At 41.9% G+C, this 71,791-nt stretch overlaps 1 protein-coding gene across 1 annotated transcript; it reads right to left on the reverse strand.

The window, feature by feature from the left end:
• Nucleotides 1-10,563: 10,563 nt before the first annotated feature.
• On the reverse strand, nt 10,564-46,833 carry ACBD3 (acyl-CoA binding domain containing 3). The gene is made up of 8 exons (XM_081221038.1): nt 46,477-46,833; nt 29,945-30,086; nt 29,160-29,300; nt 26,161-26,319; nt 24,244-24,418; nt 18,400-18,586; nt 16,220-16,504; nt 10,564-12,452 (listed from the first exon to the last, which is right to left on the reverse strand). The coding sequence occupies exons 1-8, from the start codon at nt 46,760-46,762 to the stop codon at nt 12,241-12,243; spliced, it is 1,587 nt and encodes a 528-aa protein (XP_081077164.1). The 5' UTR covers nt 46,763-46,833; the 3' UTR covers nt 10,564-12,240.
• Nucleotides 46,834-71,791: the final 24,958 nt, after the last annotated feature.

Consider the following 71,791-nt stretch of genomic DNA (forward strand, 5'->3'; position numbering starts at 1 on the left):
AAGAAAAACCGATAGCTATCATCATCCTTAATGGTTAAGACTAAATGTCTTCTCTTTAAGATGGACTAAAGCAAGGATGTCTACTCTTATTACTCTTTTTTTTTTTTTTTTTTTTTTTTGCGGTACGCGGGCCTCTCACTGTTGTGGCCTCTCCCGTTGCGGAGCACAGGCTCCGGACGCGCAGGCTCAGCGGCCATGGCTCACGGGCCTAGCCGCTCTGCGGAATGCAGGATCTTCCCAGACCGGGGCGCGAACCCGTGTCCCCTGCATTGGCAGGCAGACTCTCAACCACTGCGCCACCAGGGAAGCCCATTACTCCTTTTAAAAGGAGTGTTTTGCAGGGAGCTGAGCTGTTATAGAGGCAGTGTGCACCCCGAGCAGTGACAGTGGCACTGCCAAGCTCCTTCCTTGGGAACTACACTCAGCATCAAGCCACCAGAGCTGTGAACTGTGTCTGTGAACATCTGCACTTTACCTCGATTTGTTTTGTACATGTGAGCAAGGTATGTCCTAACATAACTGCTTTTTCACTTTATGCCACTTTGGCTTATGAAAGGTTTCACAGGAATGCTCTACTTTCAGTGGGGGAAACCTGTGTATGGTCAACTAATTTTTGACAAAGGTGCCAAGGCAATTCAAAAGAGGAAAGAGTCTTTTTAATAAATGGTGGTAGAATAAGTGGACATTTATGTACAAAGACAAAAAAACTGTTACCTCACGTTATAGACAAAAATCAACTTGAAATGGACCATAAAACTAAAATGTAAAACTAAGCTATAAAACTTCTGGAAGAAAATATAGCAGAAAACCTTGAGTTAGGCCAAGATTTCTTAGGACACAGAAACCACAAATCATACAAGAAAAAAGCTGATAACTAAACTTCATTACATTAAAATGTCTGCTCATCTAAAGGTACTGTTAAGAAAATGAAAAGACAAGCCAAAATATGAGAGAAAATATTTGCAAAACACATTCCTGTAAAGGGTTTGTATCCTGAAATATAGGGAACTCTTACAAGTAAATAGTAAGAAAATAGCCCAGTCAAAAAAGAGCAAAAGATCTGAACTGATAATTCATCAAATGATAGATATGGATGGCAAATAAGCTCATGAACAGATGCTCAACGTCTAGTCCTTAGTGAACTACAAATGAAAATCACAATGAGATACTACCTATTAAATGGCTAAAATTTTTTAAATGACATACAAAGTGCTGGTGAGGATATGAAGCAACTAGACAGAACTGTGTTGGTGGGAATGCAAAATGGCAGAGCTACTTTGAAAAGCAGTTTGGCAGTTTGTTTAAAAAAAAAATTAAACATATACTTATTAAACAACTTAGCAAACCCACACCTAGATATTAACCCATGAATAATGAGAACATATATCCACACAGATACCTATACATGAATGTTTACAGCAGCTTTATTCCTAATTACCAAAAATTAGAAAAACCCAAATATCACTAACAGATGAATGGATAAACAATAGAATACTTCTATGGTATACAAGAGAATACTTCTCAGCAATGAAATAGACTACTTGTATATCTACAAGGATGAGTCTCAAATGCATTATGTTTAATAAAAACATCCAGACACAAAAAGCTCCACTTGTTTACACTTATATGACATTCTGGCAAAGGAAAATCTACAGGGTCAGAAATCAGACCAGTGGTTGCCAGGAGGCAGCGAAAGGGGACTGACTCCAATGGGACAAGGTAAAAAAATTTGGCATCATAACACCTAACAGTACAACTCAAAAGGGTGCATTTTAGTGCCTTTAATTTATACCTCAATAAGCCTCAATATAAACTTGATATTTAAAAAATGACAAAGATAAAAAAAGATAATCTACAATAGCACCAAAAAAGTATCCGAGATTTAAAGATTTACTAAAGAAACAAATGAAATTACCCTGAGATACATATGCAAAATGATATAGGTACATGATCATTTACTGCAAAATTCTAATGGCAGAGATTGGAAACCTAAATATCCTTTATTACTGAAGTTGTACAATCCGCTTATTGAGAGGCCAAAAATAAACTGAAACATCTATGGTTTCAACAAGGATTTTCAACAAGGATTCCAACTGAGTTTCAAGAAGGATTCCAAGACTATTCAATGAAGAACAGTCTCTTCAACAAACGGTGCTGGGACAACTGGATAACCACGTGCCAAAGAATGAAGCTGGAACCCCACCTCACTTCGTATACAAAAATTAACTCAAAATGGATCAATAACCCAAATGTAAGAACTAAAACTATGAAACTATTAGAAGCAAACATAGAGGTAAATCTTCATGACCTCGGATTTGGTAGTAGATTCTTAGATTTGACACCAAAAGCACAAGCAACAAAAGAAAAAATAAGATAAAACTGGACTTCATAAAAATGAAAGACTTTTGTGTATCCAAGGGACATTATCAACAATGTGAAAAGACAATTTAGAGAGTGGGAAAAAATACTTACAAATCTAATAAGGGTTTAATATTCATAATAATAACAAACTCTTACAACTCAACAACAAAAAGACAAATGACCCAATTTAAAAATGGGCGATGGACTTGAATAGACATCTCTCCAAAGAAGATATAGAAATGGCCAACAAGCACGTGAAGAGATAACCAACATCATGGGTTGTTAAGGGAATGCAAATCTAAACCACAGTGAGATACCACTTCACATCCACTATGAGGCCATAAAAAAAATCCCCAAACAGAAAACAAGTGTTGGAGAGGGTGTGGAGAAATAGGAACACTCATTTGTGGTCAATGGGAATGTAAAATGGTGCAGCCGCTGCAGAGAACAATTTGGCAGTTCCTCGAGAAGTTAAACATAGAATTATCATATGACACAGCCATTCTACTCCTAGATATACACCCAAAAGAACCAAAAACAAGCAAACAAATACTTGTTCACAAATGTTCATAACAACACTATTCACAAACAGCCAAAATGTAGAAACAACCCAAATGTCCATCAGCAACAAATGAACAGATAAACTGTGGTCTAGCCAAAGAATGGATTAGCATTCAGCCATAAAAAGCAATGAAGTACTGATACATGCAACAACTTGGATGAACCTTGAAAACACTATGCTAAGCGAAAGAAGAAAAACACAAACCGTCACGTATTATATGATTCCTTATATATGAAATATCCAGAATAGGCAAATCCATAGAGACAGAAGACAGATTAGCGGTTACCAAGGGATGGGAGGAGCAGGAAATGGTGTGATTTTAACAGGTATGGGTGTTCTGCTGGGCAGATGGAAAAATTTTAGAGGCAGTGGTTGCACACTGTGAATGCACTAAATGTCACTGAATTGTACACTTTATAATGATTAGTTGTATGTTATGTGATTTTCATCTAATAAAAAGAGAAAAAGATGCACTGGTCTATCTAATGACATATATATTTATAAAAAAGAATGGGGGCTGGGGCTTCCCTGGTGGCGCAGTGGGTGATAGTCTGCCTGCCGATGCAGGGGACGCGGGTTCGTGCCCCGGTCTGGGAGGATCCCACATGCCGCGGAGCGGCTGGGCCCGTGAGCCATGGTCGCTGAGCCTGCACGTCCGGAGCCTGTGCTCCGCAACAGGAGAGGCTGCAACAGTGAGAGGCCCACGTACCGCAAAAAGCGAGCGGCCCGTGTACCAAAAAAAAAAAAAAAAAAAAAAAAAAAAAAAAAAAAGAATGGGGGCTTCCCTGGTGGCATAGTGGTTAAGAATCCACCTGCCAATGCAGGGGACAAGGGTTCGATTCCTGGTCCGGGAAGATCCCACATACTGCGGAGCAACTAAGCCCACGCACAACTGCTGTGCCTGCGCTGTAGAGCCCATGAGCCACAACTGCTGAGCGCGCATGCCACAACTACTGAAGCCCACACACCTAGAGCCTGTGCTCTGCAACAAGAGAAGCCACTGCAATGAGAAGCCCGTGCACCGCAACAAAGAGTAGCCCCTGCCTGCTGCAACTAGAGAAAGTCTGTGCACAGCAACGAAGACCCAATGCAGCCAAAAATAAACAAATAAAAAATAATAATAGGCAAAAGATAAATATTCTGAGTCTTAAAAAAAAAAGAATGAAGCTAGTATGTATTGATATAAGATTACAAAAGTGAGTTTTTAAGTTGGAAAAAGTTGTAGAGTATATACAGTAGGGGAGAATTTATAAATATGTACTTATTTACTTGGATATGCATAATACACATGAAACTGGTAATACTGGTTGCCTTCAGGGAGCAAAGTGTGAATCCTTGGGTGGCTGGGGACAGGGTGAGAAGCTAATTTTTATATAAGCTGTTGTACATATATAGTATGAATATATATATATTTTCTGTATATATCAGACTCATATAAATAATAAATATAAAAATACACACAGGTAACTAGTTTATGAATGATAGTGGAATAATTTTAGTTATCCCTATAGAAAAATAAATTAATAACTCCTGGGGCTTCCCTGGTGGCGTAGTGGTTGAGAGTCCGCCTGCCAATGCAGGGGACACGGGTTCGTGCCCCGGTCTGGGAAGATCCCACATGCCGCGGAGCGGCTGGGCCCGTGAGCCATGGCCGCTGGGCCTGCGCGTCCGGGGCCTGTGCTCCACAACGGGAGAGGCCACAACAGTGAGAGGCCTGCGTACCGCAAAAAAACCCAAAACTCCTACTTCACATCAAAAATAAATTTAACGTGTACTTGAGACCTAAATGCAAAACACATTTTAAAGTACATTTTAAAGTACAGAGGAGAATCTTTATATCCTCAGGGCTGAGGAAAACTTCTTAAAGTAGATATGGAAAACACAAACCATGAAAGTTTAATAAATTTAAAGTAAAGACTTCTAAACAGTAAAAGACATTATAAATAAAGTAAAAAGACAACCTGAAGTGTGACACGTTATTTGTGATGCACGTGACCAAAAATAAATTGTAGGATCCAGAATATTTAAAGTACTCTCACAAATCAAGAAAAAACACAAGAGAATGGATAAAGGATATAAATATGCACTTCACAAAAGGCCAGTAACATGAAGAAATGCTTATCCTCACTGGTTATTAAGGACGTGCAATTAAACCACACATGAGATTTTGTTTTATATCCATCCAATTGGTAAATACAAAATCTGACAACTGTCAGTAAAGATGTGGAACACAGGCACACCTGTATATTGCTTATGGGAGTTTAAATTGGCACAATCATTTGAAGCGTAATTCTGCATTATCCAGAATAGTTGAAGATCCATGTAGCTTATGACTTAATTCTATTTCTTGATATATACACTAGAGAAACTCTTGCACATGAGCATAAGTAGACATCTACAAGAATATTTATAATAGTGGAAACCTGAAAAAACCCTAAACATCCAACAGCAGGAGAATGACTACATGGCGTTATATAGTATCCACATGATGGATTACTCTAAGCGTAGAGCTATATGAAGGTAATCACTAAAAACAATGCAGATCAGAAAAAACATCAAATGATATCATTTTATATAAAATTCAAAAAGGATTCTGTAAAACCGTACTATTCTGGCAATCAAAGCTGGCAACACACATTATTATAAAAGGCATACAGGGGATTTCCCTCGTGGCACAGTGGCCTGCCAATGCAGGGGACACAGGTTCAAGCCCTGGTCTGGGAAGATCTCACATGCCGCGGAGCAACTAAGCCTGTGAGCCACAACTACTGAGCCTGTGCTCTAGAGCCCGCAAGCCACAACTACTGAAGCCCGCATGCCTAGAGACCATGCTTCACAACAAGAGAAGCCACCACAATGAGAAGCCTATGCGCCACAATGAAGAGCAGCCCCTGCTCGCCGCAACTAGAGAAAGCCCGCGTGCAGCAACGAAGGCCCAATGCAGCCAAAAATAAATAAATTTATTTATTTATTTTAAAAAAAGGCATATGGAATGATAAACATAAAAATCAGAATAATGATTATCTTTGGGAGGAAGAAAGAGGATTGGTAATCAGGGAAAGGTACACAAGGCTCAAACTTTTTCATTAATGTTTTATTTAATTAGACAAGATCTGAAGCAAATAAGGCAAAATGGCAAATATGACCAAAGGGGGTGCTGGGTACATGAGTAGTCATGTTATGCTCTATACTTTAATGTACACTAGAATTATATCGTAATTGAAAATTAGAAAAAAAGATCAGAAGGAAAATTCCCAAATGATAACTATTATCTCCTAGTGGTAGGTTTATAATTTTATTCTTTTCACCTATGTATACTGTCTAAATCTTCTATAGTAAATGGGTATGGCTTTTATAATGGAAAAAAAATCAATGAAAGTTATATATTTTAAAACTCACTTGGGGACTTCCCTGGTGGCGCACTGGTTAAGAATCCACCTGCCAACGCAGGGGACACGGGTTTGATCCCTGCTCCAGGAAGATCCCACATGCCGCAGAGCAACTAAGCCCGTGCGCCACATCTACTGAGCCCGCACAACACAACTACTGAAGCCCTTGCGCCTAGAGCCCGTGCTCCGCAACGAGAGAAGCCACTGCAGTGAGAAGCCCGCGCACCGCAATGAAGAGTAGCCCCTGCTCGCCGCAACTAGAGAAAGCCCTCATGCAGCAACAAAGACCCAATGTAGCCAAAATAAAATAATTTAAAAAAATAAAATAAAATACTGTTTAAAAAAAAACTCACTTGATAAACCCAAGTCTGCTCACTGTCCACTAGAATCCATTTCCTTTTCATAATAAACACACTCACCCCTCTCCAAGTTCCAAGTTTTGGCTGTGCACAAGACCGCCCAGCTAGAGACAGCCGTGTAACTTAAGTACTTGCTAATGGAAAATGAAAAGAAATAGGGGTTTTCTCTTTAAAACTAGTCATGAACCCCTCCCCCCACCCTAGCTGAATCGGGAATGTAATCCCAGCAAGCCTGAGTCTAACCATGCACACAGAAACAATATTCCCCAGGATGGTGGAGCAGTAACATTTTAGGAATTTGGGGCTCTCAATCACTTCATCAAATACTGCAGCCCACCTGCCCTGCAACACTTGCCTCCTTTGGCCTGTATGAGACAGCAACTATGTTATCTGAACTACTTTATTTTTGAGTGTTGTCCCAGATTAGCCAGTATTCTAATTAATTATGGCAGGAAAGACCACTTAAGGGTTGTATTTTCCATTTCTTCTACTGAAATTACCATTTAAGAACAAAGAACTGGGGCTTCCCTGGTGGCGCAGTGGTTGAGAGTCCGCCTGCCGATGCAGGGGACATGGGTTCGTGCCCTGGTCTGGGAAGATCCCACATGCCGCGGAGTGGCTGGGCCCGTGAGCCATGGCCCCTGGGCCTGTGTGTCCGGAGCCTGTGCTCTGCAATGGGAGAGGCCACAACAGTGAGAGGCCCGCATACCGCAAAAAATAAATTAAAAAATAAGTAAAAAAAGAACAAAGAACTATCCACCTTTCTTTAGAAAGGCAATCTCAACTACACTAAAAATCAGTGGCTGAATCTCTGCCAATTAATCTAGAAATTCAACACAGTATTGTAATGTAAATCCCAACAAGATTTTTCATGAAATATCGATATGACACCCTAATGATTAAATTCATATGGAAGAAAGGTACAAAAATAGCCAAGAAAAAGTATCAAAAGAACAGAGGAGATTCACCTTGTATCAAAATATATTTTAAACCTACAGGTATTCAAAGTGTAGTATTAGCACATACATGGTCAAACAGATAAATGGAACAAAGTTCACAGACAAACTCATATATATATGGAAATAAGCAAAAGCCATAAAGGAAAAAACTGAATAAAACTGACAACACAGTTTATAACTTCTATGACCAAACAGACATACACACACCAAAAACACCATAAACAAAATTAACAGGCTAGCAATAAACTGGGAGAAAATACTTACATATAATGTATGATAAGTATACGAACTATTTTTTTAAATGCTAATAAATCAATATAAAATTACCCAGCTGAAAATTGGTAAAGGACATAAACAGGCAATTTATAGGAGAAGAAATACATATAACAATAAAAACGGATGCTTAATCTTACTGGTTATCAGGGAAACACACAAAATGAAATTCCATTTTTCACCCATCAGATTAACCAAAACTTAAGTCTGATAATATCAAGTGTTAAAAGAGAAAAAACAGTATTCTCAGATGCTACCCACCATAGTGTATTAGAGGGAAAATTAGTTCAGCCACTTTGGAGGACAATTAAAATAAAAAATGCACAGAACTGGACTTCCCTGGCAGTCCAGTGGTTAAGACTCTGTGCTTCCAATACAGGGGGTGCAGGTTCAATTGGGGAACTGAGATCCCATATGCCACGCGATGCGGCCAAAAAAAAAAAAAAAAAAAAAAAAAGCACAGAACTTATCCAGCAATTCCACTATTCCACTACTTGGTATTACTCTTGAAAAAGTCATGCACATATGCAGAGACATATAAAAGAGTGTTCACTGGAACACCATTTATAAGAAAAAAATCAGAAGTAACCAAAAATGTTCACTAACAAAAAACAGTCAAAGAGCCACTCCACAGAAGAACATAGAGCAGATTGAAAGAACACAGTAGACCCACACCTACTAACAGGAAATGTTCTCCAAAACGCAACCTGAAATTTTAAGTTCCAAAATGTAGACCTTTTGAAAAACATGTTTATATTTCTGCATTTTGCCATGCCCCCCCCAAAGTTATGTTATCTTCATACTGGATATATTTAAATTAATGATCTTAGAAAAGGGTAAAAATTGTTATAATTGTACAGATATGCCATAAAGAAAGGTTAAAAAAAATTGGCATTTGTAATCAAATTTGTACTTGCTCTTTTCAGAAACAGACTTGCAAATCACCAGTTCAACCGTAGGGTTGAACTAAGCAACCACACACAAGCTTTCAACACAGATGAGTTAACTGCTCAGTTTACAGGTTTACCCCATGTTTGGACTGCCTGAGTCCAAATGCCAATGTCAGTTCTGAAAAAGTCAGCCACTTAGTTTTCTGTACTAAATTAAGTACCCTAATCAATTTGCAACTTACAAGTGACATGTCAACTAATAAAAACAGAGCTAGTGCCTACATCTCTAATTACAAAACAAATCAAGCAATATAATAAGCAACTGAAAAAATGTAATAAACTCAAAATAAGGGTGTTGAAAGGACAATAATCAACTTGGTCTTAAAAAACTTTCAATAAGAAAGTTGAGGAACCCTAGGCAAATGTATGGAGATTAAAGTCCAATATTTATTCATACACATTTTGAAAAGTTAGTGAATGGAAATGAACTTAGGATTTGTGCTACCCCAGGAATACCTGCATACATTTTTAGGTTGCTGACAGAAGTGCTGAACTGAGAAGGAGCTGGGGACACAAACAAAGATGGCTTTGGCTATAGACTACTGCACTCTAAGTCCCAAGGAATTATTAGCAATCATTTGCTATTTTGAACTAATTGTTTCTTCTCTTCCATAAAGCAGATGGTCAAGACTCGGTAGCATGGTTTCTAAGATGTGCTCACACATCAACAACTCTCCTTAACTGTTCCATGATCTGCCTTCATCGTAGCAACAAACTACACAGAGAGGAAAGAAAAAAAAAAAAAAGATGGTAACCTCATCTAGCCTCTCCAAATTTCCAAAGGGGAAAAAAAAATTAATGTCCAAGTGACCGTGCATTTCAGTGGGGTCATTTTTAGAATAGTTTGTGGCACTCCACATCACACTGACTGGGGCATGCCTCTCATTGCTGCTTCCCAGGCGCCACACCTCAGGAGATATATATATATATTTTTTTGCAGTACGCGGGCCTCTCACTGTTGTGGCCTCTCCCGTTGCGGAGCACAGGCTCTGGACGCGCAGGCTCGGCGGCCATGGCTCACGGGCCCAGCCGCTCCGCGGCATGTGGGATCTTCCTGGACCGGGGCACGAACCTGTGTCCCCTGCATCGGCAGGCGGACTCTCAACCACTGCGCCACCAGGGAAGCCCCTCAGGAGATATTTTAAAGGAGCATATTCCATCTTCAAGGAACATGGTACACAAATAGTTTGGAAGGGGAAATACTTTTATAATGTTACTGTCAATAAGAAAAGTCGGCGTTTTCCCTTCAATCAAGAAGTCTGAAAAACTGTTAACCTATTTTAACAAACTAGGGTAATTCACAGCAGAAACGAAATAATTAGCCAGAAATAGTTTTTTGCTGTTTAACTTTCTAAAACAGAAAAGATCATTTAAAACATTTCTTGTCCTACCCAAATGATGAAATACAGAACTAATGCTTCAAAGAGTAACTATATTAATGAAACATCAACAAGATACAGATAAACATTTTAATTGATTAAATATATTATTTTCAAGATCTTTTTGAAATCGCACTTGTAATATACTAATCAACAGCCAAAGGCAATAAAAAAGTTTAAAACCAAAAATATTCTGACATGAACATGTGACAGGAATTGCCGCTATGTCAAGTAACATACACTGCGCTCCCAAGAACAATATTTTTGGAGGATAATTCATCTTAACATGTGCAAGGAAAAATCTGTAATCAAAGGCTGGAAGAAATATATATTAGTGCCTGCTTTTTAAAACTTTATTTTACATTTTAAATACAGTGTTTTCTCATTAAAAAAAAAAAGCCAGGAAGTGCCTAACCCCAAGGTTTCTAAACCATGTACACGAGAGCTGATGGACAGCTTGACAAACCTTCTGGTGTAACAGTACGGACATCCATAAGCTAGGACTACTGAAATCAAAATTAAAAAACACACATTAAACATCGCTTAGGAGAAAATAATCCAGTTTCTGAACAACCAAAAGAGTACAGAGTTAGATATGTACAAAACCAGGTATTGATAAACAGAAAGAAATGCAGCACACAAAAAACAAACAGCCCCATATGTAGTGAATTGTATACACTGCAGCTAATCAATGGAAACCCTCCTACAAGAAGTGATTTGTGATTTGAAATTTTAAAAATCTAAGTATTTCAGTAACAACATATAATAACAGCATTATGTGTATATTGCCATCTTTGTGATTTTTCTATCTATACCACCCTCCCTTCTGAAAACAAGAATCTCCAGATGACGAGTCAATCACTTATACAAATTTGAGGCAATTAATCCATATTTGTTTTCAGTAAGGAAAACAAAGATGTACTTCTTCCCATCAATGAAAACATAGTACAGATTAAAGCTATAAAAAAATTTAAGTACAGGCATACGCATTTCCAACTCTTTCTCGTAATTCCCAACTGGAATCATGTAGGGTGTATGCCTAAGTAGTATCAAATGAAAAGAAAATGGACTGTCTCTGGCAGTGATTTCCATATTAGTGCAATGTTATTCCCCATACACTGAGTTATATTTAAATGACTTTATATATTTTAATTCAGTAGGTGTCATTTTAAGTTTACAAAATCCCTAACTATATGCTTGTGTAGAAAACAGTTTCAATTTGAGATGCTCTATAAAGCCAAATCAAGGCAAAAATGAATTAATTTTGCATTGCTACTGGTAGTTATGAATACCAGATGAAGAGAAAATGGCCAAGAGTTTGTGGAGACTTGCTAAGATGTATGTTTGAAGTGTTCTATGTATCTTGATACTTCAATTATCAATCAGGTTTGAACATTCTATATTAAGATTATTCAGAAAATAATTATCTGTAACATAACTCCGAACTGAACAGCTGCACCCAAAGCAAAAACAATCTGGGTCATTCAGAACAAGATCAAGTTGAGGCAATTTCTTTTTCTATTATAATCCGTGAGGTCTTAAGTTTTTAAGTTTTAAAAATGGTGACCTTCGAGCAAAGTCAGATGTACCTCATGTAGACTACTAACAAAGGATTTCAACTCAGAGGGCACTGTAAAGGAACTAAGTGCTCTCATAAAACACAGAGCAGGCAGCAATGCACTAACCATCAGCCAGGTGGGGTCAATGTTGAGCTGTTTTATTTCGGAGACTTTAAAAATTTAACATGTAGCTCATGTAACGTCAGCATCCACTTGTGACTCTGCTGGTCAGCACCAAAGGGCTGGATGAGTCTGAGGAGTCCCTTTAACCCCAAAGTACTAATGCTCAAGAGTTTCAAGGAAATCCTGATTCCCAAGAAGAGTCACAAACCATCAGACCGAAATCAATAGGGTAAACACAGACTGCAATGCTCCACAAAAGTCAAAAGATATTTCCAAATTAAATGCCATCTTCTGCCCAACCCTAGACTCCAGACTCTGTAACATCTTTATCTAGTATAATAGACTCTGTAGTAGACCGATTTTGACCTCCACAAAGAGTAGGAGTTGTCAAACTTTAGGAGGTAGACTCCTCTCCCTGGATATTGGTGGCTGCCAGCATACACCTCTTCATGACAGTCCCGTCGGTACACAGGCACAATCTCGTCCAGTAGAGGCTTGTTGGCATTCTTTTTGGCTTTCTCTTCAGAACTGATGTTTTCTATGAGAAAGAATGGAGACATGTCAGTGTGAACAGATCCAGGAAAACGACATTTGCCTCAGGCATCTTAAACTCCATCCTTTCTTTGAGAACTTGCTCATTAGGAATTCTCTCAACCCATTCTACAACTTTCTGCAGGCAGACATGCTGATTTCTTCTATACCTGGGCAGCGGCTATGTACCAAGCATTGTCTGGGCCCTGGAAGCCCAGTGGCAAACATCTGCTGGTGGCAGCAGTCAGCATCCTCTCTCCCTCTCTGTACCCTGACCACTGCTCCCATTTCTGAGCCCCACTTTTCCCCTTCCACATCCACTCAATTCCTAATTCCTCCCAACAGGTGGAATCTCACTGATCTGAGTGAGACCAGGGAAAATGTTACTCGGATCCTCCTCTTCTCAACAATATGAAAGTCCTCTCTTGTTTTAGGAAGGTGGGAAGGGAGCTTATGAGGACTATTATTTTCTGTTTATCTGAAATATAAAGAGTAAAATGAAAAAGCCACACTAGAGAGGTAGACATTCACAGACACTCTGAAAATTCAATTATTTTCACTAGGCCTGTGAAACCCAGGGATGATCTCAGTGGCAAAAAACAAGCTCTGATTCTAGGTTTGCCCCAGTTAATAGTTTTCTGAACTGTAATGATATGAGGTTAGGAAAAAAAACAAAAAACCTGTAGAAACCTATAGGAATGAGAACTATGAACCAGTTTAAAAGTCTCAGTTACACATATTAAATATAAACAGCCTCAAGGAAAACAGATCAAGGGAATACTCAGCATAGATTTTAAAAGACTTTCAGGTTTATAACATGGCAGAATGAATTACAGAGACATGAGTCAATTATGTGACGACTGTCAATGGGCCACTATTAGGAATTTAAACCAGGAAGGTCTAAGAAACTCTCACAGTCTAGAGGAGCTTAAGGAGACGTGGTGAATGTAATGTGGCATCCTGGATGGGATCCTGGAACATTAGGAAAAATTAAGGAAATCTGAATAAATATGGACTTTAGTTAATCATGTATCAATATTGGTCCATGAGCTATGATGAACATACCACAGTACAATGCAAGATGTTAATAATAGGGGAAACTGGGTTGTCAGGTATATAGGAACTCTTTGTATTATCTTTACAATATTTCTGTAAATCTGAACCTATTCTAAAATGAAAAGTTGATTTAAAAAAAGTAGATGAGGGCTTCCCTGGTGGCGCAGTGGTTGAGAGTCCGCTTGCCGATGCAGGGGACACGGGTTCGTGCCCCGGTCCGGGAAGATCCCACATGCCGCGGAGAGGCTGGGCCCGTGAGCCATGGGCGCTGAGCCTGCGCATCCGGAGCCTGTGCTCCACAACGGGAGAGGCCACAACAGTGAGAGGCCCGCGTACCGCAAAAAAAAAAAGTAGATGACACTTATAAACGGGCCCAAATTAGATTTGCTTTATCACAGCAATACTACTTGAAAATTAAATGTCCTCGATTTGCAAATGAGAAATACAAGCCATTCAAATTATACACTACTGCCCATAAGAATATCCATGAAACAGATTATCAGGCCCCACTAATTCAAGATCCAAATTTTGTTCAAAATCTATAAAACTAAAGGTTACTGGGATAGACGAACAATGCATCTTTCATCAATCTAAGCAAAGACTTGAGACCTGGAAACAATCAAGTGGAGAATTACAGCAGGAGGATGGATTACCATTATGTTTTCTTCAGAGAAAACAAACTCCTCCATCTTTCAATCAAGACCTAATGGAGAAAAACTAAAGCAACAAACATAAAAACTGGACTCCTCTTCCATCTTAAACCAAGCTAAAAGGACCCCCCATAAAATAAAATACACAATGTGGATAAGACATGGTGGCACAGTAGCCTCCATAAGGAGGCATATGGCTAAAAGCCATTTGTGAGATAAATCTTCAAAAAGGAGACAGGCTCACTCTTAGGGAACAATTCTGGGGAGCAATAAATCCTCAGTGTTGTGCTTTTTTTTTTGTTTTTTGTTTTTGGCCACACCACACAGCTTGCAGGATCTCAGTTCTCTGACCAGGGACTGAACCCGGGCCATGGTAGTAAGAGCCCGGAATCCTAACCACTAGGCCACCAGGGAACTCCCCTCACTGTCGTTACTGTTAATGTAGAGGTTTTAATGGGTTAGTTTTAGTTGCAAGTCATTTTATGATTAGGAACAGCACAAGGATAGGTAATGCCATTTTCCATTTGAGGGCTATCATACATTAGAGCAAAGGTCAAGGATGTGTTACCTCTAGTCAGGCACTGGACTCCAGCCATTTTTGCCAGTGCTCTTCCCAACAGCAATAACCCCAAAATGATAATCAGCTGAGGGCTCAGACTAGGAAGTAACCTCCTTTAAAAGCTATCTATAGCTTACAAGCCAGGAGAAATATATTACCTCAACCCATTTCTTAACAGAGAATTCTTCTTACTATTCACAAAGTACAGTAATTTGCACATGCAACAAAAACTTCCCTTCCCTTGACAGGTATACACTAATATGTATAAAATAGATAATAAGAGCCTGCTGTATAAAAAATAAATTTAAAAAGAAAAAAAAACAAACTTCCCTTCCCAAACATTCGCAAACCATCTGATTTTAGTGAGTCCCCATGTGCATCAGAAAGGCTAGTAAATGGCTTAGTTACTGGTCCCGATGTTGCTGAGGGGCACTTAAGACAATGGTAGTGGCACCTGCCCTGCAATCCCAGGTCTCTCTCTCACCTCTGCTTTTTTTTCCCCCCATTCTTACATTTTTTTTTCTTTCTGGTTCCGTTAGTAGTATTTATGGGCAATGCTTTACCTTGCTGGTGGTACTTAGAAATAAAGATTTGCTGAAAACAAAACGCCATGTAAGACAAAGTACCTCCTAAATGACACTGGCCCATGTGTGTGTGTTGCCATACACGACCCTAAAGGGCCTCGACTGTCTTGGTGATGTAACTGAACTTGTATATCAAAAGCTGATTGAACTTTTAGCCCCCCCTCCATGCACCTTCCAACAACTACCTCTTTAAACGTATCCCAATGGAGTCTCTGTGATTACCAACACTCTTCAAGAATAAGCAGTTTGTTTACAAGTCACCTGAAAGGTTAGTTAGGGCCAAGAATTGAAGGTGCTTTTCCATTCTCCCAGTCAGGGCACTCTTTCCATATTACTCTCAGTCAAGTCAACAAATACTTAAGTGCTTACTAGGTGTGTACAAAAGCCCTGCATTCTAACTTTTCTGGATAGTAACAAAACTGAAGAGACCATCTTCTCAGTTAGTAAGCAGTACATTTCACAACCTACTTCCTAGACCAAGATAGTTTAGATGGTCACTGGTAACACTCTATTTTGTCTAGTTAGAGAAAATAAATCTTAGAATAACAACCTGAAAAGCTGATATCAGAAATATAAATTTAAATAAATTTCAGAGTTGGCAGAATTTGTTGCTTGCTCTTTTAAAATTTTTCAAAATGGCCTTGCACATTTGGCTTTTCAACACACAAGGCTGGAAGTAAAACAGCATTCAGAAAGCGGCAAAATAAACTGTCAAACAGACCTTCCTGGTGTTAAAAAAAAAATCACGTTCAGGCCCCAGTCCCTTAAGAGGCTAGCTTCTCTCACAATCTTTTCAGCCCAAGGTCCCAATAACAAAGCTACTGATTCCCATCCAGGAAGTGTTAATTAGGAAGCATACGGCTGGCTGACATCTCAACTGCTAGCAGTTTGGCCAACACACAACCCAATGGACCAACGGCTCTACCTTCCTCCTCCTCGTCGTCATCGCTGGACTCACTGACATGCACGCTGACAGCAGTGTTTGGAGAGTCTGTCCATTCAAAGTACACCCCAAACCCAATGTCGTAATTGTCTGTAGCAAATTCCCAAAAGAGATATGATCCTTCTTCATGGGTGGGTACTCGAACAGTGACCACTTCTCCTCGGCCCACTGTTATCACAGAATCCGCATCCTGCCGAATCTTCTCTTTAAAGTCTTTGATCTGGGGTCGTGTCCACATGGATGGAGCTGCTATTACTGGAAGAGATTCTAAAGGCAACAGGAATTACAAAGGCTAAAGAGGATGAGCCTTCACCAGTAGGCAGCAACATTTGCATAGGACGACCTGCTCAGCCACATGGAGGCACCAACTGCAATCTGGTCTACCTTAGACTGAGGACTTTAAAAGCCTCCCCATGGAAGTCTCCCCCCAGATTACTACATTTAACAACGCCACAGGTATTCAGAGGTCATCATACCACTTTAAGTAACGAATGCAATCCATAGTCTTACGAAGGATATTTTCCAACACTCTAATTGCATATGGGCGTTGAAGAATGACCTTGGAAACTTCCTAGCTGGAGACAGGGAAACATTCTAACAGAGAAGAGAGATCTGGACTTGAAATAAATTCATTTTTGGTTGTGAACAAAGAAAGCTGGGCTTTGACTTCAGTCTCTCTGTCAGAAAAAAGTCTTGACCTCAGAGTAAACCAAAGTTCTAGGGGAGGGGCTATTCGAAAAGAACTCAAAGAAAGAGAAAACCGTGGATAGGAATGGAACCGCTAGCGACTGAGTAAACATGGGTAAAGTCTTGTTACTGAGCAGTATCTATGTGTACTCAACAGGTTTTCCAGAGTTATTCACAGAGCCTTTGACAAAAGATTCATTTGAAAGTACTGGTAGACTCTTAGTAGGAAAAAAAGCGGGGGGGGCTGTGTGAACCAAGGTATTTCACGGCCTCTTCTGAAACTATTTTCTGTTACTTGTTCTAAGAAGAACAAGGAAGAACTCTGAAATCAACTGTCTTACGAACCACGCCACCGCCCCGATCACCGTCACTGACATGCTCTCCTCTTCCTCCTCTTCCTCCTGCCTCACCCTCTCAGCTCACGCGTCTCTTCCCCCAGGAAAACCTCTGGTGACTCTCTAACTAGGTCACATCCCCCATATTCTGTGCTCTCACATCGAAAGAGACCCTTCTCTCCAGCACAGCACCTACCATGGCCACACGTTTCATTCTACGTGTGGAAGTTTGCTTCACCACTGTAGCCCAACACTCAGAAAAGCTTCAACCAATTGTTGAATGAATGAATGAGCTGCCCATGAAAAGGTAAGCAGACCTTTGAAAACCTGAATTCTTATTGGTAACATGGTACTTCTGTCTCAAAAGTGTACTGTAAATATATGGCAGCCAATGTACAAGATGGCCCCCAGTGATCCTCTCCTGTGGGTATTCATGTACTTGTAAGGTTACCACCCAAAATGCATCAGGACCAACAGAATATGGCAGAAGTGTGGATGTATTACTTCCAAAGCTAGGGCATAAAAGACACTGACGCTTCTGCCTTGTTTTCCTTTGCATCATGTGCTCTGGGGGAAGCCAGCCACTGTGTTGAGGTCACTCAAGCAGCCATTTGGAGAGGTTTCATGGGGCGAGGAATTGAGGCCCTCCTGCCAACGGCCAGCACGAACTTGCCAGTCAGGGGAGGGAACCACTTTGGAAGCAGAGCCTCTAGTCCCAGTCAAGCCTTCACAGGACGGCAGTCCCAGCCGACATCTTGACTACAACCTCGTCAGAGACCAGAGCCACTGCCACTCAGTTTTAAGCAGCTCTCAAATTTCTGACCCACAGAAACTGTGAGAGATAATAAATGTTTATTATTTTAAGCTGCTAAATTCAGGTACAGCGTGTCACACAGCAACAGATAACCAATATATACAACAAGACAAACCAAAGTGTCCAAAGGACATCTGATTTGCTCTTCTAAACTATTCAAAGAGTCACCAGAAGCACCAGATTCAGACTAAAGAGTGAAAAAGCATTCAACTCTCACAAATATGTAATTGCTCTCAAAAGCTAATTAACCTGACTTCCTGACTTTTGTTTTTCATGAAGTCTGAATTACAGCATGTGGATGGAAGAGCACATATGCCAAACCATACCTTTTGGTCCATTCTCCAGGGCTTCTTCTGCGGCTTCTGGTTCAAGCTCTTTTTCAGAGTTGTCAGTATGGGTTTTGGCCTGTCCATTCACTGACATCATATCACTTGGCGTAGTTGTATTCACCTTTGATGATGCAGGCAAAGAAGCCCCAGCTACTGCTACTTCCTGTTGTTTCTGTAATGCTGCCTATAAGTCAAGAAAAAGTGAAGATACACTGACCAGGAAGGTTAATAAACCGGACATTTGCCCTGAAATGCATTCTGACCCTATGTTTTTGCCCCATCAAGAAGCTCCAAGAAATTACTAATAAACTTCATCAGTTTTTATCCTATCTATAATGAATATTAGTATCACAATATCAAACTGATAGCTAAAAATGTCAAAATATTAACATGGACAAAAAAACTGTAACTGAGGATCACATTTTTGTGACCTGAGGATCACTAGTAAAACTAACCAGGAAAAATTAAAGTAGGTAGAAATAATCAACCCAAAATAAAATTATTATAGGTAAAAACTGAACACAGTAATATCTGTTCTTAAAATTGATAAAAGAAAATCTTGATAAAATTCAGATACATAAAATTTGAATCAGAAAAATTAAACTTGGTAGAAATAAATGGTCACAGAAGAAAATTCATACAGGCAGAAGCTATAACTGGTGAAACCTGATAAGGGCCCCCAAAGCAACAAATATGGACAAAAATAATCAATAAATTAAACCTTCACTCTAAACTATATACAGAAAAATTCTTATCACGATTAAACTAAAAACTGTTAATCATGTAAAAAGTATTGACCTAAAAATTAAATAGGCTTATAAAATGGAGTTTGAGGTCAAAAGACTTTCTTAATGAAAATTCATCACTGTTTACATAATTATGATTAAAATATGTATATTCATAAACATGAAATCAAAATGTCCTCTGAGTCAAAATGGAGAATAAAAACATCTTAAATCTAAAGGAAAACTACTTTAGGACATCCCTCTCCTATCAAGATGAATAAATATTAATACTACTAGAAATGCCTAAGTATTACTTGAGTAACTTTTGGGGGAACTGTGAATTATAATGTACATACAGAAAAGTATACAAATCATAAATGTACAGCTTGATCAATTTTCATTAGCCAAACATACACATGTAACCAACGCCCAGATCAAGACATTACCTGTGGGTCTTCCCTGGTGGCGCAGTGGTTAAGAATCCGCCTGCCAATGCAAGGGACATGGGTTCGATCCCTGGTCCAGGAAGACCCCACATGCCGCGGAGCAACTAAGCCCGCAAACCACAACTACTGAGCCTGCCTGCTGCAACTACTGAAGCCTGCGCACCTACAGCCCATGCTCCGCAACAAGAGAAGCCACTGCAATGAGAAGCCCGCACACCACAAAGAAGAATAGCCCCCTCTCGCTGCAACTAGAGAAAGCCCGCACGCAGCAACAAAGACCAAACTCAGCCAAAAAATAAATAAAATAAAATAAAATATTATCTGCATGTCAGAACCCTTCCTGGTACCCCTTTCCAGAAAGTCCCCCAAGGGTAACAACTATTCTAACTTGTAATATTACAGATTTGGCTTTGCCTGTTTTTGAACTTTACATACAGGAAATTGTATAATATATGCTCTTTTTTGTGTCTGGCTTCTTTTACTCAACATTTGTTTGTGAGGTTCATCTATTAAGTCACAGGTAATTATAACTGTATTTTGTTTGTTTGCATTGCGACAGGATATGCCACTGTGAAAATACAAAATTTATTTATCCAATCTACTGTTGAGTGTTGGGGCATTTCAGTAACTTTTTAAACTAAAACACTAAGTTATAATAAGTAAGCATACATTTACAACAGTTAAAAAAGAAAAGAAAGAAAACATAGGAAAAAAAGCCTTTATGATATAGTTTCATGGTTTAGGGATAATGATATATTTTGGCATATCATTTACAAACCAGTTACTTAAACAGCAATGCCTCTCTCCGCTGCTAGTGCAGGTTGGCAAAACACTTAAGAGTTTAAAATACCTTCTTCCAAGGCCTAGATTCTCAGTAATTTCCACATCAGTTTTCTAAAAGAGTACCAGCTTCAAGAAAAAGGGCATACAACCAAAACAAGTCAGCACACTCAGAACATTCACTGCATGACAGGAAAGCAAAAAAAGCATTTCTGTGGATGATCAATTGGTCAGCTCAAATGGTCCCTCTCCATTTCAAGCCTTTCTGGAAACTCTCTAGCAGAATGAACAACTCCCTACCCCGGGATCCCACTGCCTATGAATATATATCTATTACATATAATAGATTGTAATTATGTATTTACATAATCTCTCTTCTATACTCCAGGAAGTTTTTATTTTTTTATTTTTAAAATTTATTTATTATTTAAAAAAAAATTTTTTTTTATTAGTTTCTGCTTTATAACAAAGTGAATCAGTCATACATATACATCCGTTCCCACATCCCTTCCCTCATGCATCTCCCTCCCTCCCACCCCTCCAGGCGGTCACAAAGCACCGAGCTGATCTCCCCGTGCTCTGCGGCTGCTTCCCACTATCTATCTACCTCACGTTTGGTAGTGTATACATGTCCATGCCTCTCTTTCGCTTTGTCACAGCTTACACTTCCCCCTCCCCATTCCTCAAGTCCATTCTCAAGTAGGTCTGTGTCTTTATTCCCGTTTTACCCCTAGGTTCTTCATGACATTTTTTTTTTAATTCCATATATATGTGTTAGCATATGGTATTTGTCTTTCTCTTTCTGACTTACTTCACTCTGTATGACAGACTCTAGGTCTATCCACCTCATTACAAATAGCTCAGTTTCGTTTCTTTTTCTGGCTGAGTAATATTCCATTGTATATATGTGCCACATCTTCTTTATCCATTCATCCGATGATGGACATTTAGGTTGTTTCCAGCTCCGGGCTATTGTGAATAGAGCTGCAATGAACATTTTGGTACATGTCTCTTTTTGAATTATGGTTTTCTCAGGGTATATGCCTAGTAGTGGGATTGCTGGGTCATATGGTAGTTCTATTTTTAGTTTTTTAAGGAACCTCCATACTGTTCTCCATAGTGGCTGTACCAATTCACATTCCCACCAGCAGTGCAAGAGTGTTCCCTTTTCTCCACACCCTCTCCAGCATTTATTGTTTCTAGATTTCTTGATGATGGCCATTCTGACTGATGTGAGATGATATCTCATTGTAGTTTTGATTTGCGTTTCTCTAATGATTAATGATGTTGAGCATTCTTTCATGTGTTTGTTGGCAGTCTGTATATCTTCTTTGGAGAAATGCCTATTTAAGTCTTCTGCCCATTTTTGGATTGGGTTGTTTGTTTTTTTGCTATTGAGCTGCATGAGCTGTTTATAAATTTTGGAGATTAATCCTTTGTCAGTTGCTTCATTTGCAAATATTTTCTCCCATTCTGAGGGTTCTCTTTTGGTCTTGTTTATGGTTTCCTTTGCTGTGCAAAAGCTTTGAAGTTTCATTAGGTCCCATTTGTTTATCTTTGTTTTTATTTCCATTTCTCTAGGAGGTGGGTCCAAAAGGATCTTGCTGTGATTTATGTCATAGAGTGTTCTGCCTATGTTTTCCTCTAAGAGTTTGATAGTTTCTGGCCTTACATTTAGGTCTTTAATCCATTTTGAGCTTATTTTTGTGTATGGTGTTAGGGAATGATCTAATCTCAAACTTTTACATGTCCCTGTCCAGTTTTCCCAGCACCACTTATTGAAGAGGCTGTCCTTTCTCCACTGTACATTCCTGCCTCCTTTATCAAAGATAAGTTGACCATATGTGCGTGGGTTTATCTCTGGGCTTTCTATCCTGATCCACTGATCTATCTTTCTGTTTTTATGCCAGTACCACACTGTCTTGATTACTGTAGCTTTGTAGTATAGTCTGAAGTCAGGGAGCCTGATTCCTCCAGCTCCGTTTTTCGTTCTCAAGATTGCTTTGGCTATTTGGGGTCTTTTGTTTTTCCAAACAAATTTTGAAATTTTTTGTTCTAGTTCTGTGAAAAATGCCAGTGGTAGTTTGATAGGGATTGCATTGAATCTGTAGATTGCTTTGGGTAGTAGAGTCATTTTCACAATATTGATTCTTCCAATCCAGGAGCATGGTGTATCTCTCCATCTATTTGTATCATCTTTAATTTCTTTCATCAGTGTCTTATAATTTTCTGCATACAGGTCTTTTGTCTCCTTAGGTAGGTTTATTCCTAGATTCCAGGAAGTTTTTAAAAGAACAGAAAGGCACAGGAACAATGTAACGAACACCCATGTAACCACACCCCCAAATTAACAAGTGTTCCCATTTTGTTATTTTGCTCAGTATTTATATAAAAATTAATACTTTATGGGACTGAAGTTCCCTTTGCTCCTTCCCCAGTCCCCCTCCTTCTCTCTTTCCAGAGACAACCAATCAATTTGATAAACTTGAGTTTGTTCACTGCAATCTAAAATATGGCTTTCCAATTCTGTTTCAAAGGTTTTTGGTTTTCCCCTATATGCCTGACTTTGTTATGACTAAGTGATAGCAACCTATAAGCAGGACAGTGTGTAATGAGCTAGCCTATTAAAAAATTATCTCAATGCCCATCAAAGAAGCAGGAAACAGGGAGTGATATGCTAAAGTAGAAACAGGCTTTAGAGGACAGAAAAGAAATCCCTCCAAAATACCACTTATTATCTTGTAACTCTAGTTTGACATCCTTTTCCTCTTCTCATGGATTATACAAAACCTGCAGTGCCTTTTAGCTGCTCACTAAATGCTAAAGACTCAGGGGAAAACGTATTTTAGGTGAGGATATTAATTTTCAAGGAATTTAAAGAGCTTGGCAAAACAACAAAGATTACTTCACCTAACAAGAAATATGGAGCAACTATAATGTAACACTTCTCTTCCTTTTTTTAAAAACAAATATTTTATTAAATTTACAGAGAAACATAGTTTGTGTTTTTTTTTGTTTTTTGTTTATTTTGGCCATGCCCTGTGGCTTGCGGGATCTTTGTTCCCCGACCAGAGATTGAACCTGGGCCCCTGGCAGTGAAAGTGCCGAGTCCTAACCACTGGACCGCCAGGCAATTCCCTGCAACACTTTACTTCACTCAGGTATTTGGACAGGTAGTAACTACTTTATAAGTGAAAATTAATTAAATACGTAAACTTAGCTAGGTTAACTTTTAAGGAGGCATTTTATGCCTCTGCAAGATGTAAAAAAATGAATGTAAAATCAGTTATCTTCCCTATGTACCAAATACTTTCACAGAGTAACTATTTTCTCATTTTATTCCTCTGATAGTCAGTCCTGTGAGGTTAACAAGTACCAGGATTTTATAGCCCATTCTTACTGACTGGGAGAAAAGGTGGAAAAATCAGAGCAATAGGCAACTTGCTTGAGATCAAACAAGATAATGGCGAAGCCAGGACAGAATCCAAGTAGTGTGTGACCTCCAGTCGCATGTCCTTCCCCTAAACCACATATTCCTATGTGGAACCAAAGCCTGTGGGGGCACTAATCACCCAAGTCCTCATGGTTCCAGGATCACTATTAGAATCTACGTCAAACTCACTGGAATAACACTAGGTCCATACAAATCCCAAATACAGTTATGACAATATAATAGTGGCCACATCATTTGTTGCTTCGATATCATATGCTTCCTTTCATAATTGCCAGTGCAATGTTAAAATCCCCCTTAATAAAGGTCATCTAAAAGTTACGTTATACCTGAGAGGCTAACTAATGCAAAATTCATCAGCAACTGTTAAAAAAGAACTTGCGTTCCAATGAAACTAAAAACCCTCTCTATGGCTGAATTCGGGGGTTATCTATCGTACCTGTTGCTGTGCAAGCTGGACTTGATACAACTGCTGCATATATTGCTGATAGTGTTGCTCCTGCAACTGGCGGATGAGAATTTGCTGCTGTTCGTAGTTCCCTGGATACTGCTGGGCTGCATACTGCTGGAACTGCACGGCAGTCTGCGAGTTTAAAGCTGCCATTATCTGCTGCCTAAAAACATTAAAAAATATACACTAGTCTGACTACAGGAGATTGATTGTTCATGACAAAATAAAATGTCCTTGTTATTGATTTTTATAATGCATGACTCTTAAAAATGACTAAGGTAGTAATGTATACCAATCAACATGTGTCCTAGGTCCAGAGAAAGAATAAGAAAATAAACTTGGCCCCTAATTTTTCACATAGGTTTTTCAAGGAAAATTTGGGATGAAGAGGGAGAGTAATAAGCATATCATCATCACCATCATTATCATCACCATCATAACTGCTAACATTTATTGTGCCCTTACTATGTGCCATGCAGTGTTCAGAGCACTTCCATGTACTAACCCACTTAGTTCTCACAACCACCCTCTGAGGTAGGGTTTCACAAAGCAGGAAATGGAGGAGTTCAGTAACTTGCCCGAGATTACACTGCTAGTAGATGCCAGAGCCAGGATTCAAGTCTAGGCAGTCTGGCTCCAGCCTATACTCTTTAAACATGGTGTTGTAAGAGGATGGGTTGTCATCTATGGCAGAGATGAGATATTTAACTGTTGGCCATGGTTTCTCTACCTAAATACATGAACAGGCAGAAGAGCTAAAAGATGTTACAGATGGCTCTGGTAAGTATAAAGAAAGCCAGTGAAAATCTGAGTGCCCTTGGCATTTAATGTAAAGCCTGCCTTAAAGAGGGATACTGAAGATAATATCTGGGCACACTTGGTTTAGAGATACTGATTTCTGTAAACTCTTACTCTTCTTTTTTTTTTTTCCAGAGGAACCACATGCTTAACTCAGTCATGTGACCAAACATAAACACCTCAAAGCCATCTGTTAACAGATAATAACAAAGCAGAATCTCAAACTCCTGAATAGAACATGACACTGGGTCCATCTAGGGCACCCCTCTCCCCTTAAAAAGAGTAGCAGTCATAGTCTCTCTCCAAGGTAGACTGAGGCCCTGGGTCACTTTGAAGCTTTTCTGAGGAACTACTCAGAAATAATGGGGAGAAAACAATGGACCCGCGTGTCCTCTGGTTTAATCTACATGCCATGCCACCTCTAGAACCCTAGGCCTTCTTCCCACAGTGTTTTATGGGCGTTAATCCCTTCCTCCTTATTCCCACAGCTCCCTCTGGAAGAACCAGTCCCTTCTGAGACAGCTGCTCTCACAGCCCTTACTGAATAAGAAACGGCTTCAGCTCCCAAGTTCTGTACTAGGAGACTAGGAACAGACACCCGACACAGGCTGAACCAACTAGATCCTTTGGCCTGGGAATTTGTAACTGGGTCTCTCATAGGCCAGCCAGTCTCTGTCAGATGCATGAAAACAAAGACCACATAAATCTTGGCTAGGATAGCCTTGCATATGCCAAAGCAGAGTGACAATTTGCAGAGAACAGGAAGAATGAAACAGAGACATAGCTGAGAGAAGCAAAGACAAGAGATTGTGTGGACCCAAAGACAGAGAGCAAGCAAGCAACCTCAGTTCCTATTCTAGTGCCTGGGTTCTGGGAGCAAATCCCAAATCCTTCTAATACATTCTTCATTCGCAATCAAATGATGCTTAAGATGAGGCCTTCCTTGGTAACACATCATTGGTACAAATGGCAAGGAGCTAATGCTGGTCGCCTTCCCAGTCAAACAAATCAGAGAACTATTCCAAGGCACACAATGGTAAACGGTCAGGCACAACAGTGTGGCAATCCACTGCTCGTCGTGAAACACAAGCCACACAACACGCGTACTTTTGCTGCTCCAGCCGAAGCCTCTCTTCTTCTATCCGCCTCCTCTCTTCTTCCTCCCGTCTAAGCCTTTCTTCCTCTTCTTGCCTACGTTTCTCTTCCTCCTTTTGCAGACGTTCTCTTTCTTCCTCTTCACGCCGCCTTCGCTCTTCCTCCTCCTTCCTACAAGGTAAAGGACAGAGAGAATGAACCCTAAACAAAGAATCCCGTTTAAAAATAATTTAAGACTACTTCCCAGTGAAGACTGACACAAGCTTTTTAGAGAATCGTGATAATTTTATCACAATTTGAAATACATATACTTCATGAGGAGAAATTTATCATATGGAGTCAATCTCAAAATATACAGATCACAGCAAAAACAATGACTGCTGCACAGCAACAGAAAAAGGAGTCCATCAGTTAAGGTACCACTTAAAACATTACGATACCCTGAAACCTCCCTTCTAAGATATGCTCACAGCAACCACAAGCTTTTCCTTCATACTACCTGCTGTGGTTGAAATTAAATTTGTGTGATAAAGTTAGCAATACATCTGCCTTACTCATTAAAGTACATGCTCCATAAGGGCAGAGACTGCCCACCTCACACTGCTATATCCTCAGGGCTTACCACAGTGTGGGAAAGAATAAGCACGCAATACATGTGTAGAAAAATGAATAATCCACCCTGAAATGCCATGTAGCCATAAAAAAAGAATAGGACTACCTGGCACAATATGTAAAGACATTTAATATGTATGTTTAATGGAAAAAGCAGGTAAATAAATAGAAGAAGGCCTGGAAAGATATACCTGAAATCTGTCCGCTATTATCTACGGAGAGAAGAGTGAGACTAAAAGTAAGGTGGGAAGGAAGGTTTTCAGTTTGTGCTTCATATACTGCCATAAATGGAAAATCATTTATATTGCTTATATTCGTGTATAATTTCTGAAATTAAAAAAAAATTAAAGCTTTTAATTAAAAAAAAGAAAAGAACAGTTGGGGATCTAGGTGCAGCCCTTACCCAGCTCTTGCTCACCACCACAGCCCCTCTCCCGAGGGAGAGCAGACTCTGTTGCACTAGGAATGGATGCCATATGGGCCAAGAGTTGTGAGGAGTGCAGGGAGGTTGAAGATGGGATGAAAGAGAAGTCTTCTGAGGGGTCTCAGAGAAGACCCCATTTCATGGCCCTCCATGAGAAGTGTCTGGGTTACCCCACTTTTCTCCCCAAACTTCTATAAGTGATTAACACACCAGAGCCACAACCAAGTCTCAAACTACAGCAATAACATGACCTACTTTTTATATGTCACAGATAGTACACAGGGCAAGATGTTCCATAAACCAGAGCTTAAGCTTCAGGATAGAGGAAGTCTAGTCTTAAATGCTTTAAAAGAATTCTACATGGACCTCATCTCATGACAAAGGTATATTTTTAAAAGGAAAAATATAGTTTTACATGTTGAGCAGTAACTTAAATATTCAATTTATCATTAAAAAAGAACTTAAGGGACTTCACTGGCGGTGCAGTGGTTAAGACTCTGTGCTGCCAATGCAGGGGGCCCGGGTTCAATCCCTGCAGGGAACTAGATCTTGCATGCCGCAACTAAAAGAGCCCGCATGCTGCAACTAAGACCCGGAGCAGCCAAATAAATAAATAAATAATTTTTTTAAAAAAAGACCTTAAAAAGCAATATATACTACTTCCAGCTACACCTCAATGATCCAATATCACTACACAGTGGACTGCAGCACATAAATCAATTCCAGTAAAGGAACCTCATTCCATTCTCATAAGAATCAAAACTTTTTCTCTGGCTAAAAACTATCTTCCTTTGGATAAGTATCTTCTGGAAATGTATTAAGATATTTTCTATTCTCTTAAAGAGAAATAAATTATACCCAATACTCTGTCTCTTGGTAACTCAGGAGTTATAACTGCAAGCATAAAAATTGTACATGTCATAATACAGTGATGGAGAGTTTACTTTCACATTAGCCCTGACTGCCACACTTTTATTATTCTTGCATCTATTTTTCATGGTTTCTGTCTCCTCCCTCACTGTTAGGCTATTTTCTCTTCTAATGTTATTTCCATTCCAGGTTAAGGTGGGAAACCAGAGAACCAACTGTTTCTAAAGTAAGTATAATATAATCTGAGGGAAAATTGGTGTTACAGCATTATTTTCATTACCTAGAAATTTTGGACTGTCAAAGTTCTTGAAAATATAACCTCTAGATAAATAAAGTGCTGGGGGACTTCCCTGGTGACACAGTGGCTGAGACTCCATGCTCCCAACGCAGGGGGCCCGGGTTTGATCCCTGGTCAAGGAACTAGATCCCACATGCATGCCGCAACCAAGAGTTTGCATGCCACACCTAAGGAGCCCGCCTGCTGCAACTGAGACCTGGTGCAACCAAATAAACAAATATTAAAATAAATAAATAAATAAAGGGCTAACTATAATTCTGTTGAGTTCACAACCATGACAGAGAATCCCATAAACATAGAAACAGCACATTCAACAGCTCCCCATGCAACCTCAGGAAATAATCAGCCACCTGGAAGCCACAGCCCATGTGAAATGCCTATATAAGGTCTACTGTGTAGCACAGCTGATAACCATGCTATGGAGTATGAATAGTCTAGAAACCCAAGGGGGGCAGCGGCAAAGGGCGTATCAGACCAGAGGGTGAGGAGGAGGGGGGTGGCTGAGCTCGCTGAGCTCACTGTGCTTGCGCAGAAACCTAGTGCAGTAACACAAAAGGGATGCTGCCGTGATGGACGGGTGGTTACTTGTAAAGGTATGGCCAGACGGAAGGAGTAAACCCTCTCCCCTCAAAACTCATAAGAAAAACACCTGCTCCCATCGGAAAGTTGGAGCAATTGCCATAAGAAGTGGGGATCCAATGGAAGTAAGACACCTGATTTAAAACAGACATTCCATAAAGCAAAAGCATCAGTATACTATGCAGTAGGCTGCTCGAGGGTAAAGTATTCTGTGCCCTCAAACTTCACCTTTTTTTTTCTTGCTCTTCCTTCTCTATCTTGTGGGATGCAACATACGTTGAAAAGAGATGGCAACACCTATTCAGGAGCTTGACAAACTCTACCATGGCATCCTCTTTGGACATGTTTCCCAGGGCTGCCCATTCTCTCCTGTAAAGAATAACAAGAAAAGTTACTTCCTCTTCTTAACAGAATGAGAATTTGATTTAATTTAAACCTAAATATGAACAAGTCTCAATTATAACTAAAATGAAGAATGATTCTACATAAACAAAAGGTTCAAAACTTCAACAAGCATGTACTGATTTACTAAATTAGATATGCCACATACAAACCAAACTTACTGTCGTAAACCACAGTTTAACTGCACTGCTGATAATTTCCATACCAGTAAAAGGTATCAAAGTTTTACTTTTCTTATATCATAGGTTAGCCTTAACTGAATAAAATAATTAATATATTCTTTCTTGTCCCAACTCTGTATGTCCCAATAAGGGAATCAATTACTATACTGTAAATGGCTTTTTAAATATTATTTAGGAAGAATCAAATGAAGCTGTACTTGTCGTATGTTCATAAACAGATGAGTAAACTTCTTCCACAATATTTAGCCATAAACATCTCCGAGCCAAAAACAGATAAACGTCTGAAGACTCCAAAAGCTGCAAGCAAAAATGTTTGTTTAGTTCTTCTTCTAAAGCTAACGAGCCAGCTATTTACATCTTAATCAATTTACTTTGTACCCTTTTCAACATTACTCTCGTTAAATTCATTATACAATAAAATACTGTTACCTCCTGTCATTGCCCAACACATCAAAGAATCCAACCTCAGGACAAGTGTCTGGATTATATGGACCCATAAGAACCTGCTTAGGCAGTGCCACAAGCTTCAGTTTTTCTTCATAAGTTGGATGAAATGCTTTGCCATCTTTTTCTTTAAGAAAAATAAATACAAAGAAACAATTAGCACTGGCAAAATACATAATTTTCAGCATCATATGTTGAAATTTTGCTGTAAGGTATATCACAAATTGCCTGTGATATATATAAACACCACTATAGGGAGACTTTAATTTCAAGTACTAAATTTTAATAGTCAAAGCCAAGATAGAAACACTTTATGCTGAATTAACTTTTTTAAAATAAAGCTTAAGTACTGATATTTATGTTAAAACTACTACAAAGAGTAAATCAACTACAGTTAAATTTAAAAAAAAAAGCCGCTACTAAAGAAAAAGCAATCTGTCAAGCTACAGTAAGGACACACATATTAGTGTACCACTTGACATATTTTACAAATGTTAAAAATGTGGGCTTCCCTGGTGGCGCAGTGGTTGAGAGTCCGCCTGCCGATGCAGGGGACCCGGGTTCGTGCCCAGGTCCGGGAAGATCCCACATGCCGCGGAGCGGCTGGGCCTGTGAGCCATGGCCGCTGAGCCTGCGCATCCGGAGCCTGTGCTCCGCAACGGGAGAGGCCGCAGCAGTGAGAGGCCCACGTACCGCAAAAAAAAAAAAAAAAAAAAGTATCCATCCCACTGAGGCACTATGATGTGGTAGAAAGGGATTTGGAATCAGACAGCCTAGGTTTAGATCTCATCTCAGACACTTCCTAGCTGTAGGACCATTTAACCTCTTAGTCTGTTTACCAATAAAGTGAAAAGTCCTGATACTTCAGAGGTAACAGGATAGTATTAATGGTAATAACTGTTAGATCCTTTTACTTCCTTCGTATTATGGCTGGCTCTGGCAGATTTCCAATGGGCAATTACGAGAGAAGCCAATTTGACCTGTAGAGACTTAACTACCACCAACAACATTCCAAAGTAGTATGAAACTGGGTAAATGGGAAGTCCTTATAGAATAGTTCTACTTCTTTGATAAATGGTAGGATTAATTACTGGTTGATTCTAATGATAATAAGAGATTACCAAATTTCAAAACAAACAAAAAAGGAGGTAGAAAGTAGTATATATTGCCTACAGATTTTATCCATGTACACAGAGGTCACCAAAAGAAAATCACTGATGATGAGAGAAGAATATTGTTTAGAGGATATGAACAGGAAACTCAGAGGAGAAGAAAACACCAGAAGTTGCCACTAAGCATGCCAAGATACTCAATTTCACTAGTTAAGGAAATGGAAAGTGAAACCATTAGATACTAAGACGCTTTCTGCCATCAGATAGGTTAAAAAAAGTTAACTAACATCAAGAGATGGTAAGAACAGGACAAACAGGTACCCATTCTCATACACTAATGTTGAAAGTATAAACTGTTACAGTTATCTTGGAAGGAAATTTGGCAATATATTCCAAATTTATAAATGTAGATGCCCTATGGTCCAATAATTCCAATTCTCATCATCTACCCTTGATAAGCACTCCCAAATACACAGAAGGAGGTAGATATAGGGATATTCTTGCAGCAGTCTTTTCTTGTTACTGTAACCAAATTAAAAGTTCATCAGTAAGGGAACAGCTAAATAATGCGTCATATTCAGCCTGTGGTATAAATGAAGCACATAAAGGGAACACTGTTAAATGAAAAAAGCAAGCTGCAGAAAACTACGTACAATCATAGCACAAAATATATATCCTCAATTCTAAGTACTTCTGCACCCACACTTTAACATCTCTAAAATCAGATTCGCTTTTACAATCTATTGTATTTTACAGTTATAATTGGCAGTTTTTCTTTCTTAAATTACATAATAGTAAGTCTTAGAACTGATGAAATACATCATGTCAACATATATTCTATAGGTACACTTATATGAATGTAAATGCAAAGAAAAATATCTAGAAGGAGTCACACTAAAAAGATAAGAATGAGAAAGTGGGAGGGGGCTAAGATCAGGAATGGCGATCAGAAAATTGAAAACTGGAAACATTTTATAGTTCTTTTTTTTTTCTTTAGGCCACACTGTGCGGCATATGGGATCTCAGCTCCCTGACCAGGGATCGAACCCATGTCCTCTGCACTGGGAGTGTGGAGTGTTAATCCCTGGACCGCCAGGTAAGTCCCAAAACTAGAAACATTTTAATCTTTCAAAGGAAAATATGTGGAAGAACAAACTAAACTGTTAAGAGGTACTGCCTCTGAGGAAGTGATTGCCAAAACTGTGGGTGGGAACTGAAGAGAAGTATACATACGCACTTCTATCTGCATTTTTTTCAACAAGAACAAACTCATGTAATATTTGGAAAAAAGACAAAACTGTGACTCTGACCTTAACTTATGTAATAAAAATCAAAACAACTCAGAAACCTGTGGACCTGCCATCTGTCTTTGCTACTGAGCAAACACTATCACTAAACAATTAGCACGAAGAGTAGGAACTTCCTCTAAAGCTTTTAGAACAGGATTATCCATAGGTCTATATTTACCAACTAAAAGGCAATCCTCATTTTAAAATCTAACTCTTAGAAGTCTATTTCAATCAATGATGGAAATTATATGCCCTTTTTTACATTCATTCATTCAACTTAATAAATATTTATTGAGCCCTTGTACGCAAATCATTGTGCTAGACACGAGGATTCATTGCCCTCCTGGAGTTTACAAACTACTGAGCTCAATTAAAAATGTATAGCTTGGCAATACAGTATATAATTGTGTTTAGGTGCATATTTCAGGTGTATATATATACTGCAAACAAATTATTAAAAATTATATTGAGATAAAGGAACGATTATTTTAGAGTTAAGGAAAACATAAATTATGTCAGAGAGGTAATATGACTTGTTACAACTCTTTAGGTTGGGCCAGTAGTTACGTTTAATTCCAACATATTATTTAATCAAAATAAAGCAAAACAGATGAGAGCTTACAAAACCAAAATACATCTTTACATTATTTTTCATGTAAAAACCAACAAGCCTAGGGACTTCCCTGGTGGCGCAGTGGTTAAGAAGCCGCCTGCCAATGCAGGGGAGACAGATTCGAGCCCTGGTCCAGGAAGATCCCACATGCTGCAGAGCAACTATGCCCGTGTGCCACAACTACTGAGCCTGTGCTCTAGAGCTCGTGAGCCACAACTACTGAGCCCATGTGCCACAACTACTGAAGCTCACGTGCCTAGAGCCCGTGCTCCACAACAAGAGAAGCCACAGCAATGAGAAGCCCTCGCACTGCAACAAAGAGTAGCCCCTGCTAGACACAACTAGAGAAAGCCTGTGTGCGGCAATGAAGACCCATCGCAGCCCAAAATAAATAGATAAATAAATAAATAAATAAATAAATTAGTTAGTTAGTTTTTAAAAATAAATAAAAAATAAAACCCAACAAGCCTAAAAGAGGTGCTCCTTATTTCATTCACTTCCCAATGAATCTTTTCTAAATACAGCCTTGAACAATTATCTTAGCAAGAAACACGGTGTTATACCTGTTCACTGCTGCATTATTTAAAATTTAAAATCTATTTATTCAACAATAACGCAATGCTTATAGTAATCCACTGAATAGATTATACAGCTATTAAAATAACAATATAAGGGCTATATAGCATTTCAGAGAATATATTTGATGTATTAATTTAAATAATTAGAATAAAAAATTAGATACTAGGTTTATAACTATGTAAAAATAGGTGATTACACATACAGATTTTTCTTTTTAAAAATTACAGTTAAGATTTTTCTTACAAAATTAGCTTACCAGAACTCTTTATTCTAAGATGTTAGGGTGCTAAAAAATGTGAAACAATAGTGGCAACTTTTTACCAAAAAGCCTTTCTCCAATTTTAAAGATGCCCATAAGCTTCCTTTACCATCTACCTTAATTTTGTACATATTAATCACCAAAAGTTTTCTTATGCTAATTTCTTATGCTAAGTTTCTCAGAGAAACTTAGCACAGACAACTTTCTTCTTACTTCCCCCAAAAGTGATGATCTGAAAAACAGCTCCAATCTTGATCTTAGCCTATTAATTGAAAGATTATTATTTAGAAAGGTTTTGTTTTTTAAAACCAAAAAGGCACCAACCTAACTATTCATTTTATCTTGAGCCTTATAAAAGAAAAATATGCTGCTGGTCATTCAAGAAAAAAAAAGGTGTAGTGAGCCTGGGAAACAGTGGAGGTAGAGTGCATAGCAGAATATAACTTCCTTGTTTTGTTCAATCAGGATCCCTGAGATTTTGTTTTGTTTTTTCCTTTAAAAAAAAAAAAAGTCTAGGGCTTCCCTGGTGGCGCAGTGCTTGAGAGTCCGCCTGCTGATGCAGGGGACACGGGTTCGTGCCCCGGTCCGGAAGGATCCCACGTGCCGCGGAGCGGCTGGGCCCGTGAGCCATGGACGCTGAACCTGCACGTCCGGAGCCTGTGCTCCGCAACGGGAGAGGCCACAACAGTGAGACGCCCATGTACCGCAAAAAAAAAAAAAAAAAAGTCTAAATTCTATGAAAGTGGTTGCTTTGACCCAAATAAAGATAAAATCAGATGGAAACTTTATTCACTAGAAGACCAAACACTTTTCTGAGTAGTCATGTAATACAGCAGTTTTCAAACATACACACACAAGAATTCTTATTTGCTTTAGGAAGATGTTCTGAAGCTAACGGGTATGAAAAAAATATTTTAAAAATATGACTACTATCAAGTTATTCTAATGGAGGGAGGGTCCATTTCTTATGAGGTGATAAATTTGCTCCTTTATTTCAAACTAGAATCGGGGACCATGGGAGAGGGTGAGTCAACAAGGAAACTACCCGTTATTCAGCAAGGTGTTAGTCTAACCTTGACCCTAAAAGGTGACTCATCAACAGAGGGAGGGGGGGTTTTAGGATTTTTGGATGTCATTTTAACATCTGCCCTTTTATGCCTGACGGAATTAATTTTTCAAAAGGGGAGTATGTTTTTAAGTATAAGTTTCTGTCAAGCACTCACATAAATTTGTTCACCACCATGAACGCCAGCACTAAGCACACGCTTTGTTAACAGGCACTCACCACACCAAAACCACACCCAACAAATCTCTCTAAAGAAGAAACTGACTGTACAAGTCAAGTTCTGTGAAAATGAGCACAACAGTACATCCAATCTTGTGAACTTTACTGGCCTTTCCATAGAATCTTTTATGTATTTGCTAGTTTTAAGACTTGCTCTATAATCCTTCCTTTAATACGTATTACTGAATCTTCAAATTATTCATCATTATTCTAGCTGGGAACTAAATCTGTCTTAAACACACACACACACACACACACACACACAAACCAAAGAAAAGGAAACACACCAAAATGTTAATACTAATAATTATTTCTGAAAAATTGGATTACAGATTTTTTCTTTATTCATTTTTTATTTCCTCAGATTTCCAATGTGCATATGTACTTTTATATCAAATACACATATGCTTTTTTTCTTTTTAAACAAACGTTTTTAAAAAGTCACAACTTATCTTTAAGCCTTTGGGATGAGATTAACATGAATTATTCTCTCCTGAGGAATATACAAAACCCAGAAGGATATACTAAGAATCCCAGCCACCTTTAGTACAGGACAGCCCACATCATGTTGACACTCTAAACTTCAACGAAAGCAGAAAATGAAAACCCTTCACGATCAATATCATTAGGCAGACTATTATAGTATCACAAAAAAGTTACTTCTCTCCTACTCTTCAGATGGCTCTAGTTCACACACCACGAAGTTGTGTTTTGTTTAGTTTTTCTGCGTTAGAAGAGAATAATTTTCTCCTAAATTATTTCTTTTTAAAAAATATATATTTTATTTATTATTATTATTGTTTTTAAACTTGGCCTTGTTTCACGACTTGTGGGATCTTAGTTCCTTGACCAGGGATCGAACCCAGGCCCTGGCAGTGAGAGCACCAAGTCCCAACCACTGAACAGCCAGGGAATTCCCTCTCCTAAAATTATTTCTGGTTCCAAGGGCATTAAACATAGTTAGCAGGAAAGAAGTTATAACTACCATAACTGCAATAGACAGAAAAGCCTTGCTGAAACTCAAAGATCTTTAGCCAAGACCATATACCCAAAGGAAAGCTCTTTCAGTCCTGCCTGTAAGGAAGAGAGGCATCATCCTCCGTCCCTGCACTTACAGAGTTAATCAGTACAAAGTCATTAAATTCAATCAGTTTGGAAAAGCGCTTTCCATGGCAACCTAAAAGACAAATGTAAATTATGCTGGAAAGAAGGGGCACAGCTATTCTTCAGGTGCAAGTGTGTGACAACACAGCAGTGAAAAGCAGGAAATGACCACCTCTACTACCTGGAGAAGCGCGAGGACAAAGCTAGTCGTTTTCAATCAAATGGACTAAAAGGGATCACTTGTTGGCATCTGTCCAGTAACAATTATATTAAAAAGTTTATTTTCTATAAAATTGAAGACCAAAAGTCAGGTTAAAAATCTATTTTACCTAAAGGAGACAGACTAAAGCAGGGATTGGCAAACTAGACCAACTCTGCCCACAGTTGTTTTTTAAGGCCTGTGAGCTAAGAATGGTTTTTATCTTTTTTAAGAATTGTCAAACAACAACAAGCAGAAATAGATGAACAAAAAACAAAGAATATGAACACAGACCATATACGGTCCTTAATGCCTAAAATATTTACTATCTGCCCCTTTACTGAAAATGTTTACTGACCCTGGACTAAAGGAAGAAATAAATGCAAAAGCCAAATGATTTATAAATATTTTAAAAATTCGAATATAATTAAAAGGATTGAAAACATAAAATTCAACTTCCCGTTAAACATGGTGAATTGAACACACACAGTTACACCTGATCCTCAGTGAAACCCCACTAAAAGGAAAAAGGAAGCCAATTCAGAGAACCCTGGAAAGGCTCAGGAATTGAAGGTACCAGGTTCTTTAAAAGCTGAAGTCTAGATAAAAATAGGGGTTTTGGTTTAAAAACTATCTAGGGACCTCCCTGGCAGTCCAGTGGTTAAGACTCCATGCTTCTAATGCAGGGGGCTCGGATTCGTTCCTGGTTGGGGAACTAAGATCCCACATGCCTTGGGGCGTGGCCAAGAAGTAAAACAAACAAACAAATAAATAAACACACACATATATATATGTATATAAATAAAAACTATCTAAAAAGCAGGTACCCCTACCTCCCATTTTGTTTGGCAACCCCAAGCAGGCAGATGGCTACCTTGCCCCTACTTAGCAGAGGTCTGGATGTGTATCCTAGAGAACATGAATCACAGATACTCCAGGTAGGAGAACACCAGCCTGAGAGTGAACTGCAGGACTAAAGAGAAACGAAATGAAAGTTACGCTAGTAAATGGTAAACAACTTCCACCCACCCTCCCTTCTCCTGCCTAGTGCCTAAATGCTGGCCAACTAGGTTCATACACTCCAGGCAGGAGACAGGAATATTTTCATGAAAAACTGGCCCAAAATAAAAGACCTACACATACTAGTTTGAAAGATACTGATGTCGAGGGTTCCCCAATGAAACTTCTGCCTCATTACCTACAATAAAAGCTTGTACTCAAGGTTACAATTGGCTCTCCAGTGCCTCACCCTTTTAACAAGAATGAATACCCAAGGATCACCGGACATTTGAGAAAGCTCCCAACATGGGGAAAAAAAAAAGGCTGAAAGAAATTTCCAACAGGAAAAAACAAAGTCTAAAAGAAAATACGGAATTCCAGGAGAAGGAATTCTAACACCACAGAGAGGTGAAGGTAATTTTCAGGATGACAGTGGGCAGAGACTCAGAAGGTAGAAAGCTAAGACTGAATCAAAAATTTAAGGATATCTAGGAGAGATGTCTCTTAAAAAAAAGAGTTTACCTGAGGACAGAGGAAAAAAATGATAATTACCTCTAACTACACAAAAGACAAAGAGTTTGCATAGGAACCAAAATATAATCAAAGTGCATGATCTGTCTCAGGTATGAATAAAACAAACAGAAACAACTGACACTGATTTAATCACAAATGTGATATTATAAAATTAAGAGTTTGAGAAGGAGGAAGAGAGAGGCATACATGTATAAGTTACTTTTTTCTTTTTCTTTTTTTTTTTTTTTTAATTAAAGAAGCAGGGACATCCCTAGTGGTCCAGACTCCACATTCCCAATGCAGGGAGCCTGGGTTTGATCCCTGGTCAGGGAACTAGATCCCTCGTGCCACAACTAAGACCTGGTGCTGCCAAATAAATAAATATTTAAATAATAATAATAATAATAATAGATTAATTAATTAAAAGAAGCAGGAAAATGGAGACAAATACCAGAAGAAATAGTTAAAATAATGGAAAGTGGTTGCCTTGGGGGAGAAGGTCTTGGAGATGGGGAAAAAAGAGAGATGGGGTTAGCTATTTTTCCTTATAAATTTTATAGTACAACTTGACCTTTTAAATTGCCTTGGTTTTCACTTTGATAAAAAGGTAAAAGGAGTAAACTCATATGCTCAATTTCAGTAATCAGCTCTTAAGACATTATAATATGTGGTAGGTATAGTAATACCACCCCCCCCCAAAGATATCCACATCTAATCCTCAGAATCTACATCCCAGTGAATATGTTAGGTTACATGAAAAAGGGGAATTAAGATTGCAGCTGACCTTATCCTGGACTACCCACGTGGGCCCAAAGTAATCACAAGAGTCCTTATAAATGGAGGGAGAGCAAGAAGAGTCAGACGGAGATTTGAAGATGTTATGCTGCTAGATTTGAAGATGGAGGAAGGGGCCACAAGCCAAAGCATGCAGCTGGCCTCCCGAAGCTGGAAAAGGCAACAGATTCTCCCCTAGAGCCTCCAGAAGGAACAGAGCTCTGCTGACACCTGGATTCTAACCCCGTGAGACCCATTTTGAGCTTCTAACCTCCAGAACTATAAAACAGTATGTGTTGCTTTAAGTCACTAAATTTGTCAGTAAAGAGAGAAATGGCTTCTAGATTACATTTCTATTAAATTCATAAGTATCTAACTTTACAGTTCTAGTAAGACAGCATAAATAATTTGATAATAGCATTATAATCACAGTTACCAAGCCCAAAGCTCTGAAAGATCACCCTTCCATCTGAAATTAATTCAACAAAAGGTTATTAGTCTCACATGTCAACTGTCAGAGTAAGTTTACTGAGAAATATTTTTCTCTTCTCTCTGGAGGTTAAGATAGAGGAAGGTAACAAATTATTTCAATGTTCCTTCTAGCCTTTATTTGATGAAATGAAAGCCAATAAAATCTATGGGTTGGAAAGGATATTAAAGATAGACGACTGGGGCTTCCCTGGTGGCGCAGTGGTTGAGTGTCCGCCTGCCGATGCAGGGGACGCGGGTTCGTGCCCCTATCCCGGAAGATCCCACATGCCGCGGAGCGGCTGGGCCCGCGAGCCATGGCCGCGGAGCCTGTGTTTCCGGAGCCTGTGCTCCGCAACGGGAGAGGCCACAGCAGTGAGAGGCCCGCGTACAGCAAAAAAAAAAAAAAAAAAAAAAAAAAGATAGACGACTGAAATGCACAACCAAAGTTCAAATCCTCTCTACATAACCACTTGCTCTACAATAATTTGTTACTGGACACACTATATAAAAAGATGTATATTGTAACATCAATAATCTAAAATGTGAGGGAGGGAGAAGTGAAAGAATAGAGTTACTGTATGCTATGGAAGTTATCAGCTTAACCTATATTTTTATACTACAGTATAGTATTTTATAGTATAACTATATTATATAAGCCTCACAGTAACAACGAAGAAAAAACCTGAAGTAGATACATAAAAGATTAAGATAAAGAAATCAAAGCATACCCACCTAGTTACTGCTAACGTATGCTTGAACACTTCCTGGTGATGGGAATTCATTGTCTCAAACAGCCTATTCCATGTTTGGATAGCTGTGACTTTTATTTTAGCTCTTTATTCTGAGTAGATCTGTCTCAATTTTATCCACAGGGTCTATTTCTAGTCCTTGGCATTAAATAAAACACATCTAACAGATCAGACCTCAAAAAAAGCCACAAGGCTTCCCTGGTGGCGCAGTGGTTGGGAGTCCGCCTGCCGATGCGGGGGACGCGGGTTCGTGCCCCGGTCTGGGAGGATCCCGCATGCCGCGGAGCGGCTGGGCCCGTGGGCCATGGCTGCTGGGCCTGCGCGTCCGGAGCCTGTGCTCTGCAGGGGGAGAGGCCACAGCAGTGAGAGGCCCGCCTACCGCAGGGAAAAAAAGAAAAAAAAAAAAAAAAAAAGCCACAAAATACTGTACATCATATTTGCCCTGAGTTCTCTATTCTTTAGGCTAAATATTCCCAGCTTATTCACTCATACATACCTCCTAAAGACCCAGCTCTGCTATTTACTAAGTATATAACACAGACACAGATAACCTTTCTTAGCCTCAGTTTTGCCATCAATAAAATGGAGATAATAACTTCTCACATTTCTTGTGAGGGTTAGAAATAATGTGTTCCAAAGTCTTGATACAGTGCCTGAGTAGAGCAGACACTCACTAAACAGCAGCTATTATGATAATGATGGCAGGGATTCGAATTCCCACACTATACAAGTTGCTCTCTTCTGAATGAGCTCCATTTTGTCTTCAACCCTAAAGAATGATGCCTCAAACTGAAAGCAGTATCCAGGGATTGTCTGAACTGTGTGGAAGATAGCAGGACCACCTCCCCCTTCTCTCATGCCAGATACAGAATTTCCCCCAAAGCAGCCTAAGCTCAAATCTGTTTTCTTTCATGGCCCTATCACTGTTGCCTGGCAGAGAATACACTTTGAATAAAATCCATCTTTTAGAAATATTAATATTAAAGCCACATCTCGTCCATGTTCAATTGAGAAAAAAACTGACTGATACATTCTTATACTACTTATAAGAAAGTATAATAAATGCAGTATTTCTGAGTTAATGAGTATGAAACTCTGGAAACTGTCTAGCATGTACAAAGTGCTTAATAAAAGTTGATCTTCCCCCCCATGAATTCAACACACTCTCTAATAAATTCTTGGTAATCTCTCCTCTTCAACAACATAAGCAGTCACAGAATACCAATTGCTAGGTACTGTGCTAAGAGTTTATATATATATATATATATATATATATATATATATATATATATATATATATATACACACACATACACAATTCTTATAATTCTTACAACAATTTGAGTAAAGGAAGGCAGATTTTAAACAACTGAGTGGCAAAACTAGGAAAAAGTACCCCAGGTAGTGTTCACTCCAGAACTCAACTTCCTTAAATACTGAGCCAGAGTAGCTCTCGTTTTAGCTAACTGATAAAAGTAAACATTACCTCCTTCTGGTTGTTGGTTACCAAAGTGTACTCACTTTGTAAAAATTCATCAAGCACCATTTATGATTTGTGTACTTTTCTGCATGTGCAGTAAATAAAAGGGAGGCCTCAGGCAAATGTTAAAATCAGTTACACTAAAATATACACATATACAAAATATATACAAAAAATACACATATACAAACACATATATAAACATATCCTTGAATCCAGTATCAAAGGAAAATTTTAGTTCAGCTCAAAGCTAATATGAAATAGCAAATAAAAAAAGTAGATGTTTAAAAGGCATTACTATTCTTGGCAGCTATCATTTTCTTTCTTATAAGTGTCTCTTAGGTCTATTACATCCTCCTACGCTATACATGTATACCTAAAGATAAAGAAAATAAAGAAAGAAGGGAAAAATAAGCTCAACATTTAATAGATATTCAATAGTAACAATTAAACTTGAAATTATCTGAAGCTAGTCCACTTAAGTCCAGGAGGCACACACTAATTATTATGTTACCAAAGAATAAATTACAGTTGTACAGTATTTTAAAACATTAATGGAGCCATTTATAAAAGTTCTTGGAGATGCATATGTTTCAAGAGGACAGAAGGAAATGGAACTATTATTCAGTGTGTCCATATGATTGCTTCTCTGCTATCAGCAACGTAACACAGTGTCATCGACAGCAACGCTAGTGGAAATGCATTAACAATTCCACAGAGAAACTGAGTCCTAGACTTAAGTTCCTCCAAATTCAACTACAGCTTCCTTTCACATATCGCAACCTCAAAAACTTATCACTCCCCTCACACACACACACCCTAGATCTGTCTACTGAAATAACGACCAATCCAGTAGCAATGAGCGTCCACTGCTAACACCCAGATTACGGCTCTTCAAATGCCACTTCCCACTACAGGAACCATGTCTCTTTGGAGAAATGGCTGATTCCTATGGAGGCAGGAAATGTATAAGATGAATCTGGAACATCTCATCATACCAGATACCAAGGAAGCTATAAAAGACTACTAGTCATGTCAAAGGAACTTAGGAGCCAATCTTAAGAGGCCACCACTTGCTAAAGATTGTACAATTTGAGCATCAATAATAAGAGGCTAAGTAAAGAAAAAAAAAAAAAAAGGTTTACATGCATGAGTATATAACATTTTGAAAACTGTCACCTTTTGAGGCTGCTAAGGGAAACAACTCATTATTTTGAAACCTAATAATGGGAAAGAAGCATTTATCTTTTCTTTCTTATTTAAGCTGTACCCCAAACCAAATAGCATGTGAGGAAAAGTATTACAGTGAAGGAAAGACAATTAGAATATTACCATTTTTCAACTGCTAATGAATCACACATCCATTTTCAATTTACCAAGAGTAAAACACAATCATTATGTTGGCTAAATGCAGGCCTCTCAAAAGGTCTAATAATGTATTAGTAGCAACGAGACTTAGCATTTATCAATATTTTTGATGGGCACATTTACTTCAGTCCTTTGGAGGGGATTTTTTCATAACCACCAAAATTGGAAACCGGGTAACAATGTTATGTGGGAACTTAGAGCAGATGATTCTCCCACACTTTACCTTTCCAGATCTCTGAAGAGATTCTCGATCAAGTGACCATGAGCAGAAAAACAATCTCTTCCCATTAGCTCTTAATATTTTCAAGCAAATATATTAAAGAAGTTCTAAAATGTGATAAGGCAACAAGGTAGGTAGTTTTGAATATTTTCCTAGGAACACCATCAAAAAGCAAGGCTCCTATTTGCTTTTCATCTCCTATGGCGGGAAAAACTGCCTTTGGAATCAGACAGACCCAGGACCCGCTCTGCCTCTTACTACTGATAACTCACCGGCCTATAGGGCAAGTTTCTCAACTAAGAAACCAGGATAACACCCGCACTGAAGGGCTTGTAGAGAATTAGACAAAACAGTATATATACAGCTCTCAAAATAGTACCTGATATTTAGTGACCATCTGCTCAATAACTGGTGGCAATTATCACTCTGGAATTTTAAATTAATGCAACCATCTACCAGCTTAATGGAGTGAGGCAACAAAGTATTAGAGAAGGAAAAACTCATCCCCCAAGAACTCTAAAAACCAAAACACAACTCCCCAGGTTAACTCTATCCAAGAAGTATAAAGGCTACAATAAAGCCAGCTGATTCATTCCTTAACCCAAAGAGATAAGAAAACCAGCTTAATCTTCCTAAAGTAGAACTGGGCAACTTTGCTCCTCCTTTTAAAAACCTTCAATGGTTCCTCACTGTCTGCTGTCAAAAAGGCTATTTACAATAGCATTCCAGTCCTTCCACGGATCTGACACCAACTTACCTTCCCAGCTCTCTCCATCAAACTACAGTACCTACTTCCTATTTGCCATTTCCCCGACACACATGCCTTGCCCTTTCATGGCTCTTGGCCTTCCCCCTTCTCTGGAATGGCATTTGCTCTCTGGATCCTCCACATTGTATTGCAGTTGCCACCGGGTCTTTAACTCCTCTTTTGGACTCTAAGTTCCATAATAGCAAAAGGGAATATACTATTCATTTACAGTGGTAACCTTATATAAAACTTGATCCATAATAAGGATTCAACAATGTCTGGAGCTTAGATGGTAGAATGCTAACTTACATTTTCCAGTATTTTCATCTATTATTTTACTTTTACCTTCAAAAACTAAGAGGGTTAGGTAATTGACACAATGGGTTCAGTCACTGGCCTGTGATCACTGTGACAGGGACAGAATGAGAAACAGGGTTCCTAATTCCCAATCCAAGTTATTTTCAATGGAAAAAGATAGCCATGCTTTCAAGATTCGTATTTATTCCACAGCAAAAGATAAAGTGTAATGTTATTTCTAATTCATGTGAGATACAAAACCACAAAACAGTGATTTATTAAAGTCCTTGCAAGACTGATAAAAATGCCAAGTATTATGCTGGAAAAATTCACACATTAAAACAAAGGCAGCCAACACTTGACTCACCCTACCTTCCATAATTCTTCTGTTTTTAGATCCTTCCCCCCCAACCCCAACTCAGGAACCTCATATACTAATAGCTTCTTCATTGCTAACATGTAATGATCCATGCAGAAAGGGAGCTTTTGATTGCTAGACTGTTATTTCTCCTTTTAAGTACTTGGATATTGCTTTGAGAGCTTAACTTAGGAACTGAGTAAATCGTAAGTATCAATGTAGCTTTTTTCTTTAAGGTGACTGATAACTAGGTCCCAAATGACAGGTTCCCCTAGGAGTTCTGCCACTCAACAAACATGTTAAAATGTTAGGTTTAGAGCACTAAACCTTAAATCTGAGATGTCAAATTTCATTTAATCCAGCCATATTATATCTCTCTATATAAACAAACTGAGTCTGGAAAAGTTAATTGTCTAGGAGTACATGGTAAATAGAATCCAGAGGGATTCCCTGGAGGTCCAGTGGTTAGGACCTGGCGCTTTCACTGCCGTGGCCCGGGTTCAATCCCTGGTCGGGGAACTGGGATCACACAGGCTGCGCGGCACAGCCCCAAAAAAAAGAATCCAGAGCTTCCTGACTCCCAAGCAATGCTAAATTTACTGCACATTAAGAGTGTTTTAATCTTTCAAAGAAGACATTACTACCATTTTCAAATAAGACAGGCTCAGAAGATAAAATTATCCATTTATTTTTTGTTAGTTATATGGCGAAAGTTAGAAGTTCATTCTTTTCTATTCTTACACGTTATTCTGCTATAATATACTTTAATCTTATTGTACACCGGAAAAGTAAGTTCCAAGAATAAAAATTTTAAGTAAAATGTAGTTATATGAATTGTACAGAAACCACCAGATTTTTACATAAGTGGTAGTATATCATCACCTCAGGAAACTCTAAATTCAAGCCAGTGACCTAAGGGTCAAGTGATCCAAAACCCATTAGCCATTACCAATTCCCCAAGCTGGCACGGAGAGCTGAACTCACCGTGCAATGACGATGAATATTTCAAGGGTAAACTTTTCAATAAAAAATGCAATGAAGGGGAATGACCAAATATTCTGGAAAATTTATAAAAGACTTTCATTAGTTTGCACAGAGTCATTTTCAGAGAAAACAAATAACTTTCAAATGTATCACTACTTTCAACGACTCAACTTCAGCTAGTAAAATATGTACTCCAAAAGGTACTCCCTCTGGGAAAAGTGTCATAAATACGCTGTTCTGGAATGTATACGGAAACTAGCAACCACGTCTAAAGTTTCATTTGCCGATGTTTCTCCTTGCTCAACTACCCCACAAGATCTAAGCATCTCTTCTCATCAGTTTTTCCCACTGACAAGGTCATGTGACTGGTACCACCACCATCTGACTACGTGAATCACCCAATTAAAAAAACCCACACACCACAATCTAGCTCTAGGACAAGATGTATTACAATTAATTCTGTGAGAAGTACAGAGGGTACTTTTAGGCCTTAATCTGAGAATTCACTCTTGGACATTGCTTATAAGGTAAAATTTTAACCATCTAGAAGTTACTAGTTACACAGTGAGCATCCCTCCTCTTCAGAGTTTGACAAGCCAAGGGGGATTAATACTTTACTTCTTTCTCTCTGCCACCTCAATACTGCCAGATGATCAAGTCCTAGGCTCTCCAGAATGAATGGAAAGTATATGTATGAAACCCATGGGAAGATTTCTTCCACTGTGGAAAAGGGCAAAAATCGGTGGTTCTGACGTGCCAAGCCATAAGAAACAGGAAAAGGAATGCGACAGTTAAAAAAAAAAAAAATCCCAGAACGGGAACCTCTGGGAAAGAGAGGGCTCATTCTTCCACCCAGTCTCCTGGAAAACCGAGAAGCTAAATCAGGTAAGATGCCCCGGTAACCTCAGGGAGGCGGGACCCGGACTGCTAAACCAAGGTTCCAGGCCCCTACGGGTGGGACCTAGTGGCCAAGCGGGTAGTGACAAACTTCGGGTAACCCCAAGGACAGAGCCCAGCTCCGGTCACCGCGGTCCCGCACGGGTGGGTGAGGACGAGACGGGTCCAGTCTCCCCGGGGCCGGGCAGAGGCGGCGGGGGTGGGGCCTGCTCGGCTCACCTTTGAAGAAGCGCAGCGCCAGGCCATACAGCTCCTCCAGGCCGAAGCCCCAGCGCTGCTCCAGCCGCCGCGCCTCCTCCGCCGCGCCCCCAGCCGCCGCCTCCCCGGGCTCCGGCTGTTCCCCTGCGGCGCCCGGGCCCCGGCCGGACCCGGGAGGCGAGGGCGGCGGCAGCGGCGGCGGCAGCAGCGGGGCGCCCTCCGCGCCGGGCCGCTCCTCGGGGTCCGGGCTTAGCGTGAGCCCGTCGACGGACACCTCGAGTCGCTCTGCGTTCAGCACCGCCGCCATCTCCGCCTGCTGCGCCTCCTCGGCGGGGACAGGCGGCGGCCACGTATCGACTTCCTGCTGACCTCTGACCTCCGCCTACCGACACCGGAACTTCCGCCGCTGAGTAGAATCTAGCGCTCCCGGGCATGGTGCCCCGCCCCCCCATCCCCCATCAGTCGGTCGGACCCCCTCTGCCACCACTCGCCCCGACCCCTAGCCCCGCGGGTCCCGAGCGCCCCGCGCCCACCTTCACCCCGTCCCCCTCCGGCCCTGTTTCCTCCCGGAGGGAGGGTACTACGGCCCAGCGGCCCCCGCCCCGCCGTTCTTTCCTGCGGCTCGCGGTGTCCGGCAGGGGAGGGGTCGGGCGGGGTCAGAGGGACCCCGAGTAAGGTCTGTGACGGGAGGGTGACTGCTGGTGAGCGCCCTACCCCTCCGGTCAGACCCTCCGCATTTGTAGAGAGTTGTATGGTTGGCAGAACTCTGGCAATTCTAAGGAAATGCCGAGCAAATGCCTTTTTTTTTTTTTTTTTTAAGAAGAAACTGAGGCTGCAGAGAAATTCCGTGGCTCCTGAGACTGTCGTGGAAGGGCACAGCCTGGTTTTTTCGGGAACTGAAGCTCCTACTATTTGTGGGGCCCTCATTAAGTAAAAAACACAAAAATTACGATCAGAGAGGTAGGAAAGTGAATATATATTTAGAATGAGAAAGAACTCACAAGTGACATTTTGAAAAGTTAACAAAACTCACAAACATCACACAGATAACCATAAAATTTTTATTAACTGCCTGACACACTTCTACAGGGCGTCCAGAAATCCAGAACATAATTATTTTATTTATTTTTTAAAGATTGAAAAAGCTCTTGACAACATTATGTATATTTATCTGTGTTCCTAGACTTTATGGGCAACATTTATGATAATTTTCCCCACACTTTTTGGCTGTATACTTTTTTTTTTTTTTTTAAACTTTTTTTTTTTTTTTTTTTTGCGGTACGTGGGCCTCTCACTGTTGTGGCCTCTCCTGTTGCGGAGCACAGACGGGCCCAGCCGCTCCGCGGCATGTGGGATCTTCCCGGACCGGGGCACGAACCCGTGTCCCCTGCATCGGCAGGCAGACTCTCAACCACTGCCACACCGCGCCACCAGGGAAGCCCTGGCTGTATACTTTTGATCAGCTTTTCCTATGATAATTACTTTGTAATGTTTTCTATAAGGAAAATAGAAAAATCAGTCTTTAGCATGGTGAGCCTTTCTTTTTTTATTATTAATTGCTTATAAATTTTAGCTTCACAACTTATTACTGAATTACTGTGTATTTTTTTAGGGTTATTGTCAAACTTGGGAAGACGTGTCAATTTTCTCTCACTTATGAGCTATAATATTTCAGGACTGTCTGGCTGCTTCAATGGCAATTTTTTGCCTGGTTTTTACTGGATCTCCAGCGATTTTCAGGACAAGATTTATCTGCTATGTTAAGACAGAATCTCCTCCGTTAAGATGAACAAAACATGTGACTTTACATAAAGACTCACTACAGTACAACTGCAAGTTTGTGTCCCACAAATGCAAGAATTCTAATATATTCCATTCGATTCCATACAAACAAAAATAAGTATGGTGCACTTATAATTGTATATATGACATTACTTAGATTCCTGATGAGTGAAAACCTCCATTTTAGGTTAGGCATTGAGAGATTTGATCCCCTACTTAGAGTCGGAAGGATTTTTTACTTCTGATAGTCGGAAGGATTTTCTATGGGCTAGTTTCTCCTTTTCTTTCAAATCTTGTTTCTTCTCTGCTGCCCATGGCATCACATTCCTGTGCCAGGCATCACAGAGTTCTTTTGCCCTCTAGTCCTGCACCTCTGTGACATGGTGCTGGCTGAGCTGGCATAATGGGCAGTAGGTGTATTCCAGAAAGCCATTCCTACACCCACGGTGAGTAATAATTTAACAGTAGCCGGAAATGACTGCAAACCATAAATGCACGCCAGTAAACCCAAATGAAATGTATCCCTAATTCAATCATTGTTCCCTTAGCCAGGTCTCAAAAAAGCCAGTGGCCATTCCTATACCACTTAATGCAGAAGAGAAGTGATGGAAGTCTGAATACAATGTGACAGTGGTCTTAAATATCTTACTTTAGAAACTTTTACAGAAACATTTGATCTGGTAAATATATTGCCAGGGCCTCTCCGAGGGTCTTGGAAGTGGCCTGTGCAAGTGAGGGGCCCTGAAGCTTAAGCTTCATTGATCTATGGTAAACCCACATCTCGAAACAAACTCTAGTACTCTAAGCCCAGTGATTTTTTTCACTTAGCTTGGATCTTTAGATTTAACTTTAATTACTTTATTTTTTTTTTTTTTTTTTGCTGTACGCGGGCCTCTCACTGCTGTGGCCTCTCCCGTTGCGGAGCACAGGCTCCGGACACACAGGCTCCGCGGCCATGGCTCGCGGGCCCAGCCGCTGCGCGGCATGTGGGATCTTCCGGGATAGGGGCACGAACCCGTGTCCCCTGCATCGGCAGGCGGACTCTCAACCACTGCGCCACCAGGGAAGCCCACTTTATTTTTTTTTAATGTTTTGTTTTGTTTTATATTTTTGGCTGTGTTGGGTCTTCGTTGCTGCGCGCAGGCTTTCTCTAGCTGCAGCGAGTGGGGGCTATTCTTTGCTGCGGTGCACAGGCTTCTCACCGCGGTGGCTTCTCTTGTTGTGAAGCACGGTCTCTAGAGCGCAGGCTCAGTAGTTGTGGTGCACAGGCTTAGCTGCCCCGCGGCATGTGGGGTCTTCCCGGACCAGGGCTTGAACCCGTGTCCCCTGCATTGGCAGGCGGATTCTTAACCACTGCGCCACCAGAGAAGCGCTAATTACTTTAAAGATATGCATATCACAAGGCCTAACCTCCAAGAAGTCATAAATACGCTACATGTTTGTATTCTATCTTTAGTACTCAATAACTTTTGAGGGTGATAATGAGATGGGTAAATATAACTCTACTTCCTGGAATTATAGATTCTGTTTTCCAAGTTTTCTACAATAAGCATTTCTTCTGTAATCAGAAAAAAAAATTTTTTTAGCTTAGTGTAAATATTAAAACCTACAGAACACACCTAGGAAGATGGACAGGTAAAATATGATACAGTGATAATTATTGACATTTTATTGTTTTAGAGTTTAACATATTGAATATTCTTGAAAAATCTGCACGTCCTCTAGATCAAACACATAAACCTCTTCCTAACGTAACTATCAAAGAATGCCCTGTAGGTAGTTGCTCTTAGTGACCTAAAACAGATTAGGAAATATAATTTTTCTTTAACAACTCATGGTAGGAAATGAGTTCCAGACATTCACTATAAGAGGTCAAATTTAATGTGTATGAGAACCACACAAGGGTATCGTTAAACCGCAGATTCTGACTCAGGAGGGAGGCCTAAGAGTCTGCATTTCTAATAAGCTTTCTGGGCTGATACTGCTGTCCACAGACCACATTTTGAACAGCAAGAGTCTAGGAAACTTCTTCCACAGCTTTATGGAGGTATGACTGACGTCAAATAAACTGCAAGTACTCGAAGTTTACAATTTGATGAGTTTTAACATACACGTATACCTGTCAGACCTGTCAGACAATCAAGATGACATGTCCTTCACCCTTTCTGTAATGCCTCCCTCCCTCAAGCCATCTCAATAGGTATTAGTTAGAATGTGTTTGTCACAGTAGAATTTGATTTCTACAAACAGTTCAGAGAAGCTACCTCTATTTCCCCACTCCTGTCTTTTATATGTGAGGAGACACAGAGTCAGCAAAAATGTATATTTTCTGAAACCTTTCAAATATCTTCCCCAAGTCTGTTCCTATAGAAAAGAGAGTGCTTTTCAATCAACCAACTTTGTTGTGTGAATTTCAGTTAAGCTCCATCCCTTTCAGTCATTTGCCAGATGAAGTATTACCATTGCTGAAATGCTTTTGAAGTTTCTTCCCTAAAATCAATCTTTCCCTTTGTTCCCTCCACATATTTTCATCTCTGAGATACGGTTAGATCACCAGACAGAGACTGGGTTGAATTATACGTTCCCTGCTTTATCTTGTGAATTCATATTCGGTCCTTGGTAAAATTTTGCAGTGAGTCTAATTTAGTAATGATAATTACTGCCCTTTGGTAATGATAATTATTTTGTGCTCCTTGACTGGAAGCACCTGGAGACCAAAGGCTATGTCCCTGGACTCCCACAGTCCCTAACACAGGACAGGAAACATGGTAGGCACTCCAAATGTCTTACTGAGTGAATGAATGAAGGTATAATTACATCTATTACATGCAATATCAGTTCAGCTCAACGTACATTTAGGGAGTGCCCCCTATACTAGACATTGTAGGAAATACACAGATGAGAGGCTGTGGACCACAAAGGAATCATGGTTCAGTAGGTGAGATGACAAGAGAAGCATTTATATTACAGGCGGGCTGCCAGTACTGGAATGCACTCACCAACTCAGTGACCTTGAGCAGGTTACTTAACTTCTGCTTCCTCCTTTGGGGATAATAATAGTAACCATCTCTCAGGCTGTTGGGAAGACTGGATGCATGAATACACGTAAAGCACTTAGAAAAGGACCTGCCAGGCACTTAGTGAGTGTTTAATACATTTTGGCCACTGTTATGTACAATGTTCCATTAAAATGTAGACGAGAGGGAATTCCCTGGCGGTCCCGTGGTTACAGCTCCACACTTTCACTACCAAGGGCTCAGGTTCAAACCCTGGTCGGGGAAGTAAGATCCTGCAAGCCACGCAGCCAAAACGTTGTAGAAGAAAGATTGCACACTGGAGGCCCACTGGATGAACCTTGCCCACTAATGTCTTTTACTTGGCTTGCAAGAGTTGGCCCCTGTAGTGCTTTAAATCTGAATGGGTTTCTAGCATTTCAAAATCTGGAATATTTTTTTAACAGAATTATTACTTTATTTTATTTGTTTATTTTTTGACCTTGCTGCATGGCTTATGGGATCTTAGTTCCCTGACCAGGGATGGAACCCAGGCCCATGGCAGTGAAAGCGCAGAGTCCTAACCACTGGACCTCCAGGGAGTTCCCCCCAAATCTGGAATTTTAATGTAAAAGTCCAGATTTCTGAGTTACCTTTAAAAATTAAGAAATTTGGTGACACTGGGCCTAGCATTGATGCTAGACATCCATGAGCTGGAATTATGTAGAGGCTGCCTTCTTAAGAAGGGACACGTGCTCTCGAGTTTGTGAGAATCCCCCCAGTCCATTGTGATAGACACTGTCCTTGATGTTTATCATGGGCCTGTAGCTGGTGCTAGTGATCATTTTACACCAACTCTATTTATATTGTTACCTGCCTGGCCACTGTAGGCATTTGTGTTTGGAACTCCCTAATGCAGAAGAAAGAGAATAGCATATTGCCAGGAGGGTTTAGAGATGGCTTCAGAGAGGAGATAAGTATGATCATTGTGCATGTTTACATTTGAAGAAAGTAGAATTCTAGGCAGAGGGAATACCATTTGCTAACTTCCTGAGGGTTAAGAGAGACCAGCATGTTTGGTTAGCCTTGGAGAAGTGACAGGAGATGAGCCTGAAGAGGTAGGAGGGGTCAGATGTGCAGAGCCTAGAAGGGTAGGCCAGAGATAGTCCTGAAGGTGATGGGGAGCCATTGAAGGATTTTATGCAAGGGAGTTTCACAAATAACTTGAGTGGTGGTGGAAGCAGAATCTGGAGGGGAGGCTGGCAGTAGGGAGCTCAGAAAGAAGTTGTTGTTAGCCCAGGAGAAGACCATGTGATCCTGAAGAGGAGCTGCATAGGGAGCTGACAAGGAAGAGATGGATTCCAAAGAGATGTGCAACAGAGCCAGCCAGAGTAGGTAAGGGCAAGAGACTGAACCTGTCACTTTTTAGGTGTTGTGACCTTAGGACCATTTTCTGGACCTCTATCTCTTTATCTATAAAAGGTAGAAATTATTTCTGCCTTGGTTCCGTCACAAGATGTTGAAAGGCCTAAATTAACTTATATCTGTGAAAGTGCTTTAGAAACTGTAAAATCCCTGAACAGATAAGATATGATCAGTATAGCTGCTGTTATCATTCCTCTCAGGCCTTCACATCCAAAACACTCTTAAGGGCCACTTTCCATTATGAAATGATATATATTTCTTCAGGTTCAAAAGTAAAAGTGAGTCTAATAAAAGAAGTCAGACAGGTATGACTAGTGTACAGTGTAAATCTATCAACTATGGTAGTGTGTATACATTTATGCACCAGACACCTAACATTCATGTAACAGCTGCAAAGATATTTAATGGACATCAGATTAATAAAAGAGCATTCTTCCTTTATTATAGTAAAAAAAAAAAGTCAAAGACATAGACACACACACACACAAAAACCCAACACACACACACACACAAAGACATAGACATTTGTATCTAAAAAAACAATGCTTCTGTAATCCCATTACTGAGATCTAGTCAACATTAGCAATGAAAGACAATTTTCATTTGTATTGCAAATAATAATATTCATATAATAATAACGATGATGATGATTATAAAGTAATATCCTCCACTTACAGTAAGAAGAAGTTAAATGTTTAGGAATGGAGGCCCCTGATTCCAAGGATCTATTCAAAAGATGCTCCGAGACTAAGGCTTCTGCTTCAGGGGCTTTTCAGCCCCACCTGCTGGCTGGAGGCGGTAGCGCTGCCCCATCCGGGCTCACTCTCCACGCGGGGTGCTCCTGGGACTGCCAGGCTCGCCGCTGCACCCACGGCCCTGTAGCCATCTCCTGGGTCGGGGGAGAGGGATGCGGGCAGTGAGACGAGCAGCTGCTGGGGCCCCGCCTGGGAGCTGGAGAGCCAGGATGAAGCCTGGGGGTTTGGGCAGGTTTGCCCAGATGAAGAAAGTTTTTGAAATGAATATAAAAACCAAATTTTGATCAGCCATGCTAGAGGAAAGAATGAATTATCTTTCCATTCTCTCAGTAGAAAACTAAGTTATGCAATTGGTATCATATGGCGAACAAGAAGTATGCAGCCAAGAAAAATGTAGGAAGAAAAATAAGCATAGAGATGTATCGGGGAATCAAATAACAGTAATAGCTGTTGTTACAACTGTGTCATTTCAATTTTGTCACACTAATCAGCTCTTTTAGCATTTGTGCTTCATTGTGGTTTCACTTCTCATTATGATTAAGCATTCGTTTTTGTACCTAATTTTTTTATCCTTTTTCTTTAAGAGCTCCCTTTCCCCCCATAACTGAACAAGCTTCAGGCCTGGATGTGCCCTTGCTTGGGTGTACTGGAGGACTGCTCTCCAAAGAGCATAGAACTAAAGCTGGGAGACCAGACTTCCGGGTTGGCTTGGTCACTTGTGGTCCTGTGTCTCGGATGCAGCCTGAGCCTCCTTCCAGCTCCAGCACACACTCGTGCAGCGCAACCTTCCTTTACCTGCACGTGCGCTTTAGCTCCCTGGTGGCCAAGCAAAAGACTGACTGAGGTTTCCTGAGGGACACTGGCTGTGGTTCGGGACTGCTGTCTTCCATTTCCTTGCACAGTGCCTGGAAGCCTTGGGTTGTTCTCCAAAAAAGTGGGAACACACCAAAAGATTGTCAAGTGCAAACAAATATGAAGAATGGAAACTGGGTCCCCAAGGGCTGACAAGGTAACTGGGGCAGGGGGACACAGTTGCTTAGTGCGGTTTGGGAAGACTTCCTGGAGAAGGGATAATTTTGAGCCTTGATTAAAATCAACAAGCAACAAGAGCAAGAAGTACAGCTAAATGGATGTGGGAGAGGCAGGCTGAGCCTGGGAAAGAAGTATGTCAAGGAAAGCAGTGATTGTTCTTACATATCCCAATGACTCTCAGGTGGAGGAGGGGTACTTCTCCCACATACAGGGATTGGTCTTTATTCTCAGTTGTGCTTACAGGCCTGGCCCAGCCCCTGGCACGAGGGAAACAACCAATTCATGTTTGTTGAATGAATGAAAGAGCATGCAAAAATAAAGAACATTATAAAGAAATTTAAAAAAAAGAGCATGCAGATTTCATAGCAATGCAAGGAAGTTACAGGAACAAATTTTAGCTCAATAAGAGGAAAAACTTTCTAAAAATTAGAACTTATGATTGAAGGACACCAATAATAGCTATTGAACATGCTGTATGTGTCACGGACTAGGCTAAACTCTATATACATTTCTCATTTAAGCCTTACAGTAGTTGCTTGAAATAAGCATCATCGTCCACATTTAAAAAATGAGGATACTGAGTTACAGAGGTTAAGCTACGTGCACAGAGTCACAAACCCTCGTTCAGAGCCAGTGGAGGAGGCTTGACTTGCAGACAGGTCTGTCTGACCCCAAAGCCACAGCTGACCCGTACCCTGAAGGTTTGCCAGTGCTTCAAGCATCTTGCTGACCCCTGAGGCCCTTGCATTTCATATGCAGAATATGCACAGCCTTTCCCCTGAGGAGGCCCTGCCTGGTAAGATCTGCCAACAGGTACAGGAAAAGGTGCTCAACATCGCTAATTATCAGGGTTTTGCAAATCAAAGCCACAAGGAGATACCGCCTCACACCTGTCAGAGTGGCTATTACCAAAAAGGCAAGAAATAACAAATGTTGGGGGTTCCCTGGCGGTCTAGTGGTTAGGATTCGATGCTTTCACTGCAATGACCCGGGTTCAATCCCTAGTGGGGAAACTGGGATCACACAGGCCGTGCGGCACAGCACCACCCCCACCCCCCCAAAAAAGAAGAAGAAATAACATGTTGGCGGGGGTGTGGAGAAAAGAGAACACTTTTGCACTATTGATGGAAATGTAAATTGGTGCAGCCACTACAGAAAACAGTATGGAGGTTCCTCAAAAAACTAAAAATAGAACTATCATATGATCCAGCAATTCCACTCCTGGGTGTATATCCGAAGAAAGTGAAAACATTAATTCGGAAAAATACATGCACCCCAATGTTCATAACAGTATTATTTACAATAGCCAAGATATGGATGCAACCTAAATGTCCATCAACAGATGAATGGATAAAGAAGATGCACACACACACACACTCACACACTAGAATACTACTCAGCCAAAAAAAAGAATGAAAATTTGCCATTTTGCAACAAAATGGATGGATCTAGAGGATATAATGCTTAGTGAAATAAGTCAGAGAAAAATGCTGTATGTTATCACTTATATATGGAATCTAAAAAAAAAAAAACGTAGAGCACAAACTGGTGGTTACCAGTGGGGAGAGGAAAGGGGGAAGGGGCAAGATAAGTGTAGGGGATTATGGGATACAAACTACTATGTATAAAAGACATAAGCTGCAAGGATATTTTGTACAGCACAGGGAATACAGCTGTATTTTATAATGACTTTCAATGGAGTATAATCTACAAAAATTTTGAATCACTGTGTTGTACACTTGAAACTAAAATAATATTGTAAGCCACCTACACCTCTACCAAAATAAATTTAAACATTTGAAAAAGAAGCAGCAAAGACACTGTTACCTCCCTCCAGGACGGGCCATAAAACTATTTAAGATAAAGTCGAGGTTGCTTTTTTTTTTTTTTTAACTTTAGAAGTACATGTTTGTTATAGAAAATTCTGTCAACATATAATAATATAAAGAAATGATCAGGCAAAATTCTGCCACCCAGAGAACCACTATTACACAAGTTCTATTAACTGTATTAGCATTATCTCCTAATGGCAGGCTCTCCTGACCCAGCCCAGCAGAGGCTGCTATTTGAGAGACAAAATCTCCTCCGCAGTCCCCTTGTTTTGCCTGGGGCAGGGCAGGTGAGACAAGATTTGAACGTGGCCTCCCATCCAGGTACTAATGAGGTCCGACCCTGCTTACTTACCTTCCAATATCAGAAGAGATGAGGTATGCCCAGGGTGGTATGGCTGTAGGCTGAGCCTGGCCTCTTGATAAGAGACACAGAGCCCCTCATAAGGGTACTAAGACATAGGCACAGGAATGTTTATTAAAACAGCATTTATAATAGAAAAAAAAATTAGTAGCAACCAAAGTGCCCAGCAGTAAGAGGCAAGCAACATACATAATGGTGCATCTATTCGATGGAGTTCTAGTAGCTATTTTTAAAAAATGCCCCAAAATGGAAAGATCTCAAAAATATGTTACTATGGGGCTTCACTGGTGGCGCAGTGGTTGAGAGTCCGCCTGCCGATGCAGGGGACACGGGTTCGTTCCCCGGTCCGGGAGGATCCCACGTGTCGCGGAGCAGCTGGGCCCGTGAGCCATGGCCACTGAGCCTGCACGTCCGGAGCCTGTGCTCCGCAATGGGAGAGGCCACAGCAGTGAGAGGCCCGTGTACCGCAAAAAAAAAAAAAAAAATGTTACTATGTTACAGAGCCACATTTATAGTATGGTTCTTTTAGGTTAAAATATTTATATAGCTAAAGAAATCAATATATATGGGATATATGAGAGAGGTTTTAACCTTTCATTTTCTACCTTTCTGTACTGTTTGAATGTTCTAATCTTATATGGGCATTATTTTAAAATATCACAGTGAATTCCCTGGCAGTCCAGTGGTTAGGACTCCATGCTTCCACTGCAGGGGACACGGGTTCTATTCCTGGTCCGGGTACTAAGATCCCACAAGCCCCACAGCCAAAAAAAAAAAAAAAAAAAATGTCACTGAGGATTATCTGGGAAGGAAGGGTTACAGCTAATTTTTAAAATATTTTCATTGTGTATTCTTATATTAAAAAAACACATGAGGGCCTCCCTGGTGGCGCAGTGGTTGAGAGTCCGCCTGCCGATGCAGGGGATACGGGTTCGTGCCCCAGTCCGGGAGGATCCCATATGCCGCGGAGCGGCTGTGCCCGTGAGCCACGGCCGCTGAGCCTGCGCATCCGGAGCCTGTGCTCCGCAACGGGAGAGGCCACAGCAGTGAGAGGCCCGCGTACCGCAAAAAAAAAAAACAAAAAAAAAACACATGAATCTTCTATTCCTGTATTACAAATACTCTTTTTTTTTGGCCACGCTTTCCGGCTTGTGGGATCTTAGTTCCCCAACCAGGGATCGAACCTGGGCCCCCAGCAGCGGAGCCCTAACCACTGGACCGCCAGGGAATTCCCTATTTTTGTATTTTTAAAATTAACCTTTTATATATATGTATCACTGAATCACTTTGCTGTACAGCAGAAGTTAACACAACATTGTTAAGTCAACTATGCTTCAATAAAATAAATTTTAAAACATTAACCTTTTTTCAAAGCCTAATTTAGGAATTTTTGAGGTGGCACCCATTATGGCTACCAGGACTGCCAACCATCCTCATGCCTGGCACATAATAGATACTGAATAAATTATTCAGTGGATGAATAAATTTGGTGAATCTGTTGGAGGCAATTCACTGTACTCACAGAGCTCAGCCCCTGAAGTCCTCCCACAATCTCTGAAGAGCAGGTTACCTTAAATGTAACCTTTGCAGCCTTCCTCTTCTACCCAAAAGCTCAAACATTTTCACACATTCAATCAGGAAATATTTATTGCTCACTTACTATATGCACAAGGCAGAGCAAGGGGCTGGTGTTAACTTCCCCAAATTATTTTCATAGCTAGCTAGTTATTAAGTCAACAAATATTTATTGATCACCTATCATGTATTCCAGGTGGAGGGGCAAACAGATGTGATCCCTGCTCTAAGGGACCTAGAGGTCCAAGGGCCATGGATCTCAACCCTATCAGACCTCGAGGCTCTTCATAAAACAGATCACTTTTAGTATCCCTCTTCCTATCTAAAAGAAATCCACAGATAAAACATCATATGTACACAGTCATTTTTTATGTCCTAAATATAATATAAAGGAGAAATGCAGGAAAAGCAATTAATAACAAAACTGTGGCTGTTTGAGCACGACTTCTAGGGCAATAACGAAGTGGTCAGATGCTTGCATGCATACATGGAACCACCTTGAAAACATCTGCTATAAATGCAGATGGATAATGCTGTTGCTGTTGGTAATGTGCTTTTTGAAATTGTGAACAACTCTTGAGAAAGAAAATTAGTTCATACATAGATACTTCCCTGGAAATTTTAGTGCAAAAACTCACTGTGTTTCTTTGTAAAATTCAGGTTCTGTGCTTGGATAATTACAGACTGGCTTTTTGTCTCTATGACCATCCAGCGGGACGTGGGAGTTGGGTAACCTGACCCGTGAGTGGCAGGACATCGAGTGTCCCTGCCCTGCTCACGGATTGCCAGGTTCATCGCCCCCATGGGTGAGAAAAGCAGAAATGCTCGAGGGGAGATACTAAGAATACCAGGTCCAGAGGCTGCCACGGGAGGCTTCAGAGGCAGAAACTGAAGAGTCAGAAGCAGCCCAATCACGCTGCATATCTTCAAACAACAGGAAGTCCTGACACCCAGGAAAAATGTGGTGTGCAAGCCCCAGAGCAGGGACTAGGGTGTCGGCTTTCTAGGTGCCAGACAGCAGGATTCCGGCTGAGGCAGATATAAAGGTGATAATCAAATAAAACCCCCATTATAAAGGGCCTTAAAATAAGTACCAAGAGTGTGCCAGTTGCACCCTCCCCCATGGCACAGGGCTGTGTGCAAGGCTGTATCTACTTATTTTTTAAAAAGCAAACTTTTGGGGGATTCCCTGGAGGTCCAGTGGTTAGGACTCCGTGTTTTCACTGCCATGCCCAGGTTCAATCCCTGGTTGGGATGCTGGGATCCAGCAGGCCACATGGCATGGCCAAAGGTAAAAAAAAAGAAAAGAAAAGAAAAGAAAAAAGCAAACTTTAAAAAAGCTGCCTGGAAAGCAGGGCTATGGCAGCTCTTGTGTCAGGATGTGTAACAGGGCGAGAGGCCCAGAGAACATTTCAATGGTCAAAAAGGTAGTGGGACCAGGCAATATTTTCTTCTTATTATTTTTACTCCTTCTGAATTTTATGTACTAATCCTTACTAACATTAATTATAATTTATAACCTTCAATATATGGTGTATGTTTTAAATATAAAAGGTAAATATATCATATTGTTATAATATAATCATTAATATAATTATATAAATACCAATAATAATTCATTCTTAATAAAGGAATATTCTTTATTCCTATTGACTTCTTTCTAATATATTTACTTTTAAATTAATCACAAAATGACACAGATTTGTGGTGAAAAATATTCACACAGCACTGCAGGGTATAAAGTGAAAAGTTAAATTCCCCTGCCCCTCTCCTAAACTCCGCAGTCCCACTTCCTAGAGGTCAGAGTTTCTCAAGTATCCTTCCCTGAAATTTTTTCTATGCATATGCAAATATATACATGTAAATACAGTACAGAGCTTCTTTAAAAACATACACGTGTGCTTAGAGTAACAACTTGTTTGGCAATTTGCTTTTTTCATTTCACAATATCTTGGGGACCTCTTTGCAGATAGTACATTTAGAGCTACAAATTCTTTCTGCTTGGGTCTAGATCTCCTTTGAACCAACATACCCCAGTTTATTTAAGCAGGGTGGAGGGCACAGGAAACCAGACAAGAGGCAGTCACCCATGCAGTCTCTCGGGCTCACCTGGGGAAGTGCAAAGGGGCCGCATTCCAGAAGGTGGCTGTGCTGTGTCATTATCCCTTCTCCCACTGCAGGCCGGGGAAGGATTTGAGTCCTGGAAAAGCAAGGGACCTAAGAGTCCAGTACCCACACTGTATGGATGAGAAACCTGAAGGGTTGTGTTGACCCAAGTCACCGCCAGCTGGTGGAAGATCCCATACTTGACCCAAAGTCCCCCAGCCCAGCTGACACACCAGCCCACCCTATGGTATCAGGCCCTCCCTGCCTCACACTCACACCATCCGGCCTCCTGGTCTGGGAGCACCTTTGAAAACCGCTGAGAGGGGCCTCGTCTTGTGCCTCACGGAGAACTGGGGGTCAGGGCAGCAAGTGGCCTTTGATGTGGCTTCTTTGGGGAGTGAATCCATCTGTCTGAAGGATTTTTAAAATAACGGATTTCTTGGAGTATTTCCCCCCAAAATTTAGGGAGTGAGTACAACCTATGATCTCATTAACTAAAAATAAGCAGAGTTAGTATTTTTGAAAATGCCCCTCGAGAAGCTTTTCTGTGAATATATGTTTGGGTATTTTTTTATTTTTAGAAAATGGTATATTTTTCATATTGTTTGTCATGTAGCTTGCTTTTCACCCTCTGTGGAAGGGGGCAATATTTCATTTTCTCATGACAATGAATGTTAGTTCGCATCACAGTTTTCAATGCTTGCATCACGTTATATCTTATGAATGTACCATAATTTATGCAGCCAATCGTCTGCTGGTGCTGGTTTGTAATCGAATCAACTGTAGAAGAGTCAGGTTACCAACCAGCCTGTATTTCCTTCTGTGTGCAGCACTTGCTGAGGGGAGGGCAGAAGTGCGCGTCTCGGCTCCTGTCCTCCGGAAACCAAATGTCTGCAAACACAGATCAAGAATGACAGGAGGGACTTGCCTGGTGGTCCAGTGGTTAAGACTCCGCGCTCCCAATGTAGGGGGCACAGGTTTGATCCCTGGTCGGGGAACTAAGATCCCACATGCGGCTCGACCAAAAAAATTAAAAAAAAAAAAAAAAAAAAAAGACAGGAGACCATGTATCGCTATGCTGGGAGATTATAAATGCGCCGGAGTTGAGAGAAGGGAGGGATGGAGGCTTGTCATGGTGAGGAGCTTAGACTGTGGTGTCTGGCAGACCTGGGCTTGGGTCCAGGCTGGGCCACTAAGCAGCTTGGATAAGGAGGTCTTGAGTCCTGTGCCCAAAGCCACAGTTTCTTTTTTTCTTTTTTTAATTAATTAATTAATTTTTTGGGGCTGCGTTGGGTCTTCGTTGCTGTGCACAGGCTTTCTCCAGTTGTGGCGAGCAGGGGCTACTCTTTGCTGCGGTGCACTGGCTTCTCATCGCGGTGCCTTCTCTTGTGCGAAGCAGGGTCTCTAAGTGCACGGGCTCAGTAGGTGTGGCGCACAGGCTCTAGAGCGCAGGCTCAGTAGTTGTGGTGCACGGGCTTACTTGTTCCATGGCATGTGGGATCTTCCTGGACCAGGGCTTGAACCCGTGTCCCCTGCATTGGCAGGTGGATTCTTAACCACTGGGCCACCAGGGAAGTCCAAGCCACAGTTTCTTTATCTATAAAATAACTGGTGACAACCATACAATGGGATACTTTCCAGCCGTGAGAAAGGAATGAAGTGCTGATACATGCCACAGCATTAGATGAACTTTAAAATATTTCACTTAAGTGAAAGAAACCAGACGTGAAAGATCACACAGGGGATGATTCTGTTTTTATAAAATATCCAGAATAAGCAAATGCAGAGAGAAAGGAAGTAGATTGGTTGTTACCAGAGGCTGGGAGAGGCGAGAAGGAGTAGTAACTCCTTAGTGGACACGGCGTCTTCCCTGAGGGTGATGAAATCGTTTGGAACTAGAAGCGGTAGTTGCACAACACTGTATACGTACTAAGTGCACTGTATTGTACACTTGGAAATGGTTAGTTTTGTGTTCTGTGAATTTCACTCCTTAAATAAAATAAATGGTCACAGTGATTGTACTTACCACATAGGGCGGCTATGAGAGTGAAGTGAGATAAACTGTAGAAAGCATTAAGACTTCCCTGGCAGTCCAGTGGTTAAGACTCTGCACGCTGGGGACTCCCCTGGTGGCGCAGTGGTTAAGAATCTGCCTGCCAGTTCAGGGAACACGGGTTTGAGCCCTGGTCCGGGAAGATGCCACATGCTGCAGAGTCACTAAGCCCGTGCGCCACAACTACTGAGCCTACGCTCTAGAGACCGCGTGCCACAACTACTGAAGCCCGCGCACCTAGAGCCCACGCTCCGCAACAAGAGAAGCCACGGCAATGAGAAGCCCGCGCACCGCAATAAAGAGTAGCCCCTGCTCGTCTCAACTAGAGAAAGCCACGCACAGCAACGAAGACTCAACGCAGCCAAAATAAATAAATAAATAAAATATATTAAAAAAAAAAAAGACTGCATTATGCGGCAGCGTGACCGGAAAAAAAAAGAAAGGAAGAAAGCAAGAAAGCATTGAATGCAGAACTCAGCACAGAAAAGAACTCACTATCAGCTATGGTTACAAAGTCCTTCCTCTGAGCAAAGCCTTCCAGGGCTTGGGCCCCCAAGAAAAGCCAAAGTCATTACGCTGTGTCTACTAACTAATCTGGGCCCATCACCTCCCTGGCCTGTTTTCCTACTGCTTCCCCTGCTTCACACACTGGACTTGGGGTTCCTGCAACCCACCAGGCACACTGCCACCCTGGGACCTTTGCATTAGCTTTTCCCTCCACAGCCGTCACCTTCAGCGTTTGCTCCAGGCCTCTCTGACCGTCCTATTTAAGAGTGTCATCTCCACCCCATCCTCCTTCCCTACTATTTTTTTTTTTTTTTCGGTACGCGGGCCTCTCACTGTTGTGACCTCTCCCGTTGCGGAGCACAGCCTCCGGACGCACAGGCTCAGCGGCCATGGCTTACGGGCCCAGCCGCTCCGCGGCATGTGGGATCTTCCCAGACCGGGGCACGAACCCGTGTCCCCTGCATCGGCAGTTGGACTCTCAACCACTGCGCCACCAGGGAAGCCCCCTTCCCTACTCTTTATAGCACTTCAACCAAACTATGTAGTTAATTAACATCATACCAATTGCCTACATAATGAATCACTTATTTTGCTTATCGTCTTGTCGCCTCTAAATCAGAGCCCCATGGGGGTCAGGAGTTTTGCTGTTTGGTTCAGTGCTGTGTTCCCAGTGCCCGGGACAGTGCTGAACTGATGGTAGGTGCCCCCGGAACACCTCTGGATGAGTCAGGTCGGAAGGCCAGAATGTCTCCCATGAGACTTATGCTGGGAGTGGGGACAGGGCCAGAGAGTGTCTGGGGCTCACAAGGAGCCTTGTGGGTTCAGAAATCCTAAACTTCTGAGGCGGGTGTGCCGAGAAAGGGCAGGAGGGAGGGCACACTGACCAGATGGCAGGCTCCAGAAGAGCCAGGGAACATCTGTTTTGTCCCCAAATTGGTTGTCTGAGGACCAGGTTGTCATCTCAAGACTCGGTCCCTTTGGGGTTTGTGCGAGGGAACACCTTGATTCCTAGATGCTCCCAGGTGGATGAAAGAGGGCAGGGAAGCAGAGGAAGAGGGCTCTGGCTTTCCCATCGTCTAGAAGGGAGTGCTGGGCGCCGCAGAGTGGTGGTGGGAACTGCATGGGGTTTGGAGGTGTGGGCAGACCCCTCCCCACCACATACAAGCTGTGGGTCCTTGGGCTGGTCATCTACATTCTCAGAGCCTCAGTTTCCCCACCTGTAAAATGGGAGAAAAGGCACATGAAGAATGGATTATTGGGGAAACGACTAAGGTTATATGCACAGAGCAGTTAGAAAAGTGCCTGGCCCAGCATGCATACTCCTTCCTCCCCCTGGATTGTACTGTCTCCTTTGGTTTCTAAGTAGATGTGTAAGAGAGCTAAGTCTCACAAGAGGGTTTAACATGGGTCTACGTGAAGTGCATTATTGGTCAGAGGCCATGAAACGATTTTGTAGTAAAAGCCCAGTATGTTGCGTCCCAAGGGTTTTTATTAGCAGTCTGATAAGACCATGGCTGTATCTCCCAACAGAGGGGTGGGGGTGAGGGTTGCTGCCCGCTGTCTGCCAAGCCTTGTTGTAGGGCCTGATGCACAACGAAAGCGGCACTCAGGGCCTGCTACAAAGCTTCAGACAGTGGGGTGGGAGAGTGTCTGGATCAGCAAGGGGGGCACACGGTGATCCTAGCACCATGAGGGGCCAGGTGCCAAAGAACTTGGTACAAGTGAAAAACCCACTGGGCATCTGGCCACCTCTGTCTGTCCCCTCTGTCCCTGCAACTCCAAACACAGCACTAGCTCTTTGTCCATTTCCCTTAAGTGTCTGGGGTGATGGCCTGAGTCCGGAGGCCCCTGCACAGTACACAGCCGTGGGCAGACCCCCGAGGTCCTCTCCTCTCTGAACGGCCTCTGTGTTAAAGAAAAAAAATTATTCACGACACTTGTTAAAGATGGTAATGCCGACTTTATTCAAGACCATCATCTTGATAGAAATAAGGACCACTAGGATCGAATTTTGCAGGGGATGGGAGAGAGATTGGTCTCAACTCCAAATACGGCATGTGCAGGGGGGAAATTATAGCCAAGGGGCAGGGTAGGAGTCAGTGGATGGAAAATTACTAAGAGGTAATTACTAATATTACATCAGGGGAAAGGGGGATTCTGGCTAAACTAAGCTAACAAGATTCTTGCTGAGACAGGCCAGGGTGACCGGACATCACCTGGGGATGGTGAAGGATGAAGAACCTGGTCAGACATTTGAGGGGGGGATTCCTGCTAAACTGACTTAGCAGGGTTCTTGCTAGAACTGGATTCTACGAGGAGGTGCACAGACGAGCCTAGGAGAAGCTTCGGGAGCCTGACTAAAGTTTGGTCAGACAAAGAGTCCTTGTCACCCTCAAGCACTACAGTTTCCCTCTCCACACACAGGGTCCTGGGCCAGGTCCAGAGCCCCCTCATTGGACTTGGTGAGAACCTGAAACCCCCCAAGTCTCTGCTGGGCAGGGATGATGCCTATGGACTCGGAGTTCCCGGGGCAGAGAGAGGGAGAGAAGCTGGCATCGGGCTGGAACCCCTCTTACTTGTGATGATTTGAGAGTCTGTGGATCATCCTTGCTTCCCCTCTCCTGGCTGCTGGCTTTCGGACCCTATCTCACTGTTCACCAAGGTTTCCACCAAAGAGGGTCAGGAGAAATGGCAGGAGATTGAAAACTCAAATAGTCTGATGCAATTATCTACTTGTAACTCTGGTTTTAAGATTAAATTAATTAATTATTTTAAAAAATTTTAATTGAAGCACAGTTGCTGTACAATATTATGTGTTACAGGATTACAATATAGTGATTCACAATTTTTTAAAGGTTATGCTCCATTTATAGTTATCATAAAATATGGGCTATATTCCCCATATTGTACAATATATCCCTGTAGCTTATTTTATACCTAATAGCTTGTACCTCTTACTCTCTACCCCTATATTGCCTCTCTCCACTTGCAACTCTGTTTTTAAAAAAAGAATTTTTAATTTAATTTAATTTTATTTTTTAAATTTATTTTTTAATTTTTATTTATTTATTTTATTTAATTTTTTAAAAATTTTACTTTATACTGAAGTATAGCTGATTTACAATGTTGTGTTAGTTTCAGGTGTACAGCAAAGTGATTCAGTTATACGTATACATATGTTTATTCTTTTTCAGATTGTTTTCCCATATAGGTCATTACAGAGTATTGAGTAGAGTTCCCTGTGCTACACAGTAGGTCCTTGTTGATTATCTATTTTATATATAGTAGTGTGGGTATGTTAATCTCAACCTCCTAATTTATCCCTCCCCCCCCAACCTTTGATAACCGTAAGTTTGTTTTCTAAGTTTGTGTTTTAGAAAAGAATTTTGAGGAAGAGAATAAAACCTGACCAAAAAGAGTACTAGAGAAATCTTATATCTGAGAAGTGGTTGGAAGTGGGTTCTGCACACAGGGGGGGCTCCAAAAGACTCAGATGTATGGTTGAACTTCTCAGTCCCTCAGAGACTCCTCACTTGGTGGGAAGGTGGGTTATGATTAGTGAACCATAGAATTCTAGGAATCCTTTATTCTAGTGCTCAGACTTGGCTGCACATTGGAATCACCTGAGCTTTTTTATTTTATTTTATTTTTTTTTTGCGGTATGCGGGCCTCTCACTGTTGTGGCCTCTCCCGTTGCGGAGCACAGGCTCCGGACGCGCAGGCTCAACAGCCATGGCTCACGGGCCCAGCCGCTCCGCGGCATGTGGGATCCTCCCAGACCGGGGCACGAACCCGTGTCCCCTGCATCGGCAGGCGGACTCTCAACCACTGCGCCACACCTGGGAGCTTTAATAACTCTGATGCCAGTGTCCCACCACAGAGGCTCAGATTTTTTCCATCTGAGGTGCAGTCTGGAGTCAGGATTTTAAAGATTTCCCCAGGAGACGAGAGTGTGAAGCCAGTTTGGGGGTCACATCTCTCCTCAGTTTCCTCCTTTTACACATCAGGAAACTGAGGCCCAGAGAGGGGAGAGCTTGCTCAAGGCTTTGCCTTTCTGGGCTTTGCCCTTGGGCCCAGTCTCCTCAGCATGTAACCCAAAGCCCCCCTCCTCAGGGAAATGACAGATTTTGCCCGATAAGGGCCCTGCTCCCCGCTGCCCTCACGCCCTAGGTGTGGCTGATTGGCATGCTAATTCTCCCCCCCACCATCACCCTCTAGGTGGCTTCACAAGTCCCTGTCAGCTGACCACTTCCTCTAGCCCCTCCTCCGAGGCTTCAAAAACTGGAGAAACTTAATATGGCCCCAAGGTCCTTTCATCCCATCAGTGCCTTTCATCTGAGCCTTTTAAAAGTGAAAAGTTTCAACTATCAAAGAACCCCCGGGAAGAAGGTAGGAGGCAGGTACCACTTTCCCCATTTCACTGCTGGCAAAACTGAGGCTCTGGGAGAAGCTGTCAGTTGCCCCCCTGAGCCCTCCAGTTCCTCTTGAGATAAATCAGTTGACAGAAACCTGCAGGGGCTGAAAGAAACCCCACTGAGTCTTCCAGAAAGAGACAGCCGACCAGACAGTTGCTTCGGCATGGACGGCCTCCCCTGTCCTCTTGTGTCTCAGCACTTTGGGTGGGTGCTATACTCTTTACCTTTGTGCCCTCAAGAGCTCAAGGCCCCGGACTCATACAACCCCAGACACGTCTGGGCTGGCCCCAGAGCTCGGCAGGCACCGGGGGCCCTGCCCACCGGGAGCTCGCAGGCCAGATGGGAGCCGAGATGAGCACACCTGAAACAACACTGACTTTGCAAAGCAGTAGTGAGACGTGATAGACCCGGCAGTGAGGGGCCACGGAGGGCGGGAGGGCGTATGGGCAGAGCCAAGGTGAGTGCACGGTGTCCCTCCACCTCGCTTAACCCGCAGCACCGCCAGGAACGTAGTACGGATCAGCCAGATGCTCCGCGGGCAGTGTTTTGCAGTGTTCATTGCCTCATCAGCCGAGACTCGCACCTGGCCTGGGCTAGCCAGCTTAAAAAGCCCTTTCGGGGGGCTTCCCTGGTGGCGCAGTGCTTGGGAGTCCGCCGGGGGACGCGGGTTCGTGCCCCGGTCCGGGAGGATCCCGCATGCTGCGCAGCGGCTGGGCCCGTGAGCCATGGCCGCTGGGCCTGAGCGTCCGGAGCCTGTGCTCCTCAACGGGAGAGGCCACAGCAGTGAGAGGCCCGCGTACCGCAAAAAAAAAAAAAAAAAAAAGCCCTTTTGGGAGTAAGCACCTCTGCTCTCCACAGGCACATTTTGCAGAGGAGAAAACCAAAGCCTGGAGACATTAAAGCCCTCGCCCAAGGTCCAACAACTAATCGAGGACTCAAGTGAAGACAAATTCAAGAATCTGCACCCTTCTGGGGCTGGAGACTTGAGCCAGAGTGGGCGGGAACCCCGAACTTGTGCAGTGTGCCAGCCACAGAAAACCCCTGACCCCCGCCTGCTTATCTTAATGAAATGTTCACCGAGCCCCTCTTGTGTGCCGGATACGAGGCTGGTGTTGGGTGAATGGAGAACAAGTCAGATCCAGCTTCCGCCAGTCTCCCAGGGAAGGTGGATGATTACCCAGGCGTCCCAAGCAGCGTGTAGACAGGAGGGCTGGGAGCAAGTGCCCTGGTCTTGGGCTCAGGGCTCCTTTTGGGTGTTCATACCACACTTCTACGTGGGCCAGAAACCCAGGCCATCTAGCGCAGGTCAGGAACTTTAGTGACTGCGTGGGAAGAAGGGAGGGTCACCCGGATGGGGCTGTGCGTGGGGATTGTTGCCTGTGTCTGGCCTCAGGCTGTGAAATACACTCAGGCGCAGCGCAGTAATAGACCTGAACAGACTCTTGCTTTGAGGAAAAGCTGGTGCTAAAACAGGGAGAGGCCTTTTAGAGTCTGAGATGGGTGCTCCCCAAACAGCCCAGCCAGCCCCTCATCATCCAGGCCCCTGCAGACTCCGCCCCTTCAGCCCTCAGCCCTCAAGGTGCCTCCTGGACCCCCAAGTAAGAGATGCACACTCAGCCACGCTCTCCACTCAATCTCATTCCTCTCTGGACGCGCTGGGAGGCAAAGGCTGCTCAAGTTGCTGGACCTCTCCTAACCCAAAGGCTTGTAAAACATCTCTGCATCAAGACAAAAGCTGTGCCCGAGGCCCCGGCTCAGACCAGATCTCACTCAGGCCCTTCCTGGAGTGAGCTAAATCACCTTCCTCTTCCACAGTCAGCATCAGATGCTTCCAAAGTAGCGCTGGCTCCAGGAAAGCGGGGTCTTCCCAGAGCTGGAGCAATCAAGGGATTTCCCCTGGGGCATCCTCGGACATATCCTGAGTCTTTCCAAATGCAGAACACACAGAAGATTACGAGAGTTTGAGAATGATCGCTGTACAGTGAATACAGATACTGTTAAAGCCTGTAAGGAAAAGTGTGAAAGTCTCTCTCCCCCATCCAACGCCACTTCCCACACAGATGGGCACACACACAGATTTTAGATTGTGATTTCTCTCCGGCGTCTGACAGATTTTATAGTGTGCTAGGCACACGGGGGCATAGTGATATCAAACAAAGAAATTACAGTCTGGCCAGGGAAACAAGATTCGACTGCAGAAAAACTATACATGAAATTATATATGTACAGACACACACACCCATACACAGGTACCTACACAGAAAAGGTTTTACCCGAAAGGGTTGCTAAATGACTGACCTCAGATAGATTTATTTCTGGGTCTTTTCTTTTTTCTGTGGTTTACATTTGACTTCTGCAGAAACTAGGACTCACATGAATTGACTGGAGAGCCCCACATACATAACCAAGGAACGGTGGCAGCTGGGGCAGACCCGGGGGGAGGACGACTTGAACCCGGACTGGCAGGGGGTGGGGTGGGACTTGGAACAAGTATCAGAAGGTGGAACCAAGTTACTCCCGAGAAGGACAGGGGTTTGAGAGCCGAGGAGGGATGGCCTGAGGGGGAGCAGACGGCACAGGCCCTGGCTTGGCTCAGCCTGGCTCTGATTCCAGCCATCTCAGGCCTCCCGGGCCCGTCCCCTCCCTGAGTCACCCTTCACCCCAGGGAGACTCGGGCAGGAAAGGCTCCGTGAGATCACATCTGCGCAGTCTCCACACGGGGAGCTCCAGGCCGGGCCGGGCCTGGCAAGCCCACCATTAGGCCCACGGGGGCGCAACGTGGAGAACCGGCAACAGGCCGGGGCGGGTCTTCCCGACTCTGGGAAGTTCCCAGGCTGGGCTCCTGAGCTCAGCCTCTCCGGGACAGGTCCCCTGTCGCCCCTGCCCCTGCCCCTCACCTTGGGCCAGGACCAAGCGCTCAGGAAGGGGGAGCTCCCCCAGCCGTGCACACCCCAAAGGCACTCTCGGCCCCAGTGGCAGAGGTCAGAGAGGGGCCGGCCTGTAGGGGGCTGTTTTCTTAAACCCCACTCAGGGACATTTTTAGGGCTGTGGTTGAAACTGGGGAGTCCCCTCCCAGACTTACAATGGAACGGTCCTGAGCTGACCTCTGACTGGCTCTTTGCCACCAGGGTGGGCACGACTGCCAGCAACTCGTCCTCTGGGGAAGACTTTAACAACAGATGAGTCAAAATTCCTGGCAATGCCTCAGAACTCAACCCAGAGTCCCCAGAAACTTGCCCAGGATGATGGGGGAGAAAAAAGATGAAGAGCTGTTTGCAGAAGAAAAAAGGGCCTTGAGAGCAGTGGAATGAGAGGCTTGATTTTTCCTCTTCTGGCGTATTAGCTCTTCCCCTGTAGTCCCTGGCCATGGGGGTCCCTGTCCCCAGGCTGATACCTGGTTCTGGGGATCCAGGCTCCCTGACAGGCCTTGCTTATTCCTGCATTTGTACCTGTGTTCATGCCCTCTTCTCCCAAAGTCCTTCTCACAGCCTCCCTAAAGCCTGTCTGCCTGCCTGCAAGGCTCAGCCCGGCCATCCTTCATCCAGGAAGTGTTCCTGCACCTGCCAAGCCCACCCTTGCCTCTCCACCACGTCCTCTCCCTCTCCCCCCAGTGCTCCCCTCATTTGATAAAGCAGCATGACCAAGTCTTCTGTGGTTGTGCCATAAACACACTGACTCGGTGGCTGTGCTTTGTGCAGCCTGGCTTGTGGCAGATTCCCCAGAGGGAAGACCCAGCTACAGATCACACTCAGCTCCGGCCCCGCCCCCTTCCTCTGCTTCCAGCTCCAAACGGGGTGACTGCGGCTGGTCTTCTCTCCCCTGGGTTCATAGAGCGAGTGCCACCTCAGGACCGCTTAGGTCCACTATTTCATTAGAAGTTGCAAACGGGTTTATTCTTTTTATTCCAGAAAAATCTCAAGCATTCACAAAAGTAGAGAGAATAGCATTGTGAAAGATCATGACATAACTCCAATTGTTATCAATTCATAACCAATCTTGTTTCTTCTATATTTCCCCTCTCTTCCCCGACCCCCAAAATAGATTATTTTGAGAGCAAAGCCCAAACATCTTATTATTTCATCTGCCAATATTTCCATGTTATCTCTAAAAGACAATCAGTCTTTTAAAAGTATAACACAAAATCACCGTAACTGAAGAAATATTAACAGCAATTCCCTAATATTGTATCCTATCTAATGTTTAAATGTCCCACCTTGTTTTAGAAATGAACTTTTTTTTTTCGGTACGCGGGCCTCTCACTGCTGTGGCCTCTCCCGTTGCGGAGCACAGGCTCCGGACGCGCAGGCTCAGCGGCCATGGCTCACGGGCCCAGCTGCTCCGCGGCATGTGGGATCCTCCCGGACCGGGGCACGAACCCGTGTCCCCTGCATCGGCAGGCGGACTCTCAACCACTGCGCCACCAGGGAAGCCCTAGAAATGAATTTTTACAGATGGTTTGTTGGTGTCATTCCCCAAATGTTGCACTGGGTTGATATGTCT

This window comes from Mesoplodon bidens, assembly GCF_964165515.1.
Source record: "Mesoplodon bidens genome assembly, chromosome: 2".
NCBI lineage: Eukaryota > Metazoa > Chordata > Mammalia > Artiodactyla > Ziphiidae > Mesoplodon > Mesoplodon bidens.

Excerpts from the sequence above, each read along its gene's own strand:
- ACBD3 (XM_081221038.1), bottom strand. The coding sequence starts at position 46,762 with ATGGCGGCGGTGCTGAACGCAGAGCGACTCGAGGTGTCCGTCGACGGG. Across the intron at positions 24,419-26,160 it reads CTTCGGCTGGAGCAGCAAAA|GCAGCAGATAATGGCAGCTT; the intron begins GTACGCGTGTTG and ends TAATGTTTTTAG. Across the intron at positions 16,505-18,399 it reads CCTGGAGAATGGACCAAAAG|AATCTCTTCCAGTAATAGCA; the intron begins GTATGGTTTGGC and ends TGTTGCCTTTAG.